At 45.1% G+C, this 72,089-nt stretch overlaps 1 protein-coding gene across 1 annotated transcript; it reads left to right on the top strand.

Moving 5' to 3' along the window:
* The first annotated feature begins 32,665 nt into the window (after positions 1 to 32,665).
* LOC134943981 (carboxypeptidase O-like) lies at positions 32,666 to 60,888 on the top strand. Its single transcript, XM_063932531.1, has 9 exons — positions 32,666 to 32,718; positions 35,400 to 35,514; positions 35,622 to 35,723; positions 37,272 to 37,376; positions 38,743 to 38,850; positions 42,299 to 42,389; positions 50,267 to 50,469; positions 56,740 to 56,824; positions 60,599 to 60,888. Exons 1-9 carry the CDS (start codon positions 32,681 to 32,683, stop codon positions 60,886 to 60,888), a joined length of 1,137 nt encoding a protein of 378 aa, XP_063788601.1. The 5' UTR covers positions 32,666 to 32,680.
* The last annotated feature ends 11,201 nt before the right edge of the window (positions 60,889 to 72,089 follow it).

The raw sequence follows: 72,089 nt of genomic DNA, 5'->3' as shown, positions 1-72,089 counted from the left end.
GAGCTTTTCAGGGAGAGAACGCAGCCACGTCCTCTCCGTTCAATTTCCAATGCACGAGTGAAAATGGCGGCGATGCGCGGCTCTTTATATAGAATACGAATCTCGCAAGAATCCCACAGCAGGATGATGACGTTCGGGCGTGTTCGGGTTAACCGAGCAAGGCGGGAAGATTCGAGGCTGCCTCGGAACCGTGTAAAATAGGTGAAGTTCGGGGGGGTTCGGATCTCGAAGAATCGAACCCGCTCATCTCTACTTATCACTGTTGTTTCCAATTATAAAGCACAACAGAATATGTTGTGCTATAAAAACAAACTGTAAATAAATTCATTAATTCATTAATTTACAGTGTATAAATATATGCCCTTGTGTCATTGAGCTGCACTGGCTTTACAGACATCCTGGTTGCAAAATAGATACCAAAAATCTTTTACATATCACCTTAATGATGTCACGAAGCGGACACTTACAGCTGTAGGTCCCAGGCTCCGTCCATTGCCTGTGCTGCTGCTTGGGGCGCTGTGTGACCGCGTGGGGACACTACGCGATCAGCGGCGGGGATGACGCGGCTTCCGGGAGTGTGGAGACCTAGTGGCCTGCAGTGCTCCTGTGTGTCTGCAGCAGGGGGCGGCCATGTTGGAGACCAAGTGTGCCTCAATGAGCATCTAGGGTGAGTGTTAGCCAATCCTGTTCCCTTACAGTCTATAAATAGGCTGGGACCATTACATTCTCTGCCAGTGCTTTGTTGTAGATACTCTGTATCCTAGCTCTGTGCTCCTGCAGATCGTATCTGTGCATTTCCAGTTGTTTGGGTCCTATCTTCGCACTCACTGGTTGCCTGCCGTCTCCCGCTACAAGGATCTCACTAGTCCTCCGGTGCGCGGCCACGGTCAACCACTCTCCCACTGGTGCCTTCGGATTCCGTAGGATTCCCGCGGTGGGTCGCCGGCTTCAGCCACAGTTCTTCATCCACGTCTTTGCATCATCCAGCAACCAGTCTTTACAGTTCTTCATCCACGTCTTTGCATCATCTAGTAACCAGTCCTCACAGTTCTTCATTCACGCCCTCGCATCATCCAGCAATCAGTGTCAGCAGTTCTACATTCACGTCTTTACATCATCCGGCACACAGTCTTCACAATTCTTCAGCCACGTCTTTGTACCAACTAAAGCCTATTCTTCACTGTTCTTCAGTCTCGGCCCCGTATCATTCAGTGATTTCCTTTCCTGCAGTTTTTCAATCCAGAACTAATTAGTCTCAGTCTTCAGCCTCATTCTGATCTGTTATCCTTAATAAATTTATGAAAAGGAATTATCTTTGTCCTCCTTGTTTCCAGCACTCAGGGGCATCTGCTCCTTCGGTTGGTCAAAGTCCAACAGATCCACAGAAACTGTCACAATCCTGACTGTAGGTTTTATATTTGGTGACTTACCCCTGCCATCTGTCCCGGATCCTGTGTCTTTTTACTCACTGAGTTAAACAGCTTGTCAGCACTATGAGTTTTCTTGAGTTCTCTGCCTGAAAGGTAATAGTTAATTAGCTCCACCTGTGGTGATCTCCTGTGTGAGGCTGAATTCAGTAATCTGAAGTTTAGGCCTAAAAGCCAGCATCCTATGTTTTGCAGAAGTTCAGGCTTCAGTGTTCTCTCGGCCTGCTAGGCCTCATTCTACATCACAGCCTAGTCTAGAGTAGTCACATGACAGTGACTGTTCACCTGACCCAGAATTGTCCAATCCTCTGCCAGCCTGAGACTCTTGTTAGGCGCCGCGGGTCCGCTCGTCAGTGCGGCCCGGCGCCTAGCAACCAGGGACGCCGTACGCGGACAGCCGCCGGCTCCCTGGCAACGCTAGACGCCGGGCGCACGGAGCCGCACAGACCCTAGCAACGGGGACGCCACTGTCGGACCGCGTTCCCCGTTGCTGGGTCCAAAGTTAATTACCACACTTGTTCCTGGCCGTGCAGTATGGCAGCTGCACGGCATGTTTGTAATTAGCCCTGTCTGGCACCTGATTGGAGGGGTTCCATTTAAAGGCACTCTCAGGACTTCTCACAGACGCCGGTTATAGCTTCCTGTTTGCTGTATCTGTTGCAGAGAGTGTTTCCAGTCCTGCTCTTTCCGGTCGTTTCTGTCCTCAGTGGTCCAGTACTCGGAAGTTGTCATCTGTTCCTGGAGTCCTGACCGAGCACCTTTAACATCCTGTGGTGTGCGTGAGTCGCGGCGTAGCCGTGTGTTGCGGCTTGACCGCTTACTATTTATTATTTGTTATATTGAGTCTCGGAGCTTTTGCGGAGGATTCCACTCCCACAAATCCACTCTGGTATCCAGCGGTGCTGGGTAGGAGTAACGGATTAGTGGATTTTGGTTGTCCTTTTCCCTGGCGGTTTGTCCGCACATACTTCTGGTTTAAGTTTAGTTAGCTTGTAGCCCCTGGCCTGGTTGTTTAGTCAGAGGGCCCCTTGTTATCACCCTGTCTCGGATTTCCCTTTGTCTCCCATTAAGACCTGAGGGGGCATCGGAGTTGGGCAGACATAATCCGCCCTTCAAACGCGGCTGCCATGGGCTCAAGCAACCATAGTCTCGCAGGGGATTTCTGATAACACGGGCGAGACAACGGAGTTAGGGCGCCAGGGGTTACTAGGCTTTCCTGCTGCCGTAACCAGCATTCCCTTCCAGTACTCTGGCCTTTGTCATAAGATCTCCTCTGGTCAGAAGTACTGGAATCATAACATTATAACCGGCCACACCAAAACTTAAAATTAAACAAGGTTTGATTTTTTCCCTTATTTCAGTTTGGAAGATTTGTCGGCCTCATGAATCCCACTGGTTTAGGGCCAAATCCTGGCCAGCTTCTAGTTAGCCAGATTCAAGAACTTACTCAGATGGTTCAGGATCTTTCCCTTCGGGTGAAGTCGCAGGAAGATCTTTTACGGACTTCCCCGAGGGTCGTCCCTGAACCGAAAATGCATTTGCCTGACCGTTTTTCTGGTGATAGGAAGCAGTTTTTTAATTTTAAAGAGTCTTGTAAACTTTATTTTCGCTTAAGACCAATCTCCTCAGGTACGGAATCTCAGCGGGTCGGAATTATTATTTCTTTACTTCAGGGGGATCCCCAGACCTGGGCTTTTGGTTTAAGAACAGAGGATCCGGCATTATTGTCTGTAGACGCCTTTCTGGGGTCTTTAGGGCTTTTGTATGATGACCCTGATAGAGAGGCATCCGCCGAGAGTCAGTTGCGTGCTCTCAGACAGGGTAGGAATCCCGCAGAGATTTATTGTACAGAGTTTCGCCGTTGGTCGAACGACTGTGGCTGGAATGACCCCGCCCTGCGCAGTCAGTTTCGCCTCGGCTTATCTGAGTCTATAAAAGACAGTCTCCTTCAGTATCCCACTCCTGAGACTCTCGATAAACTCATGGAGCTTTCTATTAAGATTGATCGTCGTCTCAGAGAGCGGAGGGCTGAAAAAGGAGCACCTGTCGGGTCTTCTCCTTGTGTTTTTTCCATTCCTGTGGACTTAGAGGAGCCCATGCAGATGGGTCATTTTGCCCGTAATTGTCCGAACAAGTCGGGAAACGCCTCGACCAAGTGAATTGTGAGGGGGTTCACTTTGGTCTGCAGCTTATCTCCTCGAATAATTCCCTGTTAGTCCCAGCTAAAGTTTCCTTTGGCAGCCTCTGTTCTTCGGTGTCGGCTTTTGTTGACAGTGGAGCTGCAGGGAACTTTATGGACTTAACGTGGGCCAAGGCCTTAGGTATTCCTCAGTTAACCTTGGGTAGGTGTATCACCATGCATGGTTTAGATGGGAGTCCCTTGTCCAATGGGGTTATTTCCCTCTGTACACCCCCTGTTCTACTTTCGGTAGGAGCTCTTCATTCCGAAAAGATTGAATTTTTCCTTACCCATTGCCCTGCAGTTCCAGTGGTTCTGGGTCACCCTTGGCTGGCCTTTCATAATCCCATCATTGATTGGCAGTCGGGGGAGATCTCACAATGGGGTACCATCTGTAATAAGGAATGTATTACGTTTCCCATCAGAATAGCTGCTGCCATTCCCGAACTCATTCCTGTGGAATACCAGGATTTTGTTGATGTATTTTCCAAGGGCAATGCAGACATTCTGCCTCCCCATCGGCCTTATGATTGTGCTATTGAGCTAATTCCTGGTGCCACATTGCCAAAGGGAAGGTTATATGCATTGTCCGGACCAGAAACGGTGGCCATGAATGAGTATGTTAAAGAGAGCCTAGGGAAAGGATTTATGAGGCCATCTAAATCCCCGTTAAGTGCAGGCTTCTTCTTTGTGGAGAAGAAAGATGGATCACTCAGACCTTGCATTGACTTTAGAGCCTTGAATAAGATCTCAGTAAAAAATACTTACCCTTTGCCGCTGATTTCTGTCCTCTTTGATCAGCTACGTTCGGCTGTGATTTTTTTCTAAGATTGACCTGAGAGGAGCATATAACCTCATCCGAATCAAGTCAGGAGATGAGTGGAAAACGGCATTCAGTACTCAGTCGGGTCACTACGAGTATCTGGTTATGCCATTCGGCCTGTCTAACGCTCCTGCAGTTTTCCAGGATCTCATTAACGACGTGCTCCGTGATTTTCTTGGAAGATTCGTGGTCGTTTACTTAGACGATATCTTGATCTATTCTGACTCTATTGAACAACATGTTACCCAGGTGCGTCAGGTTCTTCAAAAATTACGTGAAAATCACCTATATGCCAAGCTGGAGAAGTGTGAATTTCATGTCACGGAGGTATCCTTTTTGGGGTACATTATTTCCCCTCGGGGATTCTGTATGGAACCAAAGAAGCTCCAAGCCATCCTTAGTTGGGCGCAACCCACCAACTTAAAAGCAATTCAGCGCTTTTTAGGGTTTGCGAATTATTATAGAAGATTTATTCATTCTTTTTCCGACCTGGTTGCTCCCATTGTGGCACTTACTAAGAAGGGAGCGGATCCAACCAGTTGGTCTCGTGAAGCTGAGTTATCTTTTCAGGCCTTGAAACAAGCCTTCGTATCAGCCCCAGTCCTCAGACATCCCAACCCAGAATTGCCTTTCATTGTTGAGGTTGATGCCTCGGAGGTTGGAGTAGGGGCTATCCTGTCTCAGAAGGATCCGGACTCTCTAGAATTACATCCTTGTGCCTTTATGTCCAGGAAATTCTCATCTGCTGAATCCAACTACGATGTTGGTAACCGGGAATTACTGGCTATTAAATGGGCTTTCGAGGAGTGGAGGCATTGGCTTGAGGGAGCAACACATACCATTTCAGTTTTGACTGATCACAAAAATCTTCAGTACATCGAATCAGCTAAACGGCTGAATGCCCGGCAGGCTCGTTGGGCTTTATTTTTTACTCGTTTCAAGTTCATTATCACCTTCAGGCCAGGTTCCAAGAATACCAAGGCGGATGCCCTATCACGCAGTTTTCTTCCAGTTCATGATAACAGTCCTGTTACTCCCATACTTCCGTCTTCAGTCATTCGGGCAGGCCTCACACAAGATTTATTTACCCAGTTAAAGCAGCTTCAACATCAAGCTCCTGGAAATACTCCTGCTGGTCGTCTTTATGTCCCTGAGTTTTTGAGAGCAACTGTTTTGACTGAGTTTCATGATAGCAAAGTTGCCGGGCATCCGGGGATCTCTAAGACTTTGGAATTAGTCTCCCGCTCAGTATGGTGGCCTGGTCTTTCTAAAGACATTAAGGAGTTTGTTTTTTCTTGTCAGGTCTGTGCACAGCATAAAGTTCCCCGTTCCTTGCCTATCGGGCAACTTATGCCCTTGAATGTTCCTCTCAGGCCATGGTCTCATATTTCCATGGATTTTGTGGTAGACCTCCCTCTGTCAGCCGGATGCCGAGTCATATGGGTAGTAGTGGACCGTTTTAGCAAGATGGCCCATTTCATTGCTCTTCCCCGACTGCCATCTGCCCAGGGATTGGCAGTTTTGTTCCTCCGTCATGTTTTCAGACTCCATGGGTTACCTACTGATATTGTTTCTGATCGGGGTCCACAATTCATTGCACAATTTTGGAAGTCTTTTTGTGCCTCATTAAAGATGAAATTGTCTTTGACGTCTGGCTACCATCCCCAATCCAACGGGCAGACTGAACGAGTTAATCAATCATTAAAACAGTATTTGCGTTTGTACTCAGCCAAACTCCAAAATGATTGGTCTGAGTTTCTTCCTTTGGCGGAGTTTGCTTACAACAATTCCTTTCATTCCTCCACCAATGTGTCTCCATTCTTTACAGTTTTTGGTTTTCACCCCAGAGCTAATTCCTTTTTTCAACATTCCTCTGTCTCCTCGATAACCTTAACCTCTCATCTCAGACTCATTTGGAGAAAAGTGCACCTTGCTCTCAGAAAAGCGGCATTTCGGGAGAAAAAATTTTCTGACAGGCTCCGGCGGCCTTGCACTTTTAAGGTAGGAGATAGGGTATGGTTGTCGACTCGCAACATTAAAATTCGACAAACCTCAGCCAGATTGGGTCCCAAATTTATTGGACCATTTCATATTATTAAAAAAATCAATCCAGTTGCTTTCCGGTTATGTTTACCAAGAGCTCTCCGGATCGGAAATACGTTCCATTGCTCCTTGTTGAAACCATACGTTTCTTCCAGTAGATTTCCTCGAAAGATCTCTCAGGGGAAATCACCAGTAGATGTACAGGGTCATCAGGAGTTCTTGGTGGAGAAGGTTCTTGATTCCAAGTTGTCCCGGGGTCGGCTTTATTTTCTGGTACACTGGAGAGGTTATGGTCCAGAAGAAAGGTCTTGGGTCCTGGATAAGGATCTCCATGCCCCGAGGCTCAAGAGGGCATTTTTTCGAGAATTTCCTCGGAAACCTGGCTTTAGGGGTTCCTTGACCCCTCCTCAAGGGGGGGGTACTGTTAGGCGCCGAGGGTCCGCTCGTCAGTGCGGCCCGGCGCCTAGCAACCAGGGACGCCGTACGCGGACAGCCGCCGGCTCCCTGGCAACGCTAGACGCCGGGCGCACGGAGCCGCACAGACCCTAGCAACGGGGACGCCACTGTTGGACCGCGTTCCCCGTTGCTGGGTCCAAAGTTAATTACCACACTTGTTCCTGGCCGTGCAGTATGGCAGCTGCACGGCATGTTTGTAATTAGCCCTGTCTGGCACCTGATTGGAGGGCTTCCATTTAAAGGCACTCTCAGGACTTCTCACAGACGCCGGTTATAGCTTCCTGTTTGCTGTATCTGTTGCAGAGAGTGTTTCCAGTCCTGCTCTTTCCGGTCGTTCCTGTCCTCAGTGGTCCAGTACTCGGAAGTTGTCATCTGTTCCTGGAGTCCTGACCGAGCACCTTTAACATCCTGTGGTGTTCGTGAGTCGCGGCGTAGCCGTGTGTTGCGGCTTGACCGCTTACTATTTATTATTTGTTATATTGAGTCTCGGAGCTTTTGCGGAGGATTCCGCTCCCACAAATCCACTCTGGTATCCAGCGGTGCTGGGTAGGAGTAACGGATTAGTGGATTTTGGTTGTCCTTTTCCCTGGCGGTTTGTCCGCACATACTTCTGGTTTAAGTTTAGTTAGCTTGTAGCCCCTGGCCTGGTTGTTTAGTCAGAGGGCCCCTTGTTATCACCCTGTCTCGGATTTCCCTTTGTCTCCCATTAAGACCTGAGGGGGCATCGGAGTTGGGCAGACATAATCCGCCCTTCAAACGCGGCTGCCATGGGCTCAAGCAACCATAGTCTCGCAGGGGATTTCTGATAACACGGGCGAGACAACGGAGTTAGGGCGCCAGGGGTTACTAGGCTTTCCTGCTGCCGTAACCAGCATTCCCTTCCAGTACTCTGGCCTTTGTCATAAGATCTCCTCTGGTCAGAAGTACTGGAATCATAACAACTCTCTGCATCACCTAATCCTGCTCACCAATCACCAAGGACCAGGAAGTATAAGTTGGGAGACTGAGTTGGAAACTGGGCCAGTTCCTTGTGTCACACTCACAGCTATGTGTGAGTCTTCAAGCTGAGCTCTCTAAAGGTAACCTTTATACTCTAGTTCCTGTGAAAACTCTGTTCCTTGTTACCCTGTTTGGTTTACTTTTGTGTTGCCACTGATGATCACTATTTCCACGAGTCTCAAAGTAAAGGCACAGCTGCAGTGGTTCATCTTAAAGGCACAGTATTATATTCCATAGTCTCAACTGAAAACCACAGCTGCCGTGGTTCATCTTTACTGCTGTTGTAGTTGTGATCTCCAGAGCTCCCGTGCCTCAGCATCTCCGTGCCTCAGCACCTCAGTGCCTCAGCACCTCCGTGCTTCCAGCATCTCCGTGACTCAGCACCTCGTGCCTCCAGTACCTCTGTGCTTTCAGCACTCCGAGCCTCAGCTCCTCCGTGCCTCCAGCATCTCCGTGCCTCCAGCACCTCGTGCCTCCAGCACCCCTGTGTCTCAGCACCTCGTGCCTCCAGCATCTCGTGCCTCCAGCACCTCCGTGCCTCAGTACCTCCGTGCCTCAGCACCCCAGTGTCTCTACGCACCCCAGTGTCTCTACGCACCCCAGTGTCTCTATGCACCCCAGTGTCTCTACACACCCCAGTACCTCCAAGCACCTCAGTGCGTCCAAGCACTTCCGTGCCTCCTAGTACCTCAGTGTCTCCAAGCGCCTCCGCACCTCCTAGCATCTCAGTGTCTCCAAGCACTTTAGCGCAGTTGTACCTGGTATCTTCACTGATTCATCAGCGCTTTTCCAGTTCTGTCTTTCAGGAGACCTTCAGCGTGCCTCCTGTCTGCCGACCTAATCCTGCATGAGGAGAACCTAGATTTGGCCATCTCTGCTGCGGTTCCTCTTCCCAGTCACCAGAAGAAACCCTGAGTCCACAACACTCCCAAACCAGGTCAGTGGTAGTATTCATATAATCCTCCAGTCGCCCGCACAGACTTCACTAACACCGGGTTCACAAAACCTCAGTCATGACAGTAGGAACTGGCCACATGGACCCGGCCGAAAGTGTTTGTCTGACGCAGGACCTCCTAAGCAATATTGCAGGACGCTTGGAAGGTCTGGAGTCGACTCAGCATCAATTAGCACAGTGTCTGCAGCGGAATTCTTTCTCCAGAGATTCTCTGACGTTCTGCACTAAGACTCCTGACCAACTGCAGATTTTCTTCCAGATGTTATTACAGTTACAAGAACTTTTGTCTAGTATTCTTTCTGTGATGCCTGATCTCTTCAGGAATACTACCAACGTTGTTGATCCTGTTTTGTCCCATCCAGTTAATAGAGTCTCTTCCTCTGTGCAAGGAAAAGTTGTTCATCAGAGCTATCCACGGCCCAAACTCTCTGAAGCTGAACGTCAGCGGCGTAGGGAGCTACACCTCTGTCTTTACTGTGGAAATTCCAGTCATTTTGTTAAAGACTGCATTCTTCGTAAGCCAGGGAATGGTGACAAATCTCAGTATCACAGTGCTCATGTCTACAAGTCATCCACAGTAGCCGATCCTGCTACTGCTGACAGGGGTATCAAGATGGCTACTCTGAAAGAGACTCAAATTTATGACTGGGGTCAGGTGATTAAAAGACCTTATCCCAAGTTGGGTGTCCAGAGAAGAATATTCAAGCCATTTAGAGTCACAGAGGAGTCCGTGTCTTCAGTCCAAGGAGGGGCGTCCGTGTCTTCAGCCCAAGGAGGGGCGTCCATGTCTTTAGCCCCAGAGAGGGGTTCAGAGTGTCCAGCTCCAGAGAGTCTACAGAGTGCTGCCCAGTCAGAGAGACTACAGAGCGCTGCCCAGCCAGAGAGTCTACAGAGTGCTGCCCAGCCAGAGAGTCTACAGAGTGCCTCAGCCCAGCCCCGTGAAGTGGGGGCTCTTGCCTCAGCCCAGCCCCGTGAAGTGGGGGCTCTTGCCTCAGCCCAGCCCCGTGAAGTGGGGGCTCTTGCCTCAGCCCAGCCCCGTGAAGTGGGGGCTCTTGCCTCAGCCCTGCCCCGTGAAGTGGGGGCTCTTGCCTCAGCCCAGCCCCGTGAAGTGGGGGCTCTTGCCTCAGCCCAGCCCCGTGAAGAGGGGGCTCTTGCCTCAGCCCAGCCCCGTGAAGAGGGGGCTCCTGCCTCAGCCCAGCCCCGTGAAGAGGGGGCTCCAGCCGGTCCAGCAATACTCCAGGCTCTGCCTGGTCAGTCCATCCCGGTTCCAGCTGGTCCAGCAATACTCCAGGTCCAGCCTGGTCAGTCCGTCCCGGTTCCAGCCGGTCCAGCAATACTCCAGGCTCTGCCTGGTCAGTCCGTCCCGGTTCCAGCCGGTCCAGCAATACTCCAGGTCCAGCCTGGTCAGTCCGTCCCGGTTCCAGCCGGTCCAGCAATACTCCAGGCCCAGCCTGGTCAGTCCGTCCCGGTTCCAGCCAGTCCAGCAATACTCCAGGCCCAGCCTGGTCAGTCCGTCCCGGTTCCAGCCGGTCCAGCAATACTCCAGGCTCTGCCTGGTCAGTCCGTCCCGGTTCCAGCCGGTCCAGCAATACTCCAGGCCCAGCCTGGTCAGTCTGTCCCGGTTCCAGCCGGTCCAGCAATACTCCAGGCCCAGCCTGGTCAGTCCGTCCCGGTTCCAGCCGGTCCAGCAATACTCCAGGCTCTGCCTGGTCAGTCCGTCCCGGTTCCAGCCGGTCCAGCAATACTCCAGGTCCAGCCTGGTCAGTCCGTCCCGGTTCCAGCCAGTCCAGCAATACTCCAGGTCCAGCCTGGTCAGTCCGTCCCGGTTCCAGCCGGTCCAGCAATACTCCAGGCCCAGCCTGGTCAGTCCGTCCTGGTTCCATCCGGTCCAGCGATACTCCATGACCAGCCTGGTCAGTCTCCTTTGGCTCCAGCCAATTCAAGTATCCTCGGATCCAATCCAGTCCTACTCGTCCAGCCAAAGATTTCTCCAGTTTCAGCCTCTAAGCTTTCGTCTGATGGTTTACCACCTATTTACTTTGATGGAGATTTATTGCAATATACCGCTCTGGTTGAACAATTTCTCTCTCTGATGGAGTCTGATCCTTCAGGTGCAGTAACTCCTTCCAACGTTACTCGATATCTGTTCCTGGCATTCAGAGGAAGAGCTTTGGAGTGGGCCAACATGCTTTTTGAGAGTAATGATCCTGTGTTCCATGATTTACAGACTTTTAGTAATGCAGTCTTTAAAGAATTTACTCCAAAGCCCTCGGAATCTGACTCAGTTAAAAGATCATGCTCCAAAAAGAATCTCAGTTCGTCTTCATTCAAACTACCACAGTCTGATACAAAAGTAAGTTTGTGCAGTCCTGCCAAAGATAATCCAAGTATCTCCTTCCGTAAGAATCCGACCATTAAGGTTGGTCATGTAGGAGTCTCTCCAAGCCCAATACTAAGTTCTCCGCCAAAAAATTCAAAGCTACAGTGCACTTCTTGGTCATTTTCAAACTGTGTATCTAAGGGAGATTCATATCTTCCATTAGACTTGGACTCAGACTCTGAATTTGATCCAGTTCATGATGCTACTCCTTTCATGGGAGGCCCCATGTTTTCTAAGGAAGGTTTTTCTTTACAGGAGATTCCGCTGTCCTTGGTCAAAACCAAATGTTCCCGTAAGAAGAGGCATCAACGAAGGTCCTAAATTCTTCTGTATGAATTTCTCAAGTTCCTCTAAGATTCAAGATGGGTGTCCGGAGTCCACCCTTGAAGAGGGGGATACTGTCACAATCCTGACTGTAGGTTTCATATTTGGTGACTTACCCCTGCCATCTGTCCCGGATCCTGTGTCTTTTTACTCACTGAGTTAAACAGCTTGTCAGCACTATGAGTTTTCCTGAGTTCTCTGCCTGAAAGGTAATAGTTAATTAGCTCCACCTGTGGTGATCTCCTGTGTGAGGCTGAATTCAGTAATCTAAAGTTTAGGCCTAAAAGCCAGCATCCTATGTTTTGCAGAAGTTCAGGCTTCAGTGTTCTCTCGGCCTGCTAGGCCTCATTCTACATCACAGCCTAGTCTAGAGTAGTCACATGACAGTGACTGTTCACCTGACCCAGAGTTGTCCAATCCTCTGCCAGCCTGAGACTCTCTGCATCACCTAATCCTGCTCACCAATCACCAAGGACCAGGAAGTATAAGTTGGGAGACTGAGTTGGAAACTGGGCCAGTTCCTTGTGTCACACTCACAGCTATGTGTGAGTCTTCAAGCTGAGCTCTCTAAAGGTAACCTTTATACTCTAGTTCCTGTGAAAACTCTGTTCCTTGTTACCCTGTTTGGTTTACTTTTGTGTTGCCACTGATGATCACTATTTCCACGAGTCTCAAAGTAAAGGCACAGCTGCAGTGGTTCATCTTAAAGGCACAGTATTATATTCCATAGTCTCAACTGAAAACCACAGCTGCCGTGGTTCATCTTTACTGCTGTTGTAGTTGTGATCTCCAGAGCTCCCGTATCCCTGCAGCATCTCCGTGCCTCAGCATCTCCGTGCCTCAGCACCTCAGCACCTCCGTGCCTCAGCACCTCCGTGCTTCCAGCATCTCCGTGACTCAGCACCTCGTGCCTCCAGTACCTCCGTGCTTTCAGCACCCCGAGCCTCAGCTTCTCCGTGCCTCCAGCATCTCCGTGCCTCCAGCACCTCGTGCCTCCAGCACCCCTGTGCCTCAGCATCTCGTGCCTCCAACACCTCTGTGCCTCCAGCACCTCCGTGCCTCAGTACCTCCGTGCCTCAGCACCTCCGTGCTTCCAGCACCCCAGTGTCTCTACGCACCTCTACACACCCCAGTGTCTCTACGCACCCCAGTACCTCCAAGCACCTCAGTGCGTCCAAGCACTTCCGTGTCTCCTAGTACCTCAGTGTTTCCAAGCGCCTCCGCGCCTCCTAGCATCTCAGTGTCTCCAAGCACTTTAGCGCAGTTGTACCTGGTATCTTCACTGATTCATCAGCGCTTTTCCAGTTCTGTCTTTCAGGAGACCTTCAGCATGCCTCCTGTCTGCCGACCTAATCCTGCATGAGGAGAACCTAGATTTGGCCATCTCTGCTGCGGTTCCTCTTCCCAGTCACCAGAAGAAACCCAGAGTCCACAACACTCCCAAACCAGGTCAGTGGTAGTATTCATATAATCCTCCAGTCGCCCGCACAGACTTCACTAACACCGGGTTCACAAAACCTCAGTCATGACAGAAACATCCTGCCTTGACAAATGATATGTCTTTCTGTCTGTTCTGGGTACTGTCCTTACCTCTCTGCTGGGGTGTGGTACTGCAAGAGAATGTCTCAGGTGAGAAACTGAACAAGAACTTCCAATTCCTATCCAATACACCCACTACATCCTCACCACCACGGTTTACCACACTACATTGAAATGTTCCGTGAAGGCACACCTTTTCACTAAAGCGTACCACCCGCACTCTTATCTCCTCTATTACTCCCACATCATACCCACCTTATCTCCTTGTCAGTTCTTCTCCAACTATAAGGCCCATCCCTGTAGAGTGTAGGCTCCCGTGTAATGGGTACAGGATCACTGAGAGCTGTTGTACCCTTGCAACTTACCACTGCCTGCTGACTCTACCTATGACAAGTTGCCCTTCCCTTGTAATTGGCAATCCTTCTTAGTGGTGTTATTGCAATAGTCATTTATTTATGTATTTATGCTTTGTAACCACTGTTGTGCATTGTATTCATGTTTTGTTTTTACGTTGCCTCTTGTACAGCGCTGCGTACACCTTGTAGCTTCTAATACATAAACGATAATGTGTAAGGTCATCTAGAAGTAGTGCACACTGTGGAAAATGGAAGACGAGGGAAAGGTTACAAAGGAGGTAACAAACAAATGTCCTTTCCTAGCACATTTTCCCTGGCTCCAAATGGTGATAAACTGCAGATCATCCAGTGTAACGTCACCCACGGGCACAGAGATAAGGAGAGTGGTTTTTCCAGTTCTACCTTTCTGCTCCTTGGACTGTTATTCAGCTGAGAGATTGGTGCTAGCATTGAAGACTAATCAAATCGCATTAATAAGTATCCAATGAGTCATTTCTCTTCTTCTCTACTCAGTTCTCTCTACTAAGTGTCGCCTTGGTATTGTCATTGGGTTGAGCATCAATTTACCCATTTTCTAACTGTACCCTTTTTTTTTTTTTAAGTTTTTTTTACCCTGTCATCTATGTATCCTGTGCTAGTCACCGAGAGTATATTACCATTAGACATATTAGGGAGAAGGATGTAAAATTCTAATTGATAAACTCTATGGTGCTGTATGGAAATGTAGTCATTTAATCACAGAAATGTCTTCCCGCAACTTAAATAGTCAACTTTATTACTATTAGTGCTACCAGCTCCTATAGATAGGGTATACTAGTGCAACATTCTCTGTCTGCAAGCTTACTTGTTGCTATTCTTTTTATATTTGGGTTCAGTATGATTTGCCAATAGACGGGATGCCGACTGTTAGTATGCCGACAGCAGCATCCCATCCATCGTTATCCCGACAGGCCTCCATTCAGACCCCTAACCCTCACCTTTTCCCTACCCTAACCCTCCCTTATGGGTGCCTAACCCTAACCCTCCCCAGTGGTGCCTAACCCTAACCCTCCCCAGTTGTGCCTAACCCTCCCCCTCTTGGTGCCTAACCCTAACCCTACCCACTTAATGACTAACCCTAACCCTCCCCAGTGGTGCCTAACCCTAACCCTCCCCCTCTTGGTCCCTAACCCTCCCCCTCTTGGTGCCTAACCCTAACCCTCCCTTCCCCACTGCCTAACCCTCCCCAGTGGTGCCTAAACCTAACCCTCCCTTCCCCACTGCCTAACCCTAACCCTACCCGCTTAATGCCTAACCCTAACCCTCCCCCTCTTGGTGCCTAACCCTAACCCTCCCTTCCCCACTGCCTAACCCTCCCCAGTGGTGCCTAACCCTAACCCTCCCTTCCCCACTGCCTAACCCTAACCCTACCCGCTTAATGCCTAACCCTAACCCTCCCCAGTGGTGCCTAACCCTAACCCTCCCTTCCCCGCTGCTTAAACATAACCCTCCCTGCTTAATGCCTAACCCTAACCTCCCCTTCTAAGTGCCTAACCCTAACCCTCCCATCCCTGCTCCCTAACCCTAACCCCCCTTTTCCTGCCTAAACTTAACACCCCCTCCCCCCGCGCGCACGCACGCAGGCGGCACGTCCCGTTGTGTGGACGAGCGGGATGCCGGCTGTCAGTAATGTGATGCCAGCATCCCGATCGGCGTCGGTATGTGGACGCCAGCGTTGCGTCCTCCCTCGGGATCCCGGCGTCATTATATTGACCACCAGGATCCCAGCAATTGGGAAGCTAACTGCATCCCATTTATTTGTAACAAAATTAATAGAAAGATAGAGTGTGTGTATAAATATATATATATACACACACATATACATATATATATATACTCACACACATATATTATCTCTCTACATATAATAGGATATGAGGGATAGATGGAGAGATAGACGCTCCACATAGAACCCTATTGGGTGCAGCACATGTGTTTATGACGCTCCTGTAAAACTGTTTGGCAGAGAGATAGCAGAGATAACATTATCTTTATGGCACAGGACAATCAGGTCAGTAATTTATACCTGGATACATATGCACAGATCTCACAGACCCAGGGGGTTATCAGCTGCCGCACTCTGTAAGACAAGGCTTAGAGATAAGGATGAAGCATCTTACATGGAGCTTCTGCCTGCTGGTCACCCTCCTAGACCAGGGTCTCTGCATACAGGTGACGTACAATGGGTGAGTGAGAACATACAATGTGTTAGCGGTATGTGCGTAATTATACAGCTGCGTAATGTGCTATACCTACATACATTATGTATTTGTGCATACAGGTAAGAGTAGAATTCTAGCTAGATTGCTAAATAATTGTTTCTCAGAAACTCTAAATAATAAACCTTGTGCAATCGCTTAGAATGTATACGCACATTTCTTAATTGTGATTTAAAAGGTCAACTGCAACAAATTTCTACAACACGTAAGAAAGCAAAACTAACACAGCACACGCAACAGCACAAGAAACATCACACATATCAATATGAAGCAAAACTGCAGCGGACTAGTACAACCTTATTCTAGAAATATAGAAACATAGAATGTGACGGCAGATAAGAACCACTTGGCCCATGTAGTCTGACCCTTTTTTATCATATTTTTACCTCAAACTTAATTTCATCCTTATTTATTTTGTCTATCCCATGTATGTGTAAATGCTCTACTGTGTTTGCCTCTACCACCTCTGATGGGAGGCTATTCCTCTTGTCCACTACCTTTACTGTGAAGTAATTTTTCCTCAAATTTCCCTGAACCTACCTCCCTTTAGTCTTAGTTCATGTCCTGTTCATTTGGAGAATGCTTCCCTCCTGGACCTTGGTAAAACCCTTGATATATGTGAAAGTTTCTATCATGTCCCCTCTTTCCCTTCTCTGCCCCACACTATACATATTGAGATTTTTTTAGTCTTTCTGTGTATGTTTTGTAATATAGGCCATGCACCATTTTAGTTGCCCTTCTTTGTACAGTCTCTAATGTATTAATATCCTTCTGAAGATATGGCCTCCAGAATTGAGCATAGTGTTCTAGATGAGCCGACACATTCATTACCTAGTTTCTAAAACTGAAACCCTTGTCTGGTTTCTCGTTTACTGGGTAGAGCATCATTCAGGTGACCAGTATTCCGGGCAGAGCTTTATTCAGATGACCGGTATACAGGGAAGAGCATCATTCAGATGACCAGTATACCTGACAGAGCATCATTCAGATGACCAGTACACCATACAGAGCATCATTCAGATGACCAGTATACCTGACAGAGCATCATTCAGATGACCAGTACACCATACAGAGCATCATTGAGATGACCAGTATACCAGACAGAACATCATTCAGATGACCAGTATACCAGACAGAGCATCATTCAGATGACCAGTATACCATACAGAGTATCATTCAGATGACCAGTATATATGACAGAGCATCATTCAGATGACCAGTACACCATACAGAGCATCATTGAGATGACCAGTATACCATACAGAGCATCATTGAGATGACCAGTATACCATACAGAGCATCATTCAGATGACCAGTATACCAGACAGAGCATCATATAGATGACCAGTACACCATACAGAGCATCATTGAGATGACCAGTATACCAGACAGAACATCATTCAGATGACCAGTACACCATACAGAGCATCATTCAGGTGACCAGTATACCATACAGAGCATCATTCAGGTGACCAGTATACCAGACAGAGCATTGTTCAGGTGACCAGTATACCATACAGAGCATCATTCAGATGACCAATACACCATACAGAGCATCATTCAGATGACCAGTACATCATACAGAGCATCATTCAGATGACCAGTATACCAGACAGAGCATCATTGAGATGACCAGTATACCAGACAGAGCATCGTTCAGGTGACCAGTCTACTGGACAGAGCATCATTCAGATAACCAGTAAACCAGACAGAACATCATGCAGATGACCAGTACACCATACAGAGCATCATTCAGGTGACCAGTATACCAGACAGAGCATCATTCAGATGACCAGTATACCAGACAGAGCATCATTCAGGTGACCAGTATACCATACAGAGCATCATTCAGATGACCAATACACCATACAGAGCATCATTCAGATGACCAGTACACCATACAGAGCATCACTGAGATGACCAGTAAACCAGACAGAGCATCATTCAGATGACCAGTAAACCAGACAGAACATCATTCAGATGACCAGTACACCAGACAGAGCATCATTCAGATGACCAGTATACCATACAGAGCATCATTCAGATGACCAGTATCCCAGACAGAGCATCATTCAGATGACCAGTATACCAGACAGAACATCATTCAGATGACCAGTATACCAGACAGAGCATCATTCAGATGACCAGTATACCGGACAGAGCATCATTCAGATGACCAGTATACCATACACAGCATCGTTCAGGTGACTAGTACACCATACAGAGGATCATTCAGGTGACCAGTATACCATACAGAGCATCATTCAGATGACCAGTACACCAGACAGAGCATCATTCAGATGACCAGTACACCGTACAGAGCATCATTCAGATGACCAGTATACCAGACAGAGCATCATTGAGATGACCAGTACACCATACAGAGCATCATTGAGATGACCAGTACACCATACAGAGCATCATTGAGATGACCAGTATACAGGACAGAGCATCATTGAGATGACCAGTACATCAGACAGAGCATCGTTCAGATGATCAGTATACCGGACAGAGCATCGTTCAGATGATCAGTATACTGGACAGAGCATCATTCAGATGACCAGTATACCGGACAGAGCATCATTCAGATGACCAGTATACCGGACAGAGCATCATTCAGATGACCAGTACACCATACAGAGCATCATTCAGGTGACCAGCATACCGGACAGAGCATCATTCAGATGACCAATACACCATACAGAGCATCATTCAGGTGACCAGCATACCGGATAGAGCATCATTCAGATGACCAGTACACCATACAGAGCATCATTCAGATGACCAGTACACCATACAGAGCATCATTGAGATGACCAGTATACCGGACAGAGCATCATTCAGATGACCAGTATACCAGACAGAGCATCATTCAGATGACCAGTATACCACACAGAGCATCATTGAGATGATCAGTATACCAGACAGAGCATCATTCAGATGACCAGTATACCAGACAGAGCATCATTCAGGTGACCAGTACACCATACAGAGCATCATTGAGATGACCAGTACACCGGACAGAGCATCATTCAGATGACCAGTATACATTATATATTCTCCCCTGTTGCATTGCCTATAGTAGTATACTCAACAAAAGGGAAGAAAAATAAATTTCAATATAAATGCCCTGAACATGAATATCATATATGAAAACCGGATGTAACTGTCTGCATTATCCGCTGATTTACAGCTGTCACACTGAACAACAGAACAATCCTTGCTGGCACTGTACAAATCATAGGTACCCCTATCACCAGACCGCTGAAGTGGTGGAGACATATAACTACACGCGATACTGACATGTACACATGTTCTGTATGTACAGAGTTGTAGCCTGGGTAGGGAAACAAGTAGACACAATGTTTATATGACTAGAATTGGAGTTTCTGTATACTTCATACGCTGGTAGCACAACAGGGAAAATATCTTTACTAAGTATACACCTGCAGATGCTACGAAACATACTTCATTACACCAGCGTTTAAACATGCAAAACATAAATGATATACCAGAAGAAGAGCCCATTTATAAAGAGCTGTTCATTTTCATCTGGCTTGTAGTGTTAGGACGGAATGGTAATGATAAATACATGACCCGATTACATGTGTATTATTAAATATTAAATATTAATTCTTCTTTGGAAAGTTTTTAAAAGTGACCCACAGCACCTGAACGGTAGATACAGTAGAGCAATATAGGCATTTGCTGGGGTCCAGTTCAAATCAGATCCAGTATAGTGATCCCATGGGAGGAGAGCCACCTGCCGTGGGTTACTTTCAAAAATGTTGCAGCAAAACTTGAATTTAATGTGACAGATTAGAAAATTATCCTTTACACTATGTAAATATATTATTATTTTTATAGAAAAATAAAAAGTGCAAACATAGGAGATATACGCCTGGCTGCGCATACAGGGGTGGATTGCGATTGCATCTCTGAGTGGAACTGCACATGTTGGACGGCCTCGCCGTGTGATTTTATCCATAGCAGTTTTTGCTATTTTAGCAGAAACTGCTGCGGACTCTGAATATCCCTCAGAAATTGGATTTCCCAAAAATCGCAATTGAGCGCATATACGAAGTTGCAGCAGTAGCAGATGCACCCGGATTGCTACAAGCATGCAGCTAATGCGCCAAGAGTACACACACGTTTTTAAACATTTAATACCGATAGACACATTCGCTTTTAGATTTCAACACACACAAACAACAATGTATAAACCTACAATACAGCAAGTAGAACTCTCCTTCCCATGTACGAATAGAAATCTCTGTGTAATATACAGTTACTGTATATTACGTACAGCACAGAAGTTCCAGAAGCTTATCAGAACTGCAGATGTTGCAGATAAGGCTGGGAGATACAATCCTGAACACCGTACTTCTCGGCTTCAGCTCCTTTGTAGGAATCTGCAGCCGGCAACATAATGCAAAGAAAAACAAAGCGTTTTAAACCTGAAATATCTGCATTTAGCTGCAGATTAAATACAAATGTAAAATTCCTAATTTCAAGGAAGTTATGATATCGTAAAAATATTATATTTCTCTGTCTTTACTAACAGTTTGAACAAATGTAGGCAACATTTCACCACTGGAATCTGGTACTGGCAAAGGGGGTCATTCTGACCCGTTCGATCGTTGCTGTTTGTCACAGCCGAGCGAACGGGTCTCTACTGCGCATGTGCCGGCACCGTAGTGCGCTGGCGCATGCCAGATGGCCGAAGGCCGTAGCAGGGCTGCGATCGCCTCTGCCTGATTGACAGGCAGAGGCGATCGCTGGGCGGGAGGGGGCGGAACGGCGGCGTTTGCCCACCGTTTCGTGGGAGCGGTCCGGCCAACGCAGGCGTGGCCGGACCGAACAGGGGACGGGCCGCAGCGGCTGTATGACGTCACATGCAGCCGCTGCGGTCCAGGGAACGATGAGTAGCTCCCGACCAGCACGCTAAAGCTGCACTGGCCGGGAGCTACTCTTGAAGTGCAAAGGCATCGCCGCTGTGTGATGCTGTTGCACTTCTGCGGGGGGGGGGGCAGCACTGACATGCGGGGCGGGCTAGCCGTGTGCTGGACGTCCCCCCGCATGTCAGTGTGAATGATCGTAGCTGTGATAAATTTAGCACAACTACGATCATCTCGGAATGACCCCCAATGTACGGCTCTGTAATACTGCTTTTACATCGCAAACCCAGATCGGATCCAGCTTTTGAACCTGGGTCCAACAAGCCTCAGACCCTTTCATATTGCAGTTTCAACCCCGGTTATTTCAGGGTTATTTCCGGGTTATTCCCGGGTTGGTGCCTCTCACACTGAACCCGGGTCACCCATGTTAAACACTGTGATGTGATATTAAATGGACTTTTCTGGCTCACATTGATGAGGTTTCAAAGGAAATAAAAGGAGGGGCGGGGACTGCTCTGAGCAGACTCATAAACAGCCAATCAGCACCTTTTCCTGAGACCCGGGTTGTATATCCTGGGTCATAAGCTTCCACACTGCACAACGACCTGGGTCCAACACATGTTTAACCCTTCTTTTAATCCACATTGAAATGCTAGGTTGCTCGACCCCGGTTATTCACTTTGGCGCTTTCACACTGCACCTCGACTCGGGTTGGCCCAGCAACAACCTGGTAATAACCCAGGTTATTTTGGCGATGTGGAAGGGGTATATGTAAGGTAACTTGTATTTCAAATAGCAGATCTTTGGCGGGATAAAATTGTTACAAGTGTTGATACTTTTAAAACTATACTTTCAACTCTCACTTGTGATGTTTAGTTACATGAAACATATTTTTAGAAATACAGTATTGTATATTGCATACGTCCTTTGAAAATTAATTTATCTTATGAGTTTATCATTTCAGTCTTATCCAAATACAGTACAGAAATCACTTTTTCTGGCACTTGGCATACTGCATAAAGGAAAAATAAATGGTGAATTTTGACTTTCAAAATGTTGAAGTTAGGGTTTACCTGTAAATATCATGAATGATGTATGCCCATGTGTTTTGCTGAACACCCATAGAAAAATAAAGATAAATCCTGCTTCATAAAATATTATATTCTCTCTATAATAGGCAAAACACTGTATTGACAATCCATGCAATATTTCAGAGAGAGTCCGGACTTTACATAGATGTGTCCAAGCAATCAGAAAGAAGTTAAGTAATTTGCAGTTGGAAATGGAGGGAGATATCTGCTACTTTCCCTCCTTCTTAAATCCTGGAGATCCTTAATATTTGTGGGTACCTCTTGCAAATGAATATTTTGCGGGTTTTCCCACAAATATTCCTTAAAAAATAGGCCCCTTAGTGTACAGAGGAAACAAAAATGTATTTAATGTTGTGCTATATGCTGAGCTGTACGCAACCAAATGTGGTCAGCCACCATTATTCTCTATGTGTAATCATTTCCAATATAGCCACATTTTTCATAATTGATACACATCATGCATTTACCAAGGTTCCTTATAGGAAGAAAAATAAAACTACTCTAGCTTAGATCAGTGGTTCTCGAACTCGGTCCTCAGACCTCCTATTATTATTATTATTATTATTATTATCCTTTCTTTATATGGCGCCACAAGGGATCCGCAGCGCCCATTACACAGTACATAATTAAATGAGCAAACAAGAAAACAGCACTTACAGTTCAAGACAATATAGGACAGGTATAGAAAACCCTGGGTTAGGTGCCATCATAGGGAGTAAGTAGTATAAACTTGTGTAAGTAAGAAAAGGAAAGGCACATGAGGAAAGAAGTCCCTGCTCTTGCGAGCTTACAATCTAAAAGGTGAGGTACTAACACCTTTCCAGGTCACCTAGCAGGTGCACAGGTGTTGTCATTACTCACTGACCCATTTTAAAATATCCACAGGTGAAGCTAATTATTTCACTAGTGATTCTTTGAGGAGACATGGAAAACATGCACTGTGTGGGGTTCTGAGGACCGAGTTTGAGATCCTGTGGTTTAGACAAAACAAGAGATGGGTGGATTGCATTAAGAATGGGCATATTCAATGGAAAACCTGTTCTTTCTTCTCCAGGCAGAGCAAAGTGCATCTCGTATTATTATAATGCTTAGTATCATAAATCTACTGTATAATCATTAAATCATTGTTAATGAGTTTTGGAATCTGTTTCTACTGTCATAGTGAAGACTAAAACATTGAATTTCAACTTTAAAAAACTCAACTTAAAGAATAAAGAAAAAATAAATCCTGCTTCTAAAAAAGAATATGCACTATTCTCTCTGTAAAACCTAAAACATTACATTTATTGGCGATTGATGCAGCGTTTCTGGAAGTGTCTGGACTTGCGCAGATGTGTAATTTTTTTATTTATTAAAGACTAAATATAATCCGTGTGTGCTGATGGAGCGTTCATTTTAAGTGTTCTGCAATAATCCGACAATGTGTTTATGGCAGTCTTTCACTGCAAATACTTTACTTTCATATTGCCAATATATTTATTTTCTTTATGACATTTTATTATATTATAAAGGTGCAAAGTCAATTACATCTTATGTATGCATGTTTTCTTGTTATATTTAGATCATAAAACTGGGTAGCAGAAATTGAGTAATAGAAATAAATTCTGTCCACAAAGCCAGTAACAATTAAATATATCATCATCATCATCATCATCATCAATTCTTTAGAATAACCTTTAAAATATCAATATAAATTACTGAATAAAAAATAGATTGCATTAGTAACGTGCAACCCACAAAAGTGTACTGAAAACACAAAAACACAGGTAAAAGGATTTATTAGTTTATATGTTCTTTACATGTTTTTCTGTGCCGATCTCTTTAGAGATATGCTATCCATTGGTTTGCAAGCTAAAAGGTCAAATACCCAGTTATTTATGGCAACACCATCCAAATAACTTGCAGATTAAGGTAAACTGACATTACCTATGTTTTAAAGAAATTAAGCCAAGTGGCCCCATTACTATGTGTGCCCATGTAGTACTTTAATAACTTAAAGTTTCCCCCTTTATTAAAAAATTAGACAATATTGTTCCCATTTATTAAATACATGATGCAGTGAAAGATGAGACTCCTCCTGATTGGCTGGCCATCAATTCAGTAATCAGGCTTACTAGACTTACCGGTTTAAGTTGTGAGCTCCTTGCGAATAGTCTGTGTCAGCCATGAATGCCATTTTTTTATTCATATGGATATGCTTATCGGTACCTAAGTATAAATTAATATCATTATACTACAGAAAAAATCCAGCCATTATTATAATTTATTATTATTATTATTATTATTACTACTATCTATTATTTATATGGTGCTACAAGGGGTCTGCAGACGGGGCAGTCCCTGATGTGAGGGAAAGATTGATTCTCACACATTTATAGAACACTGCACGAAAATGGATTTGGACACAAATTCTCTTTAAACCACATTCAGTCACTTAACTTTAGAGCTCATTGTTATTCAGTTACAATACCCTTTAATAAATAACACATTTCAATGTACTGCCATACCCAGGATTTAAACCCATAACCTGTTGCATTCCAGTCTAATATGAATTGCTGGTTGATGTTGTATGTTCAACAAATTAATAAATCTTAAAATACATTCTATACCTATAAGTGACAATTATTGCGTTCTTTGAGTGTTTCCATGTAACCCCATTCCATCTTAAGTTAATGATGTACGAAAAGTATTTTTTTTTATAACAGATGACTTTGTAGAAATAATTTATTTGTATGACTACAATGTTCCCAGTCTGAAATTCCTGTTGAATTACCCTAATTTATAATTTACATAATTGACTTTGCAAACACTCTATATGATGTAATAAAATGTCATAAAGAAAATAAATACTTTGGAAATATGAAACTAAAGAACTTGCAGTTAAGGACTGCCATAAAGACGTTGTTGGATTATTGTAGAACACTTAAACTAAGCGCTCCGTCAGCATGATCGGATCTTACTGGTCTTTAATAAGTTAAACATTACACATCTGCCTAAAGTCCAGACACTTCCTAAAATGTTGCATCGATTTCAATAAATGTAATGTTTTGGCTTATAAAGAGAGAATATATACTTTTTAGAAGCAGGATTTATTTTTTCTTTGTTCTTCTATGACTATTCATATAAACACATAGGCACATCATCCCAGATATTTACTGAGAAACACTAAATCAAAATATTTGAAAGCCTAAATTAACTGTTTAGTCTCACCATGACTATAGAATTTAAACTTTAAAAAAAAACTTTTTAATTATAATTAACTGATTATACGGTGGATGAATGATACTAGTGATTATAATAACCATATGAGATGCACTTTGATCCACCTGGAGAAGAAAAAACAGGTTTTCGATTGACTGGGTCCATTTTCAATGTAATCCATCCATCTCTTGTTTTGTCTAAGCTTCATCTCTTCAAATCAGGAACCTTGGTGAATACAGGTTGAGATTCCTTTATCCAAAATGCTTGGGACCGGAAGTATTTTGGATATCGGATTATTCTTTATTTTGGAATAATTGCATACCATAATGAGATATCATGGCGATGGGACCCAAGTCTGAGCACAGAATGCGGTTATGTTTCATATACACCTAATACACACAGTCTGAAGGTCATTTAATACAATATTTTTAATAACTTTGTGGATTAAACAAAGTTTGTGTACATTGAGCCATCAAAAAACAAAGGTTTCACTATTTCACTCTCACTCAAAAAAGTCAGTATTTCGGAATATTTGGATATGGGATACTCAACCTGTACATGAAATGATTACACTTACACAAAGAAAAATGGCTCAGCTTCTAATTCATTTCTGTTTTCTTTGTACACCAAAGGGCATATTTATTCATTAAGTGGAAATTCTTAAGCATTTATTATTTAAGATATTCTTCACAATAAAAGAACATACAATATACAATATTTCTAAAAAAAATATGCTTCCTGTAAGACTACAATAGTAAATGATAAAAATTATTTTTAACTCAAAGGTTTAAAATAAAATAAATGTCTCAATCTGAAAAAAAGCAAAGTGACAAGTTCTTAGTACCAATATAAAGACAAACATTGGAATTAATGCAAGGCAAAATATCTGAGTCACAATTCCTTGCTCTGCCGATGCTGAGCCGATGATCAGTGATCAGCAGACATCGATGGTCAGCATTCCGTCAGGGAATCGATAAAAATACAGCATGTTAAAAATTCCTGGTTCACCAATCGTAGTAATTTTTGGGTTTGGAATCGGCAAAATAAGGATTGCCAATATGTTGGATTTTCCCAATCCCTCAACCTAAGCATTAGCAGAACGGGGAATTGCCCTAATAGCTGCCTGATGTATAACTCCATTGCCCAAAAAAATATTAACAATTGTATCAAGCACAGGGACTCATTTATCAACAAGTGATAAAACTCGTTGTGGATGATAAAACTTGTTGCATATGATAAATACTGTAGTGCTTCAGCCAATCAGCTCTTAACTGTCATGTGTTCAGTTTGGAGTTGATTGGCTGGAGCACCATCCATCAATCGCAACGAGATTTATAATTCACAATAAGATTTATCACTCGTTGATAAATGGACACCTTAATACTGCTACATCACTGCTAAATCTGAAATTTGTTACATAGAATGCCGTAACTTGCCAGCACTGAATTCCGGTAGCTACACATTGCATTATCTACCAGGAAATGGAAGCCGGAATTGGCATGTGTGCTCGTCAGGAGTGGATTGGCAGATTAAGGTTTTGGAGACTTTTAACAAACTGGACACATTGGGGGTCATTCCAAGTTGATCGTAGCTGTGCTAAATCTAGCACAGCTACGATCGTAAACTCAGACATGCGGGGGGACGCCCAGCACAGGGCTAGTCCGCCCCGCATGTCAGTGCCCCCCCGCACAAATACAAGAGCATCGCACAGAGGCGATGCCTTTGTATCTGTGGAGTAACTCCCGGCCAGCGCAGCTCCTGCTGCTGTCCGGGAGTTGTCTATCGCTGCTGCTGGCCGCGCAACTCCCCCCAATGGTCCGGCCATGCCTACGTTGGACGGACCGCGCCTACTAAACGGCGGCTTAACACCGCCGTTCAGCCCCCTCCCGCTCAGCGACTGCCTCTGTCTCAGAGGCAATCGCTGGGCACCGACAACTGCCATGCAGTGCGCCAGCGCATGCGCAGTTCCGACCCGATCGATGCGCTGCGACAAACTGCAACGAGCGATCGGGTCGGAATGACCCCCATTTTCAGCAATGAGAGCAATCAATTGCATTCACCGAAAAAGAATATTTGTCAGATCTCATACAATGACTGAATTTGGGAATTGTGACATTATATTTACATTGAATCTGCAGCTAAATGCAGATATCGGACTGTGTTAAACCAATTTTTGTGTTGTTGTGTTTGGCTGCTAAATGTTGCCGGCTGCAGTTTCCTATAGAGGAACTACAGCCGAGATGTGCAACGTTTGCAGGACTGTATCTCACTCCATGATCACAACCTTATCTGCCACATCTTCAGCTCTGATAAGCTTCTGGAACTTCTGTATGTACATACAGTATATTTACATTACACAGATTTTATGCATAGACGGGAAGGAGAATTCTTTGTTCTGTATTGCAGAATTTCTAAACAATTCTCATTGCATTTAAGTCTAAAAGCGAATGCCTATTTTGCTATCAAAACAAAAATTCTAAAATCAAGTGTATTTAAAATATTTGTGAAGTAAATCGGGTGCATATACTTCTAGCGCAGGTCTGCCCGCATCTCGTCGTATGTGCATGCAGTTTTTACATATGACATCTTTACATCATTGATTCCTATGACAACTGCTCACGACAAATGAGAAGAGAAAGGTCAGGAACTACTAATTACGTATCAAATGGCCCATGGGTACAAAACATCAGGACAACATGAAAAACAATGGAAGTGGGCACATATCTCACAAAACCATGTCAGCTAAATTTTACAAATGCTTTCAAGATCCAGGGGGTATGTATTTAGAAAAGTGTTAAAATGGGAGATGTAATAAAGTGCAGAAGTTGCCCATAAAGATTTTGTCATTTCATAGACTGTGCTAGATAAATGACAGAAGCCTATTGGTTGCTTTGGGTAACTTCTCCACTCTATCTCTCTCCAAGGATTGATACATCTCCCCCAAGACTTGATACATCTCCTTCATATACTTTAAACTGTAAATATAACTTTGGTAATATGAAAACAGGATGGTATTTACTCCACAGGCAGCATTAAGTATTTTTCTACCACTATTTCCCAAGTCAAATTTTTAATCTTTAATTTTTTTCCTTATTTAAGAGATCAAGTCCTAAAAGTCACCCCACAGACACCGGAACAGGTTCTGTATCTACAAGAATTAACAAAACAATGGCGGGTAAGAATACATTATATTTTTATTAACTTGGAGTAAACCATCCCTATAGAATAATACCTACTTTTTTTTAATTATCTCAATCAGTAGACAAGAGTCCTTCCTGGCACAGGCAATCAGATAAATGATCTTAATCAGTTCCTCCTATTGTGTAATCAGCTAATTTTAGAACCTAATACCATTCCTTGTAAGAAAGGCATCCAAATCTAAATTAAATCAATGATGCAATCACTACCTACCACAAAGATTTCACATTTCTGTAAAGATGTCCTCTGGTTACCAGCAACAAAAAACAACCCAACCGAGAGAGTTACTCAATGTCCGGAACAGAACATTCAACTCTACAGCAGGTATCTGAGCTCACCTTCAACTTCATTCACTCCATTCTATGCAAACTGCAAATATAATCCACAGTCTATACCCAAAATCACCCAATATCAATGTTTCTAGAAATCAAAAACTGCAAAGAGAGCTACAAGTCTGGTAGCAGTAGTCTAGTACATCACTCAAAGGAAATATAAGATCCAGTCTTTTGGGGGATCAGTATTATTTGTTGATGGACAGGATGCCATCTGTTAGAATACCGAGAGTGGTATCCTGTCCATCATAATCCCAACAGCCCCCCACTAAGTCACCTAACCCTCCTCTGCCCCCTACCCTAACCCTCCCTTGTGGGTGCCTAACCCTAACCCTCCCTTGTGGGTGCCTAACCCTAACCCTCAATTCCCCGCTGCCTAAACCTAACCCTCCCTGCTTGATACCTAACCCTAACCTCCCCTTCTATGTGCCTAACCCTAACCCTCCCTCTCCGGTCCCTAACCCTGACCTTCCCAGCCCTGCTCCATAACCCTTACCCCCCCTTCTGCCTAAAACTAACCTCCCTCCCGCAGCAGGACGCCTGTGCATCCCGCTGTCTGGATGACCGGGATGCCGGCTGTCTGTATTTTGATGCCGGCATCCCATGTGGTGGCGGTATCTGGACGCCAGCATTGCCTCCTACTTTGGGATGCCAGCGCCGGTATATCAACCACCGGGATCCCATCTGTTGGGAAGCTAACTGCTTCCCTCTTTTGGTACTCTTACTTTCTGCAATGAAGCTCCAATTACCGATGTCTCCACATAAGATATATCCACGTACAGTAAGATACATTTGCCATGGACTGTATCTCGGGATAAACCAGTATCTTAATCTTCTTCATCATCCTTGAGTCATCCTCCCATCAAGATGTTTCCACTGGATGAATATATTGAAGAAAGGATTCTGTGCTCTTGTATATCTCATTGCTAATTGTATCTCTTGATCAAAAGTTAAGGTTGTGGCATAGAAAGAAATTCCTGGGAACTTATTAAGAATATTAATGCTCCTAGGTAAATACAATACTTTTCCAAAGAAAATGATACCAAACCTGGAACACCTGGAAGTCGCTTGTAGAAGAAGGGCATAGAGTCAGATTCTTATATAAGTTGCTGGGCTGTTCTCACTTGTGCAGTCCAGGTGAGCCATCCATAATGTCTGGCCTAGTGGTTCCACTAGTGGCACTTCACTGATCATGCAGAGAATATGAGGGGGGCTTTAAATCACCAGACACAGGTCTCAGGCTTCAGTTTGTCTGCTGTGCGCAATAAGGCTAATGCCCCCTTTTTATGCCCTCTACAGTGTACTTATGTAATTAATTGAATTACTAGTTCAAGTAGTAGTTAATTCTATGTTGTTCAGGAATTATACCCTGCTATTACCTATGTTTATTGCTGTATAATAAAACCTGGATTTTGACATTGACCTTGCAACTTGAAGTAACCCTTGTCTGTACCCTGACTGAGGGCCATCTTAACATATAGGCACACTGGGAAGCTGCCCAGGGCCCCACAATTCTGCCTGGCTGGGCCAGGGGTAGCCTGCTTCCTGGGTTGGTGCTTCTGCAGCTTCTTGGGAGGCAGGCAGAGTATGTTGAGCAGCCACTCTAGTTGTGAATTACACACAATCAGAGTAGCCAGGCAGCATTTTCTGCCTGCCTCCTAGCCTGTAGTGAGACATGCTGCTGATTGATTGATTGATTGATTGATTGATGGCTGAAACTATCAACCAATCAGAATGCAGTATCCTATACCTGCCTACCAGCCTGCAGCCAGTCAGAGAATGGCTGTTGGTGGATGGCTGGAGCTATGCACCAATTAGAGTGTTGATAGCCATTCACTGTATGGAAGCATGTGGAGAAAAGGCACCGCAGGAATGGTAATTTATGATTTTATTTATTTATTTCCATTAATGGGTGGATAGGGGCCCCAGTGCATTGCTGTGCTAAGGGCCACCAATGCTATTAAAACAGCCCTGACCTGACTGCTTGCTTTGCAAAAGCAAGCAGGTGCACTGTGCGTGCTTCCTACTTACTAGATGTCTTGTATCTCGGGACATTCTTAGTCCCACAATAAAAGGTGAAAAGAAGGTCAAATCCGGAGATGAATAACAGGTTTGTTGCTCATTAAGTGGTGTAAATTTCTGAATTTACTGTAAGTTCTTGACATCAATAACGATTATGGTAGGGAACATTGCACAACCCAATAAATGCCTACATTACTTTAAAACTAATGTTACTATAGTTATGTTCTGCAGCAGAAAGTTTCTTTGAAAAACAAACCTAGTACTGAACTTTGGAAGAAGAAGATAACTCAGCATCTGTATCATGATGTAAGTGGACCAAAACTGAATGTGGCCAGCCAAGATCTCTGATTGCCAGGCAGCTAAGCAGAGCTCCCGAGGCAGAGCTACTCAGCCAGCTCCTGTCTCTGATTGCCGGGCAGCCGTGCAGAGCGCCGTGTGGTGGAGCTGCTTGGACAGCCCCTGCCTCAATGTGTTCCATTTGGCCAAGCAGAGTTGCTCAGCCAGGCTTTCAGATCTGGACCAGCCTATCTGGTCATTGGCCCCTCTGGCATTTGCCAGAAGTGCCAGATGACCAGTCCAACCCTTATTGGAAATGGATTGGATGTTCCTGGGCAGTGACTGGGAGGTGGCTATTCAGAATGATGCATGGAGATGTACCATTTTATGGGCGTGTTATGGGAGTGTCACATGTGTGTTGCATAACTGGTGGCAAACTTAATGGGAGATGTAAGAAGAGATGGCAAGATCCAAATGCGTAATAATCGGCGCTATTCGGCACTTACATAGTTGGCAATAACTCATGGCATGTGCAATAGGGCCAGCAAGAATGTAACACACAACACATCAGCACTAGACTGGAGCGTTGTGGGTCTTGCACGGATCACCGAAGAGGGGAGTTCTTTGTTTCCACTCCGGTGGCCGATATGATAATACGTCTCTGCGTTATTGCTTCCTGCTTCAACTTGATAAGAGGAAAAGCAGGGAGAGCTACAGAGGCATCATAAGTGCCTCTATAGAACATTTACCCATCCGACACCTAATCCCTTGCAGAGGCCATACTCCAGCAGAGAATCTGTACCTGTCATGGGGCTGGTGCAAATTTCAATGGCGTGACCGATGGCCATGTGTAAAGATGCAGCGGGTATCTCTGTCCTTGTACATTCAAATGCAGGGCAGAGGAAGAATAGGCTTTTCAATTGGTTTTACTGCTAGATTTAAAGCAATTATTATTTTAATAGGCAAACCAGTTGATTATGCTTGAAAACAAAATCACCACTTTAAATCTAGAAGCAAAATCGCAAATTAAAAAAACAAGAAGAAGAACCCCAGCTCTTTGGATCACCAGATGTCATTCACGTTACAATGACTGTTAATTCTCCAACAACATCTGTTGGGGGCCAGTTTAGGAGTGGGAGACTGTACCCGATTCCATTCTTAATTGATTGGTGGATACCAAACAACCACAGCAAAGGCAGAAGAAAAGTGGGGCTCTGGAAGATTGCGCAGATAGAGATGTGGCAGAATGCGTCAACAGGTCTCCATGAACTGCGTTGACTTCTTTCAAATCATACATACTAGCAAAAATCAACTAACACAGAGTTCTCAATGAGTACCATGATTATTTCTTTAAAGACAAAACTGAATTTGTGTGGCCATTGGATCTATACGCTATTGCTTAGTGACAACCAATGACCTTGAGCATCCACGCATAATTTAAGATCCTAAACCAAGATGAAACAATATTGTGAAACACATTAATATAGTTACAAAGATTAATAGCTGTTTCAAAATGAAGGTTTGCAGTGCGCTAGGCAATATTTGCCCCTCCCTTTCTCATCTGCCATCTCAAGAGGAGTGAAGGGGGCACACTGCCACAGAACCCATCTCTTCAGACATGATGTACCATGACTGGCCATGAGCTGGATGGTTACTGTTCTGGATTCTTCAATGCAGTTACTCCATGTCCAATAGAAGAAAAGAATTCCCCTTGTTACATTTCATTTTCAGAAACATCCAAACTTTCCGATTTACTAAAAGCTTCTCTTTCAATAATTTATTTATAAAGCGATGTTTTGATTTCTTTACAATAACTTATTTATTCTGTTTGTCCAGCTTGACTTGTGGAAGCCAGATATCGTAGAAGAGATATACAGCGGGAGAGAGGTGCACGTCCGGGTCCAGGTCTCCAATGTGCCGCAGATGAAGGAGAAGCTTGGTCAACAGAACATTCCCTATAAGTATGCTGATTACACACCAATGATGGCTCTCAGTTGTAGATACAGTATATACTAGCTGTCCATCAAAAGGAAAGAAATTACCTCCCAGTACTTACAATATACTATATAACAAAATGATAGTAGTATAGTGTGATACCTACTTATTTATTAAATAAAGTATATAAATCTATCAATATATCAAAAGTCCATTTACAGTATATCAATGTTATTTTATTGTAAATGACTGCATTGTATTAAGCTTAGTATCATTTGATGGACTCTATGAGGATCAACCTAGGCCACATTCAGAACTTAAACCTGAAATAAATACACAGACACAATGAGTGACAGTATAAGGTTTCAGCTTTATTATATATATAAATTAACGTACGGCCGAGACAGCATTGCCACTCCCAGCTGTAGCCACATACAGAATTAAGCAATGGAGGTGGTTGTAAGACACAGACGCAATGAGGCCCCACCCCTTTATTGTAATAGCACCACTGAGCCCAACCTCAACGTAGAACCACAGGTCCGCCCTTTAGGGCAGAGAGAACTTACCTCGCAAAAGGGAAGTTGCTCAACAACTACCCTTAGTGCCATTGTGGCTCACCAGAGCCAGGATCTAAAGTGCCACCCAAGAGGTCCTAAAATACCATCCCCAGAAAGGACCTTATTTAGAGTTTGCCCCTAAGAAAAGCCATGTTGTGCTGCAGGGAGGTCAAACTTAAAATGTGCAGACAGAGTCAGAGATGGATAGGGGAGAAGGGATCCAGTCTTTAGGTAGATAGCACTTACTGTAGGTCGACACTCATTAGATTGACCACTATTACTCGACATACATTAGGTTGGCAAGGTCTATAGTCAACATGTTCACTAAGGCGACATTGACAAGGTTGACATGGAAAAAGGGCAAACATGAGTTTTTCAATTTTTTTTTTACTTTTTCTTACGATCCATGTGGATCACGATTGGGAATAGTAACCTGTCTGAAGCACGGCGATAGAAGCGAGCCATGCGAAGGGATACGGTGCACTAATTGGGGTTTCCGGTCACTTTATGAAGAAAGTGACACCCAAAAAATTAAACAAACTCATGTCGACCTTTTTCCATGTTGATCTTGTTCACGTTGACCTAATGACCGTGTTGACCTACTTCAGGTGTCGTCCTAGTCACCAATAGTGGTCGACCTAATGACTGTCAACCTAGTTACTGTCAACCCTATGATCCACACCTGGGGATACATCTATCCAACACATCTATCCAACTCTATGGAACCTATTTATCAATTAGTCTTTGTGGGATACTCAGTATCCCCAAATGTATATTCAGGGGTCTGCAAGGGTCCCCTATTTTTAACCACAAAAGCAGCCTCCATAGGTTTCTATGATGGCTGCTTTATTGCTGAATTGACCAAGCTCTGGTAGCTAACACAATCTTTAGAGGGCAATAGCCAATATACAAACAAAGACCAATATAGCCCGATGATGGATCTTTAGGCTCTGTAGGATCCTCCTTCCCCCTGGCAATGGCCGCCTGTACAGGTGTGGTCAGCAGACGGCGCTTGCGCAGCAGCGCTGCAGGGTCCCGAAGAAGAAGTAAAGTGATCACCCCTGTTCCTACATGTCCCGGCATGTGTTTGTACATACATTTGGGCAAACAGAGATGAACGTGAGTGTTTATGGTGCGCTATCAATAGCAGCTGGTATGGGGGTGGTAAGTCCCCCTAATACTAAGAGAAACAACAAGAGATTACCAGCGCTGGCTGTTATGGACCAAATGACAAGAATAAAGAATCTCTGAACGGTTTATAAAAAAGAAATTATACATTTATCAAATAGACATATTAAAAGCAAATGCTAAAAGGTTTTGATAACCACATAAAGACCTGCATATATTAATATAGGGATAATCTGTCCGTGCTGGCTAGGATTCACTCCAATAGGGATTTCACTGAAAAGTACCTCTTTAATCGGTTATTTGCTTGTTCTGATGATATAGCAAAGGGTTGATCTCAGTGACCCATGTGCAGTATGTCCACCTTGTGGGGAATCACAGAGTACATCCGGTTCCAATTGTATCCACAGTGGGTTAAGCACCAGAAGTTAGTTTGCAAAACTGAGAGTGACCAAGTGGGCCAGCGTGGGTAGTAGATCCCAACAAGCAGGTAGGTGTACAGCAGGCTCAACGCGTTTCGCTGGTGTCTCAAATCCAGCTTCCTCAGGAGCAAACAGTAATTTTATTGTAGCAACAATAACAAATTATAATGATCACGTCTGGAGCCCAATAATCAATAAATAGCCCCCTTAATAATATAGATGTCTAGTGTGTGTTTGTTACATGCAAAACAAGGTTGTATTTTCTCTGCATGCAAATTAGAAACAAATGAGCCCCACTGCCATGGCCTCATGGTCTGACCAAGTGCAAATCTGACATTTCCCTAAGTCCTCATGAGTTCTCATATACAAAGAGCCTGAAGGTACAGATCAATATACTAGCAGGCAAGACAATTTTTTAATAGTACAATGGGACCTGACTGTAATAGGTCAGTAGTGTTGTTAGTAGTCAGGTTTTCAGAAGAAGAACTTACATTTCTTGGCTATCTGGCTATAATATATAACTACAGTGACAGCATTCACATAGTCACTGGGGCTGGAATAATCTTCCCTGTCACACATTGTTACATTGCTGTTCTTCTGTAGGGTCATGATTGAAGATGTGCAGAAGCTGATTGACAGCCGACCTGTGAGTGACAACAAGGCAAGGGCAATATCCCTGGACACGTATACATATACCGAATACCATCCGATGGATGAGGTAAGCCAGGAGCTGGGATAATCATAGATAGATAGATAGATAGATAGATAGATAGATAGATAGATAGATAGATACTGTAGATGCTAATAGAAGCTGTGTTGTTACAGATTTATACCTGGATGGAACTTATTAAAGACAAACACAGTAATTTGGTGGCACAACATCTCCTGACACATACATATGAGGAGCGTCCCATCTATTACTTCAAAGTAAGTCAGATAATTATATGTGCCATATTGCATGCATGACAGTCTTATGTTTTTGTCCTCCACTTTGTGGTAGAATGAAGGTTGAAGGACCATGAAGTAATATTTCCATCCTCTTTCAGGTCTGATTGCGCACACGCTCTCATATGTGACCAGAGGGGAGACTGTTTAAGTCATATAATAGACACTTCTTGCACCACTTCGTGACTGAATCATCTGCAACCCCTCATCCATCACTGTAATTTTTTCATACTCTAGCTCCACCAAGCCTCCTCATAGCTCAGGCCATCAGCCTCCTCAGAGCTCAGACCCTCAACCTCCTTATAGCTCAGGCCCTCAACCTCCTCAGAGTTCAGACCCTCAGCCTCCTCATAGCTCAGACCCTCAGCCTCTACAGAGCTCAGACCCTCAGCCTCCTCATAGCTCAGGCCATAAGCCTCCTCTGAGCTCAGACCCTCAGCCTCCTTATAGCTCAGGCCCTTAAACTCCTCAGAGTTCAGACCCTCAACCGCCTTAGACTCTCAGCCTCCTCAGACCCTCAGCCTCCTCAAATCTCAGCCCCTCAGCCCCTTAGCCCTCAGCCTCCTCAGACACTCAGCCTTCTCAGAGATCAAACCCTCAACCTCCTCAGATTATCAGTCTCCTCAGAGCTCAGATCCTCAACTGCCTCAGAGCTCAGACCCTAAGCCTCCTCAGACAATCAGCCTCCTGAAAGCTCAGACCCTCAGCCTCCTCAGACCATAAGCCTCTTCAAAGCTCAGACTCTCAGCCTCCTCAGACCATCAGCCTCCTCAAAGCTCAGACGACTCTCAGGCTACTCAGAGCTCAGAGCCTTGGCCTCCTCAGCCTTTTCAGACCCTCAGCCTCATCAGACCCTCAGTCTCCTCAGATCTTCAGCCTCCTCAGACCCTCAGCCTCCTCAGAGCTCAGATCCCCAGCCTCCTCAGATCTCATGACATCATCCTCCTCAACCATCAGCCTCCTCAGAGCTCAGACTCTCAGCCTCCTCAGACCATCAGCCTCCTCAAAGCTAAGACTCTTAGCCTACTTGGAGCTCAGAGCCTCACCTTCCTCAGAGCCTCAGTCTCCTCAGACCCTCAGCCTCCTCAAACCTCATAAATCATAAATCTTACTTCCATTCATTTAATTTACAACAATGTTTTAACTTCTCAAATTGATTTCCACCGGCTCCTGATCCAGCAGATCTGCAATGCACCTTAGCAGCAAACCAGCCACATTTTATCTGAGTAGGGGGCATGTGTACAATCTCCATTTAGGACTCACCTTGCGCTAGAGAATGAGCAATGAAGACTCTACTCTTGTCACCGAGAATATTGTACTGTCTATTCAAGTGCTGTCACCTATGCTAATGCGGAAGACCACAGCAAATGTGAGACCCCACGAGGAGACTCTTGCAATTAACTTATGAACATTTAGTTGTTTAAAAAAGCAATCCTACTTTATTTATACTCAGGTTTGTTTTTTGCTGTAGAAGTACGTCTGCATGTTCTGCATCCCCCTCTCTACAAGGTGTATATCTGTTGTTTGCAGATCGGATTCCCCGCAGCCAGAACAAAGAAAGTTATATTCATGGACTGCGGTATCCATGCTCGGGAATGGATTGCTCCCGCGTACTGCCAGTGGTTTGTGAAAGAGGTAAAATTCCAGGATATACTTTTGATATATGACTGTTTGCAGCAAGAGTAATAATCAGCTGTCCGTTATTGTTACCTAAAAGTGAATACTAACGGCCTAATTCAGACCTTATTGCTGTTGTGCAAAACCGCAAGGTGGTCGATTATCATTCGACCGCGCATGCGTACGGATTGTAATGCGCACGCGTGAGGCCAAACTGTGAAATAAATCAGCGTCTTTTTTGAGCGCTAGGCCGATCGAATGTTAATTGAGTAGAAGCGGGCATTTGTGGGTGGTAACTGCCCATTTTATGGGAGTGTCTGGAAAAATGCAGGCGTTCCCAAGCGTTTTCAGGGCGGGTGTGTGACGTCAACTCTGGTCCAATCAGCCTGTTTGTATCACACTGTAGGAGTAGATCCTGGGCAGACTGCACAGACTGGAAAAATCATTAGATGGTGAGTGAGTTGCGAACGGATTTGCATCTGACTGGCACTTGCATAGCTTTTCGCAACTATCTGATCGCAAACCTCTGCAAATTCGCACAACAGCGATCAGGTCTGACTTACTGTAGGCCCTAAACCTTATATCACAGGAACTATGAGCTCAGCTGTTATAAGCCTCTTCTGACAGGGGTACCCAAACTTGGTTCTGGGCCCCTCAGCAATTTTTTCATGGCACCAAAACATCAGTACAGCAATGAGAAATTTTGGAAGAGTTTTGCTCATTAGTTAATCTGATAGAAAGAATGAGGCTCAAAGGGGGTCATTCCAAGTTGATCGCTCGCTAGCTACTTTTAGCAGCCATGCAAATGCATAGTCGCCGCCCACAGGGGAGTGTATTTTCGCTTTGCAAGTGTGCGAACGCGTGTTCAGCCGAGAGGGACGATAATGTTTTTTGCAGTTTCTGAGTAGGTCTGGACTTACTCATCCCTTGCGATCACTTCAGTCTTTTTGGTCCCGGAATTGACGTCAGACACCTGCCCAGCAAACGCTTGGACACGCCTGCGTTTATCCAAGCACTCCCTGAAAACGGTCAGTTGACACCCATAAACACCCTCTTCCTGTCAATCTCCTTGCGATCGGCTGTGCAAATGGATTCTTTGTTAAATCCATCGCCCAGCAACGATTCGCTTTGTACCCGTACGACGCGCGTGCGCATTGGGGTGCATATGCATGTGCAGTAGTGACCTGATCGCTGCGCTGCGAAAAAACCGCAGCGAGCGATCAACTCAGAATGACCCCCCAAAGACTGAAGGTTTCATAAAACTTGATGATCAACGTGCAACTGACGGCTCATTACGAATTCTGTTCGCTAACAACCAAAATGCATTGGCCGCCCACTGTGTTGTCGTCAAAACTTCATACACCTTAATTTGTTTTATTTTCAGATGCTTGCAAGACAGAACGAACCTTTGATAAACAAGCTCCTGAAGCAAGTAGATTTCTATGTCGTACCTGTGCTAAACATCGATGGATACATTTATTCCTTTACTACAGTAAGATTCTGGATTGTGGTGCTGGATATTAAACTGTATGATGGGTTCATTATTGGTAAATTAATAAGTTACCAACTTACCATACAATATTACAGCAGAGCTGCCTGGGGTGGAGGCTAGAGATAAGACTGTGGGGGGTGGCGGCTAGGGCTAAGACTCTAGGGTAGTGTCTATGGCTAACTCCCCCTCTAATGCGTAACTCTAACCCCCCACCCCACCTCACCCGCACCCTAACAGTGAACACAATACTTACTTCAGGATGGCGGCGGTCAGTGTTCCGGCACCAGTTTTCCGAGTGGTGTTGGGATTCCGGGGTCGGTCACATGACCGCATCCCGATTAGGAATAATAATACATGGATGGCATCTCTTATTCTGAAACTCATTGTCCAGAACGGAATCTAGTTAACCTACCTTTAAGTATTGGAGCACATATAAGAAGAAACCCACACAAGCAAGTGGAGGACATAAAAAAAAACTCCACACAGATATTGTATTGGTCAGAATTGGACCCAACTGTTTTTTTATTTTATTCATAAAATTTTGCAACAAAACTCAAGAAGTCGTTCAACCCATACACGTACTGTAGTTCTCTAAAAGCCACCTTCTGTTCTGTAAGTGGTTCATTGCAGCCCATCATCCATAACACTGAGAAGATTAGGGGGCTGTAATAATGGGGTCAGCATTTACTGACATTAATGACGCTCATGCTACAAATAACATCTGCTTTGCAATAAACTTTACATTGTTTTGGCCCTTACAATGATACATACGTCAGACAGTGAGACAGGAATTCCTCCACATGGACCATATTGCGCCTGAATCAGAGGCAGCATTTATTGCCGTTCGCCCACCTGTGACTTTATTCAAATTGTTTCTGACCATTTTTGCCTGCACTTCTGGCCACCTTCCAGTCACCGCCCAGGAGCACCCATCACGTTTCCACCACATTCCTCATACCATTTGTCCAGTGGTCAAGGTGGAAATTTTGAAGTGGGGTTATGTAAAAGTGAAGGCTGTAATTATGCGCACGCGCTCTGGAAAAGCGGGTGTGGTCACTCAAAAGGAGGGGTGTCCTTAAGTGTAGTTTACCACACCATGCACCCCTTATACAAATAATGCACCACAACAGTAGAACCCCTTATACTATCTAGTACTGGTGCCCCTTACACATTATGCCACATGGAATGAGCTAAAATTCACAACATGCCACACAGTATGAGCCAAATTCACATTATACCACACAGTATGAGCCAAATTCACATTATACCACACAGTATGAGCCAAAATTAACATTATACCACACAGTATGAGCCAGAATTCACATTATACCATACAGTTTGAGCCAAAATTCACATTATACCACACAGTATGAGCCGAAATTCACTTTATACCACACAGTATGAGCAGGAATTCACATTATACCACACAGTATGAGCCAAAATTCACATTATACCACACAGTATGAGCCAAAATTCACATTATACCACACATTATGAGCCAAATTCACATTATAGTAGACGGTATGAGCCGAAATTCACATTATAGCACACAGAATGAGCCAAAATTCACATTATACCACACAGTATGAGCCGAAATTCATAATATGCCACACCGTATGAGCCAAAATTCACATTATACCACAGTATTATTTATTTATTTATTTATTTATTTATTAACAGTCTCTTATATAGCGCAGCATATTCCATTGCACTTTACAATTAGAACAACAGAAATGGAACAAAACTGGGTAAAAACAGACAGAGAGGTAGGAAGGCCCTGTTCGCAAGCTTACACTCTATAGGGAAATGGGCATGTATACACAAGGATAGATGCTACCTATTGCATAATGGTCCACCAGATTGCTAGGTTCTTAATGGGTTGTATGATATGATCACCCAGCAATTTTGGCAAAGTGTCAGGAGGGTGTGAGAGTAAAGAAAGACAAGATATGTGATGTTATCAGTACTGTACAGAAGGGATGTAATTAGATAGGGAAGCACTGCAGGTTATGTGGGTGGGTCTGGAATTTGATAGGATTGTCTGAAGAGGTGAGTTTTCAGGGAACATTTAAAGGTTTGGAGACTAGAGGAGAGTCTTATTGTGCGTGGGAGGGCATTCCACAGAGTGGGTGAAGCCCGGGTAAAGTCCTGTAATTTTGAGTGTGAACAAGTAATGCGTGTGGATGAGAGACGCAGATCTTGTGCAGAGCGGAGAGGTCGGGTAGGGAGATATTTTGAGATGAGTGAGGAGATGTATGTTGGTGCAGTTTGGTTAATAGCCTTGTATGTGAGTAAAAGTATTTTATATTTAATACGGTAGAATACCAATAACCAATGGAGGGACTGACAGAGCGGATCTGCAGACGATGAACGTCTAGCGAGGAAGATTAGCCTTGCAGCTGCATTCAGAATGGAGTGTAGTGGTCAGAGTCTATGTTTGGTAAGACCAGTAAGAAGACTATTGCAATAATCAATGCGGGAGATAATGAGAGCATGGAATAGAGTTTTTGCTGTGTCTTCTTGTGTAAGATAAGGGCGTATTTTGCATATGTTCACAGTCAAGAATGACACCTAGGTAGCGAGCTTGTGGGGTAGGGATAATTTCTGAGTTATCAACAGTGATAGAGACAGTATGAGTCGAAATTCACATTATAGCACACAGTATGAGCCAACTTCACATTATAGCACACAGTATGAGCCAAATTCACATTATAGCACACAGTATGAGCCAAATTCACATTATACCACACAGTATGAGCCAAATTCACATTATACCACACAGTATGAGCCGAAATTCACATTTGGTTTTTGCAATGTACCTGTTATTAAAATTAACCGATTTCCGATGCCCGTGCCTATGTTGCAGTGTGTGCACTTACATATTTCCGTATCAAGGCCCAGGCTATTCTGACAACAAGAGAATTTAACTCAGAAGTGTTTTTTTCTATACGTAAAGAATATAAATCCTCTAAGCTAAACCTAATGGCATTTACAAGTAATAGATATTTATGAATTTTCAAAGAAGTTTGATATTTTAAATACACTAATTTACATATGAAAATTGTCCCTGGCATTTAAACCACACAGGCCCACCTCTGCGACAAGCGCTCCCAGCCTTCCCCAGTAGGTGTGGTGATGTTACACGCACCATGATGTCATATCGCGCCTCACATCCATCCCGATAAGCTGGGCGCTGGGAGGCAGAGCTGCTTGGCCAGTCCTCTAAATGGTGCAGCCTCTGATGGCCGACCGGGCTGGCCCATAAACCATACACATGCGCAGTTTATACCTGATCGCCCGCTGTGCGAAAACGCAGCCTAGCGATCAGGTCTGAACTACCCCCATATGTACTATTGGAAATGTGCGAGGCTTCGTGAAATTCATAGCTACAGTACAGTAGAAAACTTTAATTTGCAGTGATAAACACACATCTCATCATCAATTTCAGGATCGTCTCTGGAGAAAGAACCGTTCACCACATGATAATGGGACCTGTCATGGAGTAGACCTTAATCGGAACTTTGATTCAAATTGGGGCAGTAAGTGCCACTAACACGTCTGTGTCTTTATATTTATTGTATACTATGGGCCTAATTCAAGGTTGATTGCAAAACAACATTTTCCTTTAATGGGCAAAACCATGTGCACTGCAGGTGGGGCAGATGTAACATGTGCAGAGAGAGTTAGATTTGGGTGGGGTGTGTCCAGACTAGAATCTAAATTGCAGTGTAAAAATAAAGCAGCCAGTATTTACCCCGCACAGAAACAATATAACCCACCCAAATCTAACTCTCTCTGCACATGTTACATCTGCCCCCCCTGCAGTGCACATGGTTTTGCTCATTAGAGGAAAGTGTTTTGCAATTAACCTTAAATTAGGCCCAATGTGCTGTGCAAGAAGATGTTCACTAGACCTGAAATACTGGGGTCATTCTGTATAATAAACATAACTTTACATGTATTGCATCTAAACAGATGAAGGAAGTTTTATCAATCTCTGGAGAGAGATAACGTGAAAAATTTGCCCAAAGCAACCAATAAGCTGCTGTCATTTGTGTTTCAAAAGTGGCGCTATCCAGGCTAACACAGGATTTACCTCCAATCAAAATCCCGATGGTCAAAATACCGACAACAATTGACCGATGATCAAAATACCGACAAGGTCAAACTACTGACATTAAAAATGTTGACAGGGTCAAAATACCGACATTTCAAATGTCCACAGGCCAAAAAATTGACATGATTTTTTCATTGAAACTGACTTGTTCATACTTTACCATCCCAGTGGACCTGGAGGTGGAATATAATAGCGTGTCGAGTGCAGCGCAGCACCGTGCCCGAAGCATGGCGAGCGCAGCAAGCCATACGAGGGGACGCGGTACACCTATATGATGTCCATGTTGACCTATGTCAACATACACACCCAAAAATATAAGAAAAAACATTGGCAACTTTTTGACTTTTTGACATATTAAATGTCGGTATTTTGACTGTGTTGACATTTTAAATGTCGGTATTTTGACCATGTCGGTATTTTGAACATCGGTCAATTGTTGTGGGTATTTTGACCGTCGGGATTTTGATTGATCCCGTGGAGACCAGTAGTGTGGAGGAAAGTTCCAAATACAGAGTTTCAGGGTGGGATGCATTAACATACGTCACCTCCCCTCGCCGCCCATCGTAGCGATGTTGATTGCTTATGTACTAACATATGCAAACAACATCGCAATGCGGTGACGGAGGCCCCCGCGATACTTGTGAGGTGGTGTCTCTGTCACCTCCCTGGGCTCTGCACACTCCTCCCTGGCTGGGAAGCAGCAGCAGGCTGTTCCCAGCACCTCCTCCTCCTCCTCCCTGCAGCCAGAAGGACCTCCGGCTGCGTTAGTAGGGGGAGGAGGAGTTTACCTTCCGGGCCCAGGATGCCTGGAGGAAAGTATGCCCGGGGGAAGGAATCTGCGGCAGCGGGCGGCGGAGGCGGCGAGTTGCGACGGCCAGCGATAAGAAGCCCATAGGCTTCTATGGGGTATCGCCATCCAAAGATGGCGATACCCTGGGTGGCGAAAACACAGCGGCCGGGTCTTAGTACATTTGAAAATGCTGTAAAACCCCCGAAAACGGGGGTTTTACCGCATTTTTCCCTTAGTACATCCCGCCCTCAGTCTCTTACTTTTTGGGACTCATTATATGTTCATTCCACCCATAATCCACTTACTTCTTTCCCAGTATTAGACGGTATAGGGGGTCATGATACTCCACATCCACAAATAGTTTTGACTTTCATACAGTATATCTTCATATGGGTAACTCAGAAGTATACAGAGGAACGGCAGCAGCGTAACACCTTTTTTCAAAAGGATAAAATGTATTCATATAACGCTCACATTTCGAAAGATAATAATAGCATGTCAAACCACAAAGGTATACTGCCAAGGTACAGCTCGCCCAGCAGCGCGCCATAGGGGCTAGCTGGCAACTTTCAGCCTGGGGGGCAGACTCAAGCAAGTGGCCCCGCTTTTCACAGGGAACGCAATGCAACAATGGCCCTGGAACACTGACATTGCACTGGCCTGGGGAGCAGATGGCACCCTGCCCCCCTGCCCAGTCAGCCCCTGGTGCCGCACCACCTGATGGCAATGGCATGTAACCAGACACACAGGTCCTGGATACCAATAGTCCCACTCCCAGTACCAGCAGACCACATACCATCTAATACTGGGAAAGAAGTGAAGGATTATGGGTCTATGGTGGAATGAACAATTGAGTGACAAAAACTAAGAGACTGAAACTCTGTATCTGGAATTTAGCGCCACAATACTGGTCTCCACATTTGTTTGGTTTACATACATTGTGGTATTGTAATTATATTCTCTTATGTTAGAGCGTATAGTGCCACTTTTGAAACATAATGATTATTTATATATTGATTTCTCAGAGGAGTGGAGTGAGCCCCCTTGTTTGGAGAGGATGCAGTTTGTGAGGTTTTTGCACAAATTTGTGTGTCATATCCATACATTTGTTGTGCCAGATAAATGACAGAAGCTGATTGGTTGCTTTGTGCAGCTTCTCCACTTTATCTCTCTCCGAGGCTCGATACACCTTCCCCTTTGCCATTTCCTATTTCACACTGATGTATGACTTCATAGTATTTATTCTATAGGGGAAACATCATGACACTATACATATATTCTAAACATGTACATTTTTAATACATATAAATACACATAGATTTCACTATTGCTAACGAAGGATGAAGATAGCAGTGCTTTATTTATTAAAGTGGAACTGGAAGCAGAAGTTGTGCACTAGTTGTATTGTACACGTGTGATCTGGCAATACCGGCTCCTCCGTGTACAGAGGCTCCTTACACTGGTGAATGGGATGAGTCCTCCTACCACTGTACACTGGCGAGTGGGATGAGTCCTTTTACCACTGTACACTGGCGAGTGGGATGAGTCCTCTTACTGCTGTACACTGGCGAGTGGGATGAGTCCTCTTACCGCTGTACACTGGCGAGTGGGATGAGTCCTTTACAGCTATACACTGGCGAGTGGGATGAGTTCTCTTACTGCTATACACTGGTGAGTGGGATGAGTCCTCTTACTGCTGTACACTGGTGAATGGGATGAGACCTCTTACAGCTGTACACTGGCGAGTGGGATGAGTCCTCTTACTGCTGTACACTGGCGAGTGGGATGAGTCCTATTACTGCTGTATACTGATGAGTGGGAGGAGTCCTTTTACCACTGTACACTGGCGAGTGGGAGGAGTCCTCTTACTGCTGTACACTGGCGAGTGGGATGAGTCTTCCTACCACTACACTGGCGAGTGGGATGAGTCCTTTTACCACTGTACACTGGCGAGTGGGATGAGTCCTCTTACTGCTGTACACTGGCGAGTGGGATGAGTCCTCTTACTGCTGTACACTGGCGAGTGGGATGAGTCCTCTTACAGCTATACACTGGTGAGTGGGATGAGTCCTCTTACTGCTGTACACTGGCGAGTGGGATGAGTCCTATTACTGCTGTATACTGATGAGTGGGAGGAGTCCTTTTACCACTGTACACTGGCGAGTGGGATGAGTCTTCCTACCACTACACTGGCGAGTGGGATGAGTCCTTTTACCACTGTACACTGGCGAGTGGGATGAGTCCTCTTACTGCTGTACACTGGCGAGTGGGATGAGTCCTCTTACAGCTATACACTGGTGAGTGGGATGAGTCCTCTTACTGCTGTACACTGGCGAGTGGGATGAGTCCTATTACTGCTATATACAGATGAGTGGGAGGAGTCCTTTTACCACTGTACACTGGTGAGTGGGAGGAGTCCACTTACTGCTGTACACTAGCGAGTGGGATGAGTCCTCGTACCACTGTAGACTGGCAAGTGGGATGAGTCCTTTTACCACTGTACACTGGCGAGTGGGATGAATCCTCTTATTGCTGTACATTGGCGAGTGGGATGAGTCCTCTTTCCACTGTACACTGGCAAGTAGGATGAGTCCTCTTACTGCTGTACACTGACGAGTGGGATGAGTCCTCTTACCACTGTAGACTGGAGAGTGGGATAAGTCTGTTTACCACTGTACGCTGGTGAGTGGTATGAGTCCTCTTATTACTGTACACTGGCGAGTGGGATGAGTCCTCTTACTGCTGTAGACTGGAGAGTGGGATGAGTCCTTTTACCACTGTACGCTGGCCAGTGGGATGAGTTCTCTTATTGCTGTACACTGGCGAGTGGGATGAGTCCTCTTACCGCTGTAGACTGGTGAGTGGGATGAGTCCTTTTACCACTGTACACTGGCGAGTGGGATGAATCCTCTTATTGCTGTACACTGGTGAGTGGGATGAGTCCTTTTACCACTGTAAGCTGGCGAGTGGGATGAGTCCTTTTACCACTGTTCACTGGCGAGTGGGATCAGTCCTCTTACTGCTGTACACTGACAAGTGGGATGAGCCCTCTTACGGCTGCCAGCTGGAATTGCCGCAAAGCTGAGCATCGTTCATTGGGCTGGACTGCTTTATTTATCGCTGTAGTAAGTGTCATTAATAAATCTACATCATCACCCTGTCTTGATAATTAGGCCACTGTATGAGGAATTATTTTAAAATTGTAATATTTTTTCTGTATTAATGCCCAATGTCTACTGAAAGAACCCCACACACAGCCGATTCAGCTTCATCAGCAAAAGTGCGGAAATTGGTATTCAGCGATTTCTGTACTTCTGCACATGTGCTCTTGCCGCATTGCGCATGCGCAAGTACTTACATTGCGATTGCAAGTGATTGCAGACTAAGTGACAGCGGGGAGGTGACTGGGCGGCGGTGTGGGTCTTTGTGGGTGCGGCATTGGGGGGTGCGGTTCGGACAATGAAGGCGTGTCCGGACCAATTGTGGGGTGGGCCGAGGCAGCTGTGAAGGCAGGGGGCTACCCTAAAGAAGCGAGCGCTTCACTATATAGCGAAGCGCTCGCATTTTAGCAGGGGGAAAGTACCCAGCATGCGGGGCGGCCATGACCTGCGCTGGGCAGCCCCCCACATGTTAGTGGAAGGAGTTGTAGTGTTGTGATTTTTCGCATAGCTACAACTCATGCTGAAGCAGGCCCTCTGTCTAATAAATACATCCTTTAAAGATTACATGGAGTTTGGTTACGATTAATTATTGTAATTAATATTATCTTTAGTTTACAAAGTAATAACATGGGGAAAACTGCCCCGTTTCCATGTAATGTAATGGGTAATGGTCTTCCTAATTTCTGTTACACATGGCTGAGATAATATGAGGCAGGATCCTGCTTTCTAATTATTATCATTAATAATAATAATAATTTGTAAGACACCGGAGTGGGGGGAAAGGACATACACTGTATGTAAAATACACAGTTAAGTAATGGATAATTTATGTGGTCAAAATGGGATTTGGAACAATGACATTCTGTTATTACACTGTGACACAATGACATTCTGTTATTATACTGTGACACAATGACATTCTGTTATTACGCTGTGACACAATGACATTCTGTTATTACACTGTGACACAATGACATTCTGTTATTACACTGTGACACAATGACATTCTGTTATTACACTGTGACACAATGACATTCTGTTATTACACTGTGATACAATGACATTCTGTTATGATGCTCTGACACAATGACATTCTGTTATGACGCTGTGACACAATGACATTCTGTTATGACGCTGTGATACAATGACATTCTGTTATTACACTGTGACACAATGACATTCTGTTATTACACTGTGACACAATGACATTCTGTTATTACACTGTGATACAATGACATTCTGTTATGACGCTGTGATACAATGACATTCTGTTATTACACTGTGACACAATGACATTCTGTTATTACACTGTGACACAATGACATTCTGTTATTACACTGTGACACAATGACATTCTGTTATTACACTGTGATACAATGACATTCTGTTATGATGCTCTGACACAATGACATTCTGTTATGACGCTGTGACACAATGACATTCTGTTATTACGCTGTGATACAATGACATTCTGTTATTACACTGTGATACAATGACATTCTGTTATTACATTGTGATACAATGACATTCTGTTATTACACTGTGACAAAATGACATTCTGTTATTACACTGTGACACAATGACATTCTGTTATTACATTGTGATACAATGACATTCTGTTATGACTCTGTGACACAATGACATTCTGTTATGACTCTGACACAATGACATTCTGTTAATACACTGTGACACAATGACATTCTGTTATTACGCTGTGATACAATGACATTCTGTTATTACACTGTGATACAATGACATTCTGTTATTACACTGTGACAAAATGACATTCTGTTATTACATTTTGATACAATGACATTCTGTTATTACACTGTGACACAATGACATTCTGTTATTACACTGTGACACAATGACATTCTGTTATACTGTGACACAATGACATTCTGTTATTACACTGTGACACAATGACATTCTGTTATTACGCTGTGACACAATTACATTCTGTTATTACACTGTGATACAATGACATTCTGTTATTACACTGTGATACAATGACATTCTGTTATTACACTGTGACACAATGACATTCTGTTATTACGCTGTGACACAATGACATTCTGTTATGACGCTGTGATACAATGACATTCTGTTATTACACTGTGACACAATGACATTCTGTTATTACACTGTGACACAATGACATTCTGTTATTACGCTGTGACACAATTACATTCTGTTATTACACTGTGATACAATGACATTCTGTTATTACACTGTGATACAATGACATTCTGTTATTACACTGTGATACAATGACATTCTGTTATTACACTGTGACACAATGACATTCTGTTATGACGCTGTGATACAATGACATTCTGTTATTACACTGTGACACAATGACATTCTGTTATTACACTGTGACACAATGACATTCTGTTAATACACTGTAATACAATGACATTCTGTTATTACACTGTGATACGACATTCTGTTATTACACTGTGACACAATGACATTCTGTATTACGCTGTTATCTCATGTAAAACTGTAAAAAGCAAAAAAAAAATTATAAGAAAAAAAAACACAGGTTATACGAGGGACTAACCAACCCTTCCTCAACCTTTACCAGTACCAATCCAAAGGGTTTTCTGATACTTCATTAAAAAAACGAACCCCTGATTAATGATCATTAATTATGTCACCCCGACTTCAGCCATAACTGTACTACTAGGCATCGCCCAGATACAATTTCTCCTGTGACACGAGTGATAACATCAGCAATCACAAGGCATGCTGGGCCTTGACGTTGTGTAAAAGCAGGAAAGCCATGCATCCGTCTCCTCAAATCATTGGGAAGAAACAAGGAGGTGACACTCAGTGCCGCCGCCAGAGGTTGTAACTCCACCACTACCAGAGAGGGGTAGACAGAGCGCTACACCCGACACTTACATTCCAGGCCCCTCTGCCTCCATTACAATGCCCCATTTGGGTGTGTGGGGTCACTAGTTTACCATTTCCTCACCCCACACCCCTGCATACACGGGCGGTGATATCACACTCTCAGGGTATGGGGTAATTATTGGTTACTGTCCCTATCACCTTTCCATTCACCTATGCACCTTCTGCAGACACTTCACCTCATGGAGATAGCACAATAGCTCCTCATACCATCTCTGTTGTCTAAGCCCAATGTGGTGCTTTGTGGTGCCCAGTAATAGAGAACCCCTCATATAACCTTGTGGCCTGTCTCCCCTGCCCTTCTATTGCGGACAATGCAGTCTAATATAATTCATCTCCGCCAAACAAGGATCGGCAAATATAAACTTCTCTTCATTATTAATACAGTGTTACTCCTCGCTGATGATTTCATCTGTATTTGTTGTTTAGCCATAGGCACGTCGCTGGAATGCGAGAACATAGTCTACTGTGGACCAAGACCGGCTTCTGAGTTAGAGACGCAAGGTGTGGTCCGTCTTTTGGAGCCAATGAAATCCAATACTCTCATGTACTTAACCATACATTCCTTTGGACAATATATTCTCCTTCCATACGGACATACATTTTTCCCATCTGTGAATCATTATGAAATGGCAAGTACCCGGGATTACTTATTTTATTCCTAATAAGACCATTTATATACTGCTGTGCTAATTGTGCACTGCTATCTCAGCCTTCTCTTTTATTACACCAAGCAATAACTGGCCGCTGCCCATGATAGGGATTCACCTTGTTCTGTGCCAGTGGTGACCCACTGACTGCTATGAGGGGCCTTGGCCTTGCGCATTTCTGCAGTGGCAGGTGACGGACTGTCTGCAGGCTTTCTGCTGTAGCTGTGGCAGGTGACGGACTGTCTGCAGGCTTTCTGCTGTAGCTGTGGCAGGTAGCGGACTATCGGCATGCTTTCTGCTGCAGCTGTGGCAGGTGGCGGGTTGTCTGCAGGCTTTCTGCTACAGCTGTGGCAGGTGGCGGACTATCGGCAGGCTTTCTGCTGCAGCTGTGGCAGGTGGAGGACTGTCTGCAGGCTTTCTGCTAAAGTTGTGGTAAGTGGCGGACTATCGGCAGGCTCTCTGCTGCAACTGCTGTGGCAGGTGGCAGACTATCTGTAGGCTTTCTGCTGCAGCTGTGGCAGGTGGCGGACTATCTGCAGGCTTTCTCCTGCAGCTGTGGCAGGTGGCGGGTTGTCTGCAGGCTTTCTGCCACAGCTGTGGCAGGTGGCGGACTATCGGCAGGCTTTCTCCCTGCAGCTGTGGCAGGTGGTGTACTATCGGTAGGCTTTCTACTGCAGCTGTGGCAGGTGGCAGACTATTGGCAGGCTTTCTGCTACAGCTGTGGCAGGTGGCGTACTATTGGCAGGCTTTCTGCTGCAGCTGTGGCAGGTGGCATGCTATCGGCAGGCTTTCTGTCTGCAGGCTTTCTCCTGCAGCTGTGGCAGGTGGCGGGTTGTCTGCAGGCTTTCTGCCACAGCTGTGGCAGGTGGCGGACTATCGGCAGGCTTTCTCCCTGCAGCTGTGGCAGGTGGTGTACTATCGGTAGGCTTTCTACTGCAGCTGTGGCAGGTGGCAGACTATTGGCAGGCTTTCTGCTACAGCTGTGGCAGGTGGTGTACTTTCGGCAGGCTTTCTGCTGCAGCTGTGGCAGGTGGCATGCTATCGGCAGGCTTTCTGTCTGCAGGCTTTCTCCTGCAGCTGTGGCAGGTGGCGGGTTGTCTGCAGGCTTTCTGCCACAGCTGTGGCAGGTGGCGGACTATCGGCAGGCTTTCTCCCTGCAGCTGTGGCAGGTGGTGTACTATCGGTAGGCTTTCTACTGCAGCTGTGGCAGGTGGCAGACTATTGGCATGCTTTCTGCTGCAGCTGTGGCAGGTGGCAGACTATCTGTAGGCTTTCTGCTGCAGCTGTGGCAGGTGGCGGACTTTCTGCAGGCTTTCTGCTGCAGCTGTGGCAGGTGGCGGACTATCAACAGGCTTTCTGCTGTAGTTGTGGCAGGTGGCAAACTGTCTGCAGGCTTTCTTCTGCAGCTGTGGAAGTGACGGGTTGTCTGCAGGCTTTCTGCTACAGCTGTGGCAGGTGGCGTACTATCGGCAGGCTTTCTGCTGCAGCTGTGGCAGGCGGCATGCTATCGGCAGGCTTTCTGTCTGCAGGCTTTCTGCTGCAGCTGTGGCAGGTGGTGGACTATCGGCAGGATTTCTGCTGCACTTGTGGCAGGTGGCGGAATGTCTGCAAGCTTTCTACTGCAGCTGTTGCAGGTGATAGACTATCTGAGGACTTCCTACTGCAGCTGTTGCAAGTGGCGGTCTATCTGCAGACTTTCCGCCGCAGCTTTGGCAGGTGGCGGACTATCTGCAGCTGCTGTACTGATATTCATCACATGCAGGACCTCAGTTACAGGAATGCAGAATACCCAGGGGCACATTGGGAAGGAAGGGTCCTTTCATCAAATCTCTTAATAGAAAATGTTAAAGTTGCTTATGAGGTTTTACTCACAATTACTTTTCTTCTTCCTTCCCTCTGACAGCATAAATTAATGAGTTAATCTCTTCTTCATGTAGGACAGGTACAGAAGCCGCAGGTACATAGAGCCACTTCTCCGTAGTCCTGTGTCTTCTTTTCCTGCCCTTTAATCTACTGCAGGGGAGATAAACTTTGGGGGTCATTCCGAGTTGTTCGCTCGTTATTTTTTTTCCGCAACGGAGCGATTAGTCGCTAATGCGCATGCGCAATGTCCGCACTGTGACTGCGCCAAGTAAATTTGCTATGCAGTTAGGTATTTTACTCACGGTTTTTTCATCGTTCTGGTGATCGTAATGTGATTGACAGGAAGTGGGTGTTTCTGGGCGGAAACACGCCGTTTTATGGGCGTGTGGGGAAAAACGCTACAGTTTCTGGGAAAAACGCGGGAGTGGCTGGAGAAACGGAGGAGTGTCTGGGCGAACGCTGGGTGTGTTTGTGACGTCAAACCAGGAACGACAAGCACTGAACTGATCGCACTGGCAGAGTAAGTCTCGAGCTACTCAGAAACTGCACAGAGATGTCTTATCGCAATATTGTGAATCTTTCGTTCGCAATTTTGATAAGCTAAGATTCACTCCCAGTAGGCGGCGGCTTAGCGTGTGTAAAGCTGCTAAAAGCAGCTTGCGAGCGAACAACTCGGAATGAGGGCCTTTGTTTGTTTTTTAGGAAGATTTTTTTTAGGTAAATAACCCGAAGTTACCCTGAGCAGGTCAGGATTGCCGTCTCTCTTGATGGTGTTACCTGCCAGGGCCAAAAACCGAAAAGCTACGTATTCAGGAGCTTGGTAAATCGGACTGCTTAGCACCCCTTTCTATTGGGGCTGCTTCAGTGGTCAAAAATGGAGGGGCCTTTTGTGGCTGTTTTTAGGTGGTTCCCACAAAATAACTTTGGTAAATATGACGCTACATCATACTTCATGCTGACACAGCTGTCACAGCTGGGATGCCGATGACATAAAAAAAGGGCAGGCTAGATGGGCCAAGTGGTTCTTATCTGCCATCAAATTCTATGTTTCTAACTTGTATGTGGGAGTGATGAGTTCCCTGTGGGCTAAACTGGAACACAGCACAGGGCATAGGTGTGCGCAGGGAGAGGTGCCTGGTGCGCACAGGCACCCCCTAATGTCTGGCACCTCGATCTCACATGCCTAATGCAGCGATCGCCGAGCAGGTGGTGGCTGTAACTTTGGGATTGAAAGCCTGAAATGAGGGTGGGAGGAGTGGCCATTGTGGGGGTATGCCTGCTCTGCAGTGCGATATTTGACAGGTCTGCAGTGGAATTGCATACTGGGAGTCCTGACTGCAGGTCAAAGTATAGTGCCCTGCCCCATAGGCGTGCGCAGCACATTTTATTAGGGGGTGCACCGTCGGAGGGGTGTGTCTACTGTCTAGCACTGCCTTTTGGGCGTGTCTAGCACCATCTATTGACGGTCAACGCAATATAAAATATCCACCCTTGTACCAATCCTAATAAAGCAGATACATTGTCAGATATTGTGGTGTGCAGCAAACAAACACCCCTGATGGCACTGCAATTACACTGCTCCTCCTCAGCCTGGTCTGGCTCCCCCTCTCTTTCCTCTGCAAGCTGCAGCAGCTTACTTACAAGTCAGTCACTTACTGACACTGACAGTCGCAGACTAGTACTGCCGCTGCTGGAAAAACGAGTGACGTGTCAATGTTGCTGCCGGCCGCCTGCCTGTATTGAATTTGTCTTCCTAAGAGGAACGCTGGCTGCATGCGGATCCTCATCAGTGGCTGGCTTTGGCATAGCATAGAGGGAGAGATGTGGGCGTGTGGCGGGTGTGGCGGGTGGGCGTGCATGCAGCATGACGTAATCACATCACGCTGTTTTTGTACATGGAGGTGGAGCCGGGAGTTTGAAAGCCGGTGGCAGTGGCACCCTTGATTAACCCAGGCGTCCAGTCAGTAATGCAGTCCTGACAGGGTGCAGCGCAGAGGGGACAGTAATCAGCCTGCTCGGTGATCGCTGCATTAGGCATGTGAGATCGAGGTGCCAGACATTAGGGGGTGCCTGTGCGCACCAGGCACCTCCCCCTGCGCACACCTATGCCCTGTGCTGTGTTCCAGTTTAGCCCACAGGGAACTCATCACTCCCACATACAAGTTAGAAACATAGAATTTGATGGCAGATAAGAACCACTTGGCCCATCTAGCCTGCCCTTTTTTTGATGTCATCGGCATCCCAGCTGTGACAGCTGTGTCAGCATGAAGTATGATGTAGCGTCATATTTACCGAAGTTATTTTGTGGGAACCACCTAAAAACAGCCACAAAAGGCCCATCCATTTTTGACCACTGAAGCAGCCCCAATAGAAAGGGGTGCTAAGCAGTCCGATTTACCAAGCTCCTGAATACGTAGCTTTTCGGTTCTTGGCCCAGGCAGGTAACACCATCATATGTCGTTATCCCATGGAAACCTATGGGATAGTCTTTTTCATTTATTTTCCATTGGCCCTCAATGATCCATGCGCAGTACACGCACCAGGTCTACACCTGGAAGCAAAGTTATAGGGCTTTTAGAAGTTCTGTCCTGGTGCTCCAAAAATAGTATATCCATGGTCAGGTTCTGAGATTGTAATGTTCCCGGAGCTGGGGCCGCAGGGCAGGACTGACTATTACTAGAGTAAATGAAACTACGAGAGTAAATGATTCTTCTCATTAAGTAACACCAACATGGAAATGTAGAAGAGACAGTAATTTTAGGTTGAACACAGTATGCAGCCCAGCTGTGGTAGCAAGGCTTAACAACCTATTGTAGCAGAGTGCTGGATGGATAGTCTGAAAACATGCTATGACATGTGCATCTGCAGTAGAAACTGTAAGAACCTGGACAATTAGAAGCAGCTCAGAACGCATGTGGTATGTAGTGAGGAGACTCCAGGAAGGAGGCTTGGCAGCAGACTGTAGCAAGCACAGGTATAGCTGCAGAGTGCAGACAGCACACTGGTGCTGATTACAACGGGTGCTGTTGGTAACTCTAGTTGCAGAATGGTGAGCGCAGATGCAGGCTGAATATACAAGAATGAGAGCACTCAATGAAGATAACTGTTTCAAAGGCTGGAGCTTAGGAACTGGCAACGGCTTCTGCCACAGGGCACCAGAGTCCTAGGAGACTTGTTGCACTGGCAAGGTATAGGTGACAGAAAGCAGTTTATATAGGGAGCTCGAGCAGTGGATTGGATGTGTAAGTCATGTGCAGTGTAGGAACGCTGTAGATGGCTGAAATTACTCAGCTGACCTTAGGTAAGATGGCAGCGCCCTTGCTGTGCCAGACCGTAGCTTCAGGAGAATCCTGACATGACTGGCCAGCAGACATGCGCAAGCGGGTGTATCAGCAGGGCCGAGTAGGGTAAGAGGGTTTAAGTACCCAATTAGCAACATTCAAGAAGTAGTTTTCATTATGGTATTGCGAGTTGGGTAGTTATTACCATATCCCATCTGCACTAAACATGCATTTGGTGCTAAATGCGTCCCTTAGAGACATCCATTTAGGATGGTGTGAAAAGTAGTGAAATATTAAAGATTGTGCAAAATATTCCTCTAGTCACTGAGTTTAGGGTGTAGTACGGCTGACCGGCGGTCTCCTGACCGTTGGTCAGCTTACCGACGCCGGGATCGCGGCAGCATACCGACGCCGGGATCCCGGCGGGGAGGGGCGAGTGCAGCAAGCCCCTTGCGGGGTCGCTGCGCTCGCCACGCTGCGGGCTCGGTGGCGACCTGCGGTCGCCACGGGTTCTGATCCCACTCTATGGGTGTCATGGACACCCACGAGTGGAAATAGTCCCTGTTGGTCGGAATGCCGACCATCGGGACAGTGACCCATCGTGCTGGTGGAGGAGGTCATGTGACTGTCGGTCAGCTGACCGGCGGTCACATGAATACCACCCCTGAGTTTATGCCTCTGCTCTGCAGTACAGGTATAAAATATTTGAGGTATTTGCGGGCGGCAACACACATGGTGGGCGGCCTTGCCCTACGCTGGGTGGCCCCAAGCATCTGATTTTAGTGCTCGCAGTTTTTGCTCTTTTAGCAAAAACTAAGACCAATTCTGAATAACCCCCTTAATCCTTAATCTCAAATTACTGCTCAGGATCTCTCAGCTCCAGTCTTCAAGAACCCTGGTAATATTTGGAGGTTCTATCTCTGTTAGAACTATGACGATCACCCAAAACACATTTAAGGACATCCCCAATTTATGACAATGGTTTCTTCCCCTAATAAATCACCATAGCGAAGTAGTAGAAGGAACTACTTTTAACCTTTCCCAAAAAACACAACTATGATATTCTTACTCTATTCAATTGTACTCAAAGTAAATTTTTACCTTCTAGACAAAAGTCGCAGAGAAAGCAGCTGATGAACTGAAAAAATTATATAACACTGAATACACGGTGGGATCTTCATCTGTCGTATTATGTAAGTAAAATTCTGACATGACCTGGTTCAAAAATCTGTTCACAGTCTTATACAGGAAATATATATATATATATATATATATATATATATATAGTGTACACTAGCAAAGTAGTTTTCTCGCTTTAAGTTTTATTTATGTGAATAAGACGCACTTTCTAAATGAACAAGACACTTGGGGGTATATTTATTAAACGTTGATTTAGGTCGATGATGATCAATTTTTGGCCGATGTTTGGTCGATTTTGTTTTTCAGGGTCTAAATTCCACATTTACTAACAGATGATTTTTGACATTTTTTTTTAAACAATGTCAAAAATCATCTGTTATTAAACGTGTGATTAAGGGATACATTTACAAAGCAGTGATAAGAGTGGAGAAGTGAGCCAGTGGAGAAGTTGCCCATGGCAACCAATCAGCATTGAAGTAACATCTGTTATTAAATGTGTGATTTAGACCCTTAAACACAAAATTGATCAAAAATCAGCCAAACATAGACCAAACATTGACAAAAATCGCCTTTTAGTAAAATATATCCCACCGCGTGGCAGAGTTGCACAGGGCATGGCGCACTGATTGGGGCATTTTATTGCGACTGATTCCACAGTGTATGAGGACGGGAAGCAATTAGCTTCTAGACGAACGGGATCCCGGCAGTCAATATACCAACACCAGGATCCCGAGGGAGGACAGAAACCTGGCATCACTATACCGACACCAGATACTGACAGCCGGCATCCTGATCGTGTTGAGAGCGGGACGCACTGCAGTCCTGCCGCAGGGGGATGTTTAGGTTTAGGCTGCAGAAGGGGGGTTAGGGTTAGGCTGCAGCGCCGGAAAGTTAGGGTTAGGCACCGGGATGGGAGGGTTAGGGTTAAGCACGTAAAAGGGGATGTTAGGGTTAGGCACCATGCGGGGAGGGTTTGGTTTAGGCAGCGGGGAAGGGAGGGTTAGGCATCAGGCGGGGAGGGTTAGGTTTAGAGATAGCCAGATTAAGGGGGGATGCAGAGCATACTGTACCCTGGGCCCCCCTCTGTCAGGGGCCCCCCAGCGGGAGCACACCGACATCACTAGCTCTCCCTCTTGTGCAGTGTGCAGTACAGGCAGAGGTTTCATGAGATACCAATGGAGCTTCCCAACCAGATGAGAGATAGGAGGGGGGAGAGAGCTGTAAGTGACCCAGGAATCTCAGCTTCTCCTCCTTCCCACATGGGTGTCTGGGTCTTATGTTACCTGCTAGCTAATGAGAGCATTCAGGTCTAGAGAGAAACACAAACAGAGAGTCCTCCTGAGCCCTGCCCCAGTGTGTAAGTAGCACAAAGGCTGCTGCTATTGAATTCTTGCAAAATAAATTATAATTTTATTTTTCAATGTGTGTTTTAAGGTTGTTTAAGTTGTCTTTGCTCCACTTCAGAAAAACTTTATAAAATTGTTGTCTTAATTAGGTGGGGCTATGGACAGTAACCAACTATTAGTTTAAATATAATATACACCATTAGTGTAAATTTAATATTCACAATCCATACTTTCAACATGACCCATTCCAGGAGGGATAAAATGCTCTCTACATGGACTTTCCTCTTAAATTATAATTGCAATCACCTATTTTGAAATACCTTTCTTATCAATTAAATAGCTAAACACAGGTGACACCAATCATATATTAATAGGGAAGTCCAGGCACATTGTAATATACACCCACTTTCCCCTGGGCCCCCCTGTGTTAAGTGCCCCAGGCTCCCCCAATGCTTAATCCGGCCCTGGGTTTAGGCAGCAGTGAAGAGAGGGTTAGGCACCAGGCGGGGAGGGTTAGGTTTAGGCAGCGGGGAAGGGAGGGTTAGGCACCAGGCAGGGAGGGTTAGGTTTAGGCAGCGGGGAAGGGAGGGTGAGGCACCACCCGGGACGGATAAGGTTAGGCACCCACAAGGGAGGGTTACAGTTAGGCACACAAAAAGGGATGTTAGAGTTAGGCACCAAGCGGGGAGGGTTAGGTTTAGGCAGCGGGGAAGGGAGGGTGAGGCACCACCCAGGACGGATAAGGTTAGGCACCCACAAGGGAGGGTTAGAGTTAGGCACACAAAAAGGGATGTTAGAGTTAGGCACCAAGCGGGGAGGGTTAGGTTTAGGCAGCGGGGAAGGGAGGGTTAGGGTTAGGCACATAGAAGGGGAGGGTTAGGGTTAGGCAGCGAAGAAGGGAGGGTTAGGGTTAGGCACATAGAAGGGGTAGGGTTAGGGTTAGGCACTGGAGAAGGGAGGGTTAGGCACATAGAAGGGGAGTGTTAGGTTTAGGCAGCGGGGAAGGGAGGGTTAGGGATAGGCACATAGAAGGGGTAGGGTTAGGTTTAGGCAGCGGGGAAGGGAGGGTTATGGTTAGGCACATAGAAGGGGAGGGTTAGGTTTAGGCAGCGGGGAAGGGAGGGTTAGGGTTAGGCACATAGAAGGGGAGGGTTAGGTTTAGACAGCGGGGAAGGGAGGGTTAGGGTTAGGCACATAGAAGGGGAGGGTTAGGTTTAGACAGCGGGGAAGGGAGGGTTAGGGTTAGGCACATAGAAGGGGAGGGTTAGGTTTAGGCAGTGGAGAAGGGAGGGTTAGGGTTAGGCACATAGAAGCGGAGGGTTAGGTTTAGACAGCGGGGAAGGGAGGGTTAGGGTTAGGCACATAGAAGGGGAGGGTTAGGTTTAGGCAGCGGGGAAGGGAGGGTTAGGGTTAGGCACATAGAAGGGGAGGGTTAGGTTTAGGCAGCGGGGAAGGGAGGGTTAGGGTTAGGCACATAGAAGGGGAGGGTTAGGTTTAGACAGCGGGGAAGGGAGGGTTAGGGTTAGGCACATAGAAGGGGAGGGATAGGTTTAGGCAGCGGGGAAGGGAGGGTTAGGGTTAGGCACATAGAAGGGGAGGGTTAGGTTTAGGCAGCGGGGAAGGGAGGGTTAGGGTTAGGCACATAGAAGGGGAGGGTTAGGTTTAGGCAGCGGGGAAGGGGGGGTTAGGGTTAGGCACATAGAAGGGGAGGGTTAGGGTTAGGCAGTGGGGAAGCCCCATAACATTGTTTTTGTGTCGCTGGAGGCGGGGCCATGATGACACAATTCAATTCACTTTAACCAAAAAAGCGCTGTTGCGCGCCGGGTTGCATAAGTATTGCCCACTTTCATGGAACCCAGCAGACATTCCCCCAAATTTGGGCAAGTAATAGTAGAAGTACTTATAGCACCATAGGTAAAGTGTTGCTTACCCATCATTTCTTACAGTACTGTACATAGATCACACAGGAGCACACCCTCCAGATTCCAAGTGTATATGGTATGGGACAGCGTGCACTGCATAATATATATATATATTTGACTTCAGTAAGCCTGTATGTACTATGTGTAAATGCACTAGATAGAAAAAAAAATAGCCATTGTCATGTCAACCTTTTAAAACCTGTCAACCTTTTGTACTGTCTATTTTTTACATGTTGGCCTAATGCAGAGGTTCTCAAACTCGGTCCTCGGGGGCCCACACAGTGCATGTTTTGCAGGTCTCCTCACAGAAACGCAAGTGAAATAATTAGCTCCACCTGTGGACCTTTTACAATGTGTCAGTGAGTAATTAAATTAATACACCTGTGCACCTGGTGGGTTACCTGCAAAACATGCACTGTGTGGGATCCTGAGGACCGAGTTTGAGAACCTCTGGCCTAATGCGTTTTGATTGACCATTGACCTTTTGACTGTTGACTTTTAGACCAGATACCGTTTTATACTTCTCTTCCTTTTACATTCTCCTCTTCTTTTTTTTCAGATCACACCTCCGGATCTTCGGCAGACTGGGCAAGTGATCAGGATATTCCGTTCAGTTACGTCTATGAGCTGAGAGACGAGGGATCCTTCGCCTTTGAGCTGCCAGCTGATCAAATTGAACCCACTTGTGAGGAAACGTGGATCTCCATGGTGTCATTGTTTGAGTACTTAAATGAAAAGCACTTTGGACCACTTGAAGATGATAACGACGGTGCAGCTGCCCTCAGTACACACTGGCTCCATATGATCATTTCCTTTTCTGTCTGCATGTACTATGCTCTGATACGTTAATTAGAAGATGATATGCTTTAGGCCTGTGAACAGCAACGCGCGGCTTTTGTGTTATGTGACGACTATACATGCAGAATAATGCAATTCTCTGCTGCTGTGGAATAGATTAGTGATTAGTGTCCAAAACAATTAAATCATTTGGACAATAAGGCCAAATTTTTTTGACCCTACTACACAAAAGTACTGTGTATAAATTTATGTCCAGCTGCCCAACTTCACAATAACTTTAGCGCTTGCAAATACAGGTTGAGTATCCCATATCCAAATATTCCGAAATACGGAATATTCCGAAATACGGACTTTTTTGAGTGAGAGTTAGATAGTGAAACCTTTGTTTTTTGATGGCTCAATGTACACAAACTTTGTTTAATATACAAAGTTATTAATAATATTGTATTAAATGACCTTCAGGCTGTGTATATAAGGTGTATATGAAACATAAATGAATTGTGTGAATGTAGACACACTTTATTTAATGCACAAAGTTCTAAAAAATATTGGCTAAAATGACCTTCAGGCTGTGTGTATAAGGTGTATATGTAACATAAATGCATTCTGTGCTTAGATTTAGGTCCCATCACCATGATATCTCATTATGGTATCTAATTATTCCAAAATACGGAAAAATCCGATATCCAAAATACCTCTGGTCCCAAGCATTTTGGATAAGGGATACTCAACCTGTAATGCTGTAACGCTGAATTGGATTTCATTATGTGGTGCAGTTGGTGAAATCATGTACTTAAGAAATATTGAGTGAGGTAATATAATTCTAAATTATTCTCATCATCAATAATTAAGTGCACAAAATTTAGAGTTGGACCATTGGGCAGACATTAGGGACACAAGAGTAATAGACTGGAGGGCTCGTGACTCTTTCAGCCAGCCCCATGACGTCACTGCGTCCACCAGTGTCCGTTACTGAGGTCAACAATGGTCTCCTGCATATTGGAGGTGGAAGTGGTAATGTAGGCATAGCGGAATTTCTGTACAACTGGAAATCAACCCAAGGTGCGCAACTCAACTGCATGGTTTTGTAGCCATGAAAATTGGTTTATAGCTCAAAATTAAACTTTGTGATGCTAATTAGCAAAAAATGAAAGTGCTGACGTGCTTCTAGTGTAAATAACTAATGCAATACAAACAGCGGTAGCTATAACACGAAAACAAAGGTTTTTAAAGGTCTGACGTTTTTAGAACGTTTTTGATAAAGGTAATGTTTGAACGTCCACCTGTTTTAAGATGTACGGTAAGCGTGGAAAACTTTCTCTAACTTAACCTGACAGATCCCATGTGAAGTCCCACCCTTCCCCGCCGGTGGTCTGCAGGTCTTGGTGTGCTTCTGTCTGTGTCCTGGAGAGTAACTTTCACAGGCCGCAGAAAGCTGTAAGCTGTATTCCCGGGCAGCGCACTCTTTAGCAGTTGCGGGGCTCTAGGGTCAACAATCAAAAGCTCAACACGGTCAAATGGACAACATGAAAAAGGTCAGCACATGTTTTTCCGGGATTTTTCCTCTTTTTACAACTTTTGCTGCATTTTACTATCCACCTCACAAACTATTACCTTTAGTAACCTTGTGGTGAGCGGAACGGAGACAGCCACCTTGCCCGAAGCATGGCGATCAAAGCGAGCCGGCAATGCAGTGGCGCACGCAAGGGGGGGGGGGGGTTCCGAGTACCTGGAAATCCCCCCTGGTGAGCCAACATTTACATTTTTGAGACGGAGACAGCAGTGTCTCCGTCTCAGTAAAATCCGCGATCACGATCGCGTACGCGACCGCGATAGCGGAGCTGCTGCAGCAGAGAGCTATGTATAAAGAGTGTCCTGGGAGAGCTGCTGGCTGCGCATGCTCAGCCATAGCAGCTCCCTCCGTCCAGACAGTGCCACCAGTCTGCTTCCGCCTCCCAGCCCCTGATGGACGGTACAGTACTGTACAGTATATTTAAATATGTAGTGTATACACTATACAGCATGTGAAGTTTGTGTGAATGTATATATGTATGCGTGTTTCTGTGTGCTTGTGTATGTATGTTTGCATGTATATATGTGTGCCTGTATGAATGAATGTGTGTGCCATATATATATATATATACAAATGTGTGTGTGTGTGTGTGTGTGTGTGTGTGTGTGTGTGTGTGTGTGTATATATATATATATATATATATATATTAGTGATGAGCGGGTTCGGTTCCTCGGAATCCGAACCCCCCCGAACTTCATCCATTTTACACGGTTCTGAGGCATACTCGGATCCTCCCGCCTTGCCCGGTTAACCCGAGCGCGCCCGAACGTCATCAGCCCGCTCTCGGATTCTCGCGAGATTCGTATTCTATAAGGAGCCGCGCGTTGACGCCATTTTCACTCGTGCTTTGGAGATGATAACGAGAAGATGTGTCTGCGTCCTCTCAGTTCTTTCTTTGTACAGTGTGCTGCAAATATCTGTGCTCTGTGTTCTGCAAATATCTACGTTCTCTGCCTGAAAAACGCTCCATATCTGTGTTCAGTGTGCTGCAAATATCTGTGCTCAGTGTGCTGCAAATATCTGTGCTCAGTGTGCTGCAAATATCTACGTTCTCTGCCTGAAAAACGCTCCATATCTGTGTTCAGTGTGCTGCAAATATCTGTGCTCAGTGTGCTGCAAATATCTGTGCTCAGTGTGCTGCAAATATCTACGTTCTCTGCCTGAAAAACGCTCCATATCTGTGCTCAGTGTGCTGCAAATATCTGTGCTCAGTGTGCTGCAAATATCTACGTTCTCTGCCTGAAAAACGCTCCATATCTGTGCTCAGTGTGCTGCAAATATCTGTGCTGACACTGCTTTATTGTGGGGACTGGGGACCACCAGTATTATATAGGAGGAGTACAGTACAGAGTTTTGCTGACCAGTGACCACCAGTATTATACGTTCTCTGCCTGAAAAACGCTCCATATCTGTGCTCAGTGTGCTGCATATATCTGTGCTCACACTGCTTTATTGTGGGGACTGGGGACCACCAGTATTATATAGGAGGAGTACAGTGCAGAGTTTTGCTAACCAGTGATCAGTGACCACCAGTATTATACGTTCTCTGCCTGAAAAAGGCTCCATATCTGTGCTGCATTGTAGTATATAGTAGGAGTACAGTGCATACTTTTGCTGACCACCAGTATATAATATATAGCAGTACGGTACAGAAGGCCATTGCTCTACCTACCTCTGTGTCGTCAAGTATACTATCCATCCATACCTGTGGTGCATTTAAGTTTTTGTGTGCTGTTTGGGGACTATTTTTTGAAGTGCCATCCTGTCTGACACTGCAGTGCCACTCCTAGATGGGCCTGGTGTTTGTGTCGGCCACTTGTGTCGCTTAGCTTAGTCACACAGCGACCTTGGTGCGCCTCTTTTTTTCTTTGCATCATGTGCTGTTTGGGGACTATTTTTTTGAAGTGCCATCCTGTCTGACACTGCAGTGCCTCTCCTAGATGGGCCAGGTGTTTGTGTCGGCCACTTGGGTCGCTTAGTTTAGTCATCCAGCAACCTCGGTGCAAATTTTAGGACTAAAAATAATATTGTGAGGTGTGAGGTGTTCAGAATAGACTGGAAATTAGTGGAAATTATGGTTATTGAGGTAAATAATACTATGGGATCAAAATTACGCCCAAATTCTATGATTTAAGCTGTTTTTGAGTTTTTTTTGTAAAAAAATTTCAGGGAGGTTTTGCCAAAACATGTCCGAATCCAAAACACGGCGGCGGAACCGAATCCGAAACACAAAACCCGAAAAATGTCTGGTGTCCATCACTAATATATATATATATATATATATATATATATATATGTTTGTACTCACACATACACACGGAAACCCCCGACTAGATCTTGCTTTTGCCTCTGCAATGGGACGCATTTCAACAAGTTAGGGTGAATTATGTTTAAAAACACAAAATAACACCAGAAACGAACCAAAAGTAAACTTTTTTCATATAGAACTTTTGACCCTGTTGGCATTTTGACTGTTGACCTTTTGACCTTGTCGACCGTTTGACTGATGACTTTTTGACCTTGTCCACTTTTTGACTGTTGACCCTGTGGTGTCAACGTATTGACTGTCAACCTTATAACTGTCTAATGCTGGGTACACACTGGCCAATATAAATGAACGGCCGATATATTGTGAGCCCGTCGGCCAGTGTACTGTATGTCTGTTAATGACTTCGTTCACAGACATCTCGCGTCGACTGTGAAGCACAGCCAATGACCAATATATAGTACAGATATACAGGTGCACCGTTCTGTGTGTATGGGCGGTCAGCCAACCGACCGTACACTTTCTGCACAAACCGGTGCGGTGATTGATAGAACAGCTGGGTAGGTGCATGTAAATGCCCACCCAGTTGTGACGTCAGTCACAACGGATCGGACAGTGTGTATGCAGAATAGCCTGTGCGATCCGTCTACAGGTACTGTATATCTGCAGATCAATTGATAACTAACAGACCACACGCGGGGTCAAGCGGTCAGATCGGATAGAAATAGAAGTATTACTTTAATACAACAATTTTGTAGATGTTCCGTACATTTTTAGCAACAAAATCAGCTGTATCAGATACATGTGAAACTTTAGAAATCATTTTGTTATATACAATTACTTTCATGATATACTATAATCTTGTAACTACAAAATACATTAAAAACACAAGTTTGAATCTACCAAAAACTTTGGTGGTCATTCCGAGTTGTTCGCTCGGTAAATTTCATCGCATTGCAGCGATTTTCCGCTTAGTGCGCATGCGCAATGTCCGCACTGCGACTGCGCCAAGTAAATTTGCTATGCAGTTAGGTATTTTACTCACGGCTTTTTCTTCGTTCAGGCGATTGTAATGTGATTGACAGGAAGTGGGTGTTTCTGGGCGGAAACAGGCCGTTTTATGGGTGTGTGTGAAAAAACGCTACCGTTTCTGGGAAAAACGCGGGAGTGGCTGGAGAAACGGAGGAGTGTCTGGACGTACGCTGGGTGTGTTTATGACGTCAAACCAGGAACGACAAGCACTGAACTGATCGCACTGGCAGAGTAAGTTTCGAGCTACTCAGAAACTGCACAGAGATGTCTTATCGCAATATTGCGATTCTTTCGTTCGCAATTTTAAGAAGCTAAGATTCACTCCCAGTAGGCGGCGGCTTAGCGTGTGCAATGCTGCTAAAATCGGCTTGCGAGCGAACAACTCGGAATGAGGGCCCTTGTTTTGGATTTTTGTCTTTTTTTTTGCAAATTGCAGAATAGTGTTATATAAACTCAAACTAATTCTGTAATACATCTCACGCAGGAGGGGAGATGTTACAAGCCTTGGGGCCAGATGTAATGACTACCGAGATCGCCGAAGGTGCGAGCTGCTGGCCGATCTTGAAAGTTTTTTTAAAGGGGCAATCACTTACAAGGCAAAACCATGCCTTGTAAGCAGGGGTATAAGTGGTGGTGGTGGGGGGGAACTAGTTCCAACACCTCCAGGCTAACTAGTTCCAACACCTCCATTGCCCTGCACAGTAATTCCAGCAGAAAAGCCGGCCCCACCACCTACAGCAATAGATGATGCAGGTGGCGCTAGTGTTACTGATTAGCTGCAGCCACCTCCCCCTTCCTCAGGTCCTGGTGGCTCCCACCTCCCTCTTCCTCAGGTCCTGGTGGCTCCATGGTCCTCCTACATCTACAGCCCACCCCTTCTGGCACTCACACACCCAGTGGCTTCCTTTTCCGGCACGGTATATGTGATGTCATGCTGTCTCCGCTGCTGACATGAAGGAGAGCCATGAAGAGGAACAGGCTCTGTACATGACAAGATGAGAAGGGGCTGGAGGGACAAGAGAGGTGGGGAAGCTGCTGGAGGGATACAGGGCATGGAGCTGCTGGAGGGAGACAGGCAGTGAGCTGCTGAAGTGACAGAGGCAGAGATGTGTATAAGGGGCACTACTATTGTGAGCATTGGCCCTCATTCCGAGTTGTTCGCTGGCAAGCTGCTTTTAGCAGCATTTTACACGCTAAGCCACCGCCTACTGGGAGTGAATCTTAGCTTCTCAAAATTGCGAACGAAAGATTCGCAATATTGCGAAAAGACTTCTCTGTGCAGTTTCTGAGTAGCTCGAGACTTACTCTGCCACTGCGATCAGTTCAGTGCTTGTTGTTCCTGGTTTGATGTCACAAACACACCCAGCGTTCGCCCAGACACTCCTCCGTTTCTGCAGCCACTCCCGCGTTTTTCCCAGAAACGGTAGCGTTTTTTCACATACTCCCATAAAACAGCCTGTTTCCGCCCAGAAACACCCACTTCCTGTCAATCACATTACGATCACCAGAACGAAGAAAAAACCTCGTAATGCTGTGAGTAAAATACCAATCTCCATAGCAAATTTACTTGGCGCAGTCGCAGTGCGAACATTGCGCATGCGCAATAAGCGGAAAATCGCTGCGATGCAAAGAAAATTACAGAGCGAACAACTCGGAATGACCACCATTATGTGTAAGGGCACTACTACTGTGGGAATTCTGCATATAAGCGGCACTACTACTGTGGGCATTTTGTGTATAAGCGGCACTTCTGTGGTAATGTGAATAAGATTGTGCTACTGTGTGGTGTAATTTGAATTGGGGACAGAGCTGGCCCTAGGCATAGGCAAACTAGGCAAATGCCTAGGGCATTTGGTATACCCAGGGGCATAGGCAGCTTCTGCTGATTAAAATGATATGCAGCATGCCTATATTCTGTGTGTGACAGCCGCTGTATTTGCATACAAAATGTTACATAATAGTGTATTCCTGGAAACCACTTTAACGTAGCACACACAGTCACACACAGTATATAGGCATGCTACATATCATTTTAATCATCAGAAGCTGCTTGTACAGTACATCCTAGCCACATAGCAATGCAAATAAGATGCATTTTCATCCAAAAAAAGTGCCTGACATTAGCAGAGCTGGCAGCTGACACACGCCAGGCATCTCCTGCTGCATGGCGTATTGAGGAAAGATGTATGAGGACAAATCTGTATCCAGGCAGAGGCAGAGGTCACAGTGTTAGCGGCCGTGTGAGTGCTGTTTGCGGGTGGGTTGGTTGTGTAGTAGTGTTCGGCATATGTGTAAGGGGAATTATGTGTGTCATTATGTGTATAAGTGCACTAATAATGTGCGGCATATGTATATAAGGTGCTCTACTGCGTGGCATAACGTATAGAAAGGGCACTACTGGTGTGGAATTATGTGTATAAATGTATTACTGATGTGTGGCATTATGTGTATAAGGTGCTCTACTATGTGGCGTTGCGTATAGAAAGGGCACTACTGGTGTGGTCTAATGTGAATAAAGAGCAATATAGTGTGGTATAATGTGAATAAGGAGCAATTCAGTGAGATGTAATGTGAATAAGGGGCTCTACTGTGAGGAGTAACGTATATAAGGTAAAGTGATACTACTGTGGGATGTAACGTGAATAAGAGACACTATCGCATGATAAAATGTGAATAAAGTTGCAGTACTGTGCGGTGTAATTTGAATTTGGGGTACTATTGAGTGGACATGCCCCTTCCCAGCAAGAACACGCCCCTTTTTGGGCTGTGCGCCGAATGTACGTACTGTTCCTATTTAAAATATAGGGACTAGGAGGACCAAAATGAGGACTGCTATGGGTGAGGGGTGATGGTGCTGGGAAAGAAGTGCAGGGTCAGAGGTGGAACCAGTGGTGGTGCTAGGGGGCACCAGACAAACTTTTGCCTAGGGCATCATATTGGTTAGGGCCGGCTCTGATTGGGGTTACAGAGATGGGTCATTACACCAGGGGAGGGGCTTTGTAGATAAATTTGCATAAAGTCGCAGACGTGTAATTGGAAAAAGATGCAGATACTGACCCGACTGCATGCAATCATTTTTGCTCATCAAATAATTATCATAGTGGAAGAAATGTAGTGAATGCAGCCCTGCGCTGTTATATAGGCAGCTGGTTTTAAATCAATGGAATTCACCCTCAAAAATTCCACAAGTGCAAATGTTTGTATGTAAAAAGAGAGATAAAAACCAGCGCTATTACTGTTTTACAATAGAAACAATAAAAACGTTATATAAAACGTCTGACTAAGCTGTAATGCGAGCTGTTCCAATGGGGTCTTCAGGACGATTCAACATAATCAGAAAGACACTCACTTTCAAATTCAGTCTCGCATTCCCATAAAGGTATCTTTTATATTGATAGCAGAGTAAAAGATCATTTTTTTTTTAAAAACAGCAGGCAATAGGAATAAGACTTACATTAAAAGTCAGTCTCGAGTGCACTGAAAGGTTTCTTTATTCATCTCCCACACGTTGTAGACAGGAGACCAGCAGACCGATGTAGTTAAAATAACACACAGATTTATTTCATGAGACTTAAACACACATGGATTCTGCAACAAAAAAACGTCCCGCAATAGATGGATGTTTGTCACTACTTGCTGGATGTGCAGAAGATTACTGAGGCAGAGTTATCAGCAACGGTGGTTCCTGTCATCTGAGATCAGATCTGGTTATTATGAAGTGAGAGAGCAAATGCAAATACAATTGCTATCTTATACAGTACATCTCTATGGTATACAGTACATCTCTATGGTATACAGTACATCTCTATGGTATACAGAACATATCTATGGTATAGGTAGGCAACATGTGAGTGTAGATTTAACTTTATCATATAATAGTTATTTTCAAACAGCATTTTCTCCTAGTAGCTGCACTGTCTGTCATCCTGCCAGTGTGGGCACCAGTATTGGATGGCAGTAAAACAAAAACAAAACAAAAATTATGCTGTATAATTTATTGAATAATGCAAAAAAAAGTATGATATACTGAATTTACAGAAATATAGTAATAGAATTTCAGAGAAATTGGTCACATGCATTTGCAAAGACATGTTTAGCTGCTGAGCCGCATCAAGGCTTCTCCGATATCAGCACTCCTAACACTAAATAATGGCAATGCCCACATAGGGCCATGTGATTTGTCTACAGCAGGGCTGGCCAAACCAGTCCTCGAGATCTACCAACAGTTCACATTTTCCAGACCACCTAGCTGGTGCACAGGTGTAGTCATTACTAATTAAGATGTGCTGCATTCATTCCTAACTGACAATTCTTTCAGGTCTCCAGCAGGCCTGGAAAACATGAACTGTTGGTAGATCTCGAAGACCGGTTTGGCCAGCCCTGGTCTACAGTAAGGCCTCATGATAAAGGCTCATACTAAAACGCATCCAGACAGAGGGCCAGCTTACCTGGGAGCCACCCCCAGGATCTCCCATTAGCACTACTAGGAACAGTATGCCTTCCAAATGCTGCTCCCATTCAATGCCTTCTCACACATGCAAACAAACAGTGGCAGCTGCTCAATAATTCCTGGAGATAATTATATATCAGGTGTTAGAAAGGGGGAGGGGTCACAAACAAACAGCAGACAGTGAGGGGGGTGCTTTTTATCCTCCTGGTATACATACGAAAAATCTGTGACCATATCTGAACCTATCTGATAATAGAATTTCAGAGAAATTGGTTGCATGCGTTTGCAAAGACATGTTTAGCTGCTGAGCTGCATCAAGGCTTCTCCGATATCAGCAGTCCTAACACTGCATAATGGCAGTGCACACATAGGGCCATGTGATTTGTCAACAGTAAGGCCTCATGATAAAGGCTCATACTGAAATGCATCCAGACAGAGGGCCAGCTTACCTGGGAGCCACCCTCAGGATCTCCCATTAGCACTACAAGGAACAGCATGCATTCCAAATGCTCCCATTCAATGCCTTCTTACATATGCAAACAAACAGTGGCAGCTGCTCAATCCTTTTTTGGATATAATTATATATCAGGTGCTAAAAGGGGGAGGGGTCACAAACTAACAGCAGACAGCTTTTTCCCCCCTGTTATTCCCCCAGCACACTAAAAATCTGTACCATATCTGAACCTATCTGGTAATAGAATTTCAGAAAAATTGGTTGCATATGTTTGCAAAGACATGTTTAGCTGCTGAGCTGTGTCAAAGCTTCTCCGATATCAGCAGTCCTAACACTACATAATGGCAGTGCCCACATAGGGCCATGTGGCAGCTGCTCAATCATTCCTGGAGAGAATTATATATCAGGTGCTAAAAGGGGAGGGGTCACAAGCAAACAACAGACAGAGAGGGGAGCTGTTTCCCCCCCCCCCCCCCCCCCCCCCCACCCCCCCCCCCCCCCCCCCCACCCCCCCCCCCCCCCCCCCCCCCCCCCCCGTTATCCCCAAGCACACTATAAATATGTAACCATAACTGAATTTACGGAAATATAGCACAATGAGGATTGTATGTCTGCAAGGTCCACTGAGACAGGCTCACTGGTGGCAGGTATGCTATATTTTGTCATTCATAGGGGGGGTTTTCAATTGTTTGAAAAGTCAGTTGAGTTTCTGTAGACAGGAAAACACAGACACCCAACCGAGTTTTCAAACAATTGAATTCCACCCATAGTGTCCACATGAGAATGTCAACAAGGCATCTTTAAATATGAATGGTTCTGTTTTTTTATATCAAAATCACCGGCATATATATAATAGATGCACAGTATTCAGTGCACATGGGTCCCTGGATCCAGGGAGGCCCACGCACTTCACACCCTGCACCCATTTAACTATACTCACCTATCCATCGACCCAGTGTTGGCTGCAGAGCAGCAAATAATACTTGGAAAATGGCCCCGGCAGCTATTTTCTGTTGCTTTGTACTTTGGCAATAGACATGCGTTGGAAAATCCAGCTGACCTGCGCATGTACAGTAGACTCTGGCACAATGCCAGAGTCTACTGCAACACTGGAGAGGCAACACTGGAGAGGAGGGGCCCAGTTGGAGAGTGCACACTCTCTTAAAGCGCCCCTGTCCTAAATATTAGTAACATTTTAACGCATTAACCAAGAGACCAACCACGAGGCTTACCGGCTTTACTACTACCGTGGTAGCTCTGTGTCCTCTTATCACAGCAGATAGAAGATATCTTGCATTCATCTTAAAGAAGTCATGCCCAATGTTCACGGCTCCAGGGCACACCTATAGTACCCTGTATGAGAAATGCTAAGGTGCCCCCCATCTGGCTATATCCATAATCATTACTTTTAATCTTAAAAAAACACACACTGTCCTCCCCTGGAAAAAAAACACCCCAGACCTGTCCTGACCCAGAA

The sequence above is a fragment of the Pseudophryne corroboree genome, chromosome 7, assembly GCF_028390025.1.
Source record: "Pseudophryne corroboree isolate aPseCor3 chromosome 7, aPseCor3.hap2, whole genome shotgun sequence".
NCBI lineage: Eukaryota > Metazoa > Chordata > Amphibia > Anura > Myobatrachidae > Pseudophryne > Pseudophryne corroboree.
Note: the sequence above shows the minus strand (reverse complement) of the source record. Positions and strands in the feature narration are given on the sequence as shown.

Excerpts from the sequence above, each read along its gene's own strand:
- LOC134943981 (XM_063932531.1), top strand. The coding sequence starts at position 32,681 with ATGAAGGAGAAGCTTGGTCAACAGAACATTCCCTATAA. Across the intron at positions 35,515-35,621 it reads AATACCATCCGATGGATGAG|ATTTATACCTGGATGGAACT; the intron begins GTAAGCCAGGAG and ends GTGTTGTTACAG. Across the intron at positions 38,851-42,298 it reads ACATTTATTCCTTTACTACA|GATCGTCTCTGGAGAAAGAA; the intron begins GTAAGATTCTGG and ends CATCAATTTCAG.